Below are 72,089 nucleotides of genomic sequence, written 5' to 3' on the forward strand. Positions count from 1 at the left end.
CTCATATGGAGGCTCCAAGATCTTTCTAACTCATGGACAGAAAATCATGAGTTTTGCCTCAATTCAAAATCATGAATTTTGCCTTGTTCAAAAACTGTCTGCTACTGACATCCAAGTATACAAGCATTTTTCTGAGATCATCCTGTGCATGAAGGAAGAGAAACAGAATTTCTCAACTTAAGGTGGTCAGCAGGCAAGACAGCTGTCAAATAAAAAGCAGAAAATAACAAAAAACCAATTAATTTGTAACAAAATTAACTGCAAACAATTAAGGACTCCACAAAAACTCTAGCTAATGAAACATGTTTCCTTCTTTATTATTGTGTAATACTTTTCACAGAAACATAGTATTTACAAATATACACATACAGACTGCTGATCATAAAATGTTATTGAAGAATTAGTCAAAAAAATCAATTTACAAAACCCAAAAACTTTTCAAAGATATTCTGGCTGAAAAAATTTAATGAAATTTCAAGGAGATGCTTCTGTACAGAAAGATAGGTTTTAGCTTCTTGAGTTCTGGTAAATTAGGCGAGTTGTGAACCAAGTGAGCCGAGCTCAGCTGTACATTTGAGATGAGGCAGTTCTTTTCCAATTGTTCTTTTCACACAATTTCTTGATGGTCAGTTCCGACAGGTCTCAGGAGGCACTGGTTTGGATGTTTTTGGAAGCTGCAAGCATTGCTCTCACTTTGGCCATAAGATCCTGTAGACAATAAAATGAAAATGATCAGAGATGTCTGAGCTTTGAGCAGAGCTAAAACACATGACTGCAGAACTCCACCTGAAAGGGTTAGTGTGCATTCCAGTCACGTGGCATACTTGGAGTCATGACTATCAAATGTTTAGCTCCTAGGCGAAATGAGTCAAATAATTTGGAGAAAGTTCCTATGACAGCAACTGAATTCTGGTTTTACCTGAATGCAACAGTGCTCTGCATAAATATATCAAGCAGTTTCTATACAACAAAGCACAGAAATCACATCAATTGGAATAGAAAAACTATGACCATTATCTTCAAAGAAACCCTGTAATGAACACACAATTACTAACCACTGGAGGTTTAAAATGGGAAAAAAGAAAAGAGAAAAAGAGAGAGAGCTGGTAAGAAAAGAATGTAACAATTACTCTAAACCAGAAAGTTTTTTTTCCTTGCTTTGTAAATCTGAACCAAAAATTTACACAGCAGAGGCATTTTCTCATATGACAGTAACTGTGAAAGCAAACAGACTCTCAGTCTTATCTGAGCATCCAGTTGGAACAGCATTAGAAAAAGAATTGAAATTTCATGTAAACGGCATTGAATAACTGGGTTGCAAAAAATGATGACAAAATAAAAAGTGTGTATCAGTAACAAATCTGAGTTACTTAAACATTTGTTCACAAAGGCAACATAAATAAATTCCTTAGTGCTTTTAAAGCATTTTGCATCTGAAGTTCTCAAAACACACCAGAGGGGAATTTAGCATCATTATTCCTTCTGCTTTACAGATGGAAGGATCTGAATGAGAAAAAATACTGACTTGGTTAGGGTCAGGCAGGACAATGGCAGCACAACAATTTAATAATTAGTTAAATTCCATTTTTTGGAGCCCTTAATGATAAAGAGATGCTTAACTCATCTCTATTGGGAAATATCTTGCAAATTCATCTAAGTTTCATTCCTGTTTTTTACTTTTTGCAAATAGCAACCAAGAACTGTATTTTGCTTCAGTAACCATTCCTTCTCTTACAGCTGTACTTCAAACAAGCAGTCTAATACTAAAATAGGAAATGCTATGCCATAAGGAACATTTAACCCAAAAATGCATAAACCAATGATCTTTGAAGAGTATATGTGTTTGAAGGGTGGGATGTTTACTCTCCTTTGAAGACCATGCTGTAGTTTGTGTCTCATTTCTCATGCATTTGTTTGGTAGCAGGAATTCCCATGCATTTGTTTGGTAGCATAAGAAATGCTGTGATATTAACACTCCTTTTTCTTTCTCTGCTGCCTATACTTGTTATTTTTCCTGAATAATCTTGTTTAGGGTTTGTCATAAGAAATGGATCAAATTTTCTATGTAAGGTACTAGACCACTAGTATCAATTTCCAACTAACACTATTTCCATAGCAGAACTAAATATTTGAACAATATTTATTTCTTGAAAGAGTAACTTATCCACTGAAAAAACCATCAGAATATAAAAAGCAGCTCTGATTTTCTACTGTAAATTTTTCAAAGCATAATTAAGACAATTTTTCCTTTAAAGTTGGCTTATCCAATTGAAAAAAGTTAAGTATTTCCTTCTTCCATGAAACTTGTAAAGAGCTCTACATGGTAAGATGGGCTGTTGATAAAGGGAGTATTGCAGCCTAACATGGACTTTAGCATCTTTACAGTGGATACAACTGCAGCCTAATGAATTTAGCTTGGTCTTTAGAGGCTTGATGAAAATTGAAAGGACAGCACCTAGGGAAGCAACAAAACTGTTGCTCCCATAAGCAAACAGATTAAAAGACAGTGAACATGTCTGTACATCATACGTGAAGTTCAGAATTGCCCAAGGTGGTAAGAGAAAAAAAACAATATGTTGGACATACTTAATTAGGCAATATACTCTGAATTTGCCTGTTTGTACCTGAGTGATTTTACTCTGCACTGATGACACAATTGCTGAAGAGATTTGGCCATCTTTTTCCTGAGAAACTCCCCTAAAAAATAAAATCAGAAATTTATAGTAAGAGTTTTGAAAATGCATTTCAATCACCATCTTGATTTGGGTTTTATTGTACATGTTTCTCCTATGTTAGTCAACAGAACTCTCAGTCAACCAGAGAATGTAAGTCAGGGTCAGAACAATCACTTGTACAACTGCTCTGACAAATCTGAACAGCAGCTTGAGAATTTTTAACAGGGCTGTTCTGTATTCTAGAAATAATTTAATCATTAATCTTGACACATGTTATAATTCAAACCACTCTATTAAAGTTCTATTTCAAAGAGTAATCCCATTTCATGAAAGCTTCCAATTTCCAAGTTAGAAATAGGCTGCAGAATTTTCTGCACCATTTTCCCGTAAGGTTGAGAAATTGACTCCAGAAAGCCAAAGAGATCCAACACGTTTATCAGACTGATTCAGACAGTGCTGTGCTCCCAGTGACTTTTACTTTTGATAAGCACCCATTGCACACACACAGAGCTCTCCCCCCCGACTCTGGTCACAGACACCCTGACAGTCCAGAGGCAGCAGCGCTGCAGTAAGACAGTACCAGAGCACGGTACCTGGAGCGTTCCTGGCTGGATTCCCTGCTCTCCACAGGAGAGACACTAGTTGAATGTACAGAATTTTTGTGTGTGGATGGTTTGCCTGGTGACATGGATGGGGAGGGAGACCTTGCTCTGGATTTAGTACGTGATCTAGACCGCCTTTTCTTCTTCTTTTCATGGGGACTTCTGTGAGAAGAGAATATTTTAGTGAAGAATATTTAAAGCAATATTACACTAGCTATGCTGAAGTTACTTTGCACACTTCTGTTTCTCTTGCACTCAGCAAGCATTAGTCTTACCCAATACTGCACATTTATGGTTGTACAAAATACTTTATCGGAAGGCTCTTTTTAATATACTACATTAGGTAACTACTGGTTCCTGAGGTTCTCACTTGGAATGCAGGACAACAACAAAAAGCCTTTCACTGGACATTTGCAGAATAATTTTGCTAGAGGGAAGTTCCTTCCCAAACAACACCAGACCTGAAGGATGCAGTAAGAAATGTAAGAGTTTATATCCCTTACAATTTTCCTAGCTCATAAAATAAACAAAACATGGAATTATGGCTATGTGAAATATCCACAAGGCAAATCCAGTTTGTTTGGTTTTTAAAACCGAAAAAAATCCCCTTTCTTTGTGATCCAACCACAATGCAACAAACCGCAGGATCAAAATTTTAAATGAGATGGTGTATTTCACTCAGACTAATCTGGACCTAACAGTGTGCCTAAGTGAGAACTGTTTCAGACCTGGAAATTAGATCCACAAATGTTTGTCAGTATGAAAGCTGAAACAAAGGACTTATGGGTACCTGGTGTGTTCATTACTGACAGAAGGGAACAGAGATAGTCACCTCACAAGCCAATATTAAGTTCAAAGAGAATTCAATTAGTAATATATTAAAGATGAAACTATTGAATCTTTTTACCTGGCTATGAACTTATGTCTGTATGATTTACACACTACTATTGATATTACTATAATTAGAATAACTAGAGTGATGCCTTAATTAGAGGTAGGCAATATCTCACTATAAGCATCCCTCTCTAGTATGCACTCCTAGAAGTCTATTCAGAGAAATGTTCTTGAAGCTTCTAGAACATCTTAGAACACTAAAACTTTCAGCCACCTTTTAAATATCATATTATTCATTCCTTTACTTTGAATTTTTGTGGGAATTTTCTACTTTAAAAGGTGCTATACTGTAACGCATTGAATTTCCATATAAACAGCGTACAACTCTGAATCTCAGAATTTACCCCACAATTTTTTATACAGAGATCTATTATATTTTATATAGAGACATAATACATATATTTTTATAGAGAAAACACTCAAGATTTAAAATTGCAAAACCTCCTTACACTTTTCTTGAATGAAAAATGATTAAGTGGCAGACAAAAAACCCCACAGCCTCTAACATTTTCATGACTACACAAAACCATCAACTACAAAGTCAGTTATTCCTTGACTAGCTATGTACTTTACTCGCTTTGTTTCTTAAAACATCCTCACGTAACCAAGCTGTGAACAGATCTCATATTTGACTCTTGAAAATCTTGGCAAACATTTGTCATGCAAGGAAAGTATTTTACTGTAAGCTTTTTCAGTATTTTTCATCTCAGACTACAATGAACAAATAGAACAGCTGAATGATGAAGAAATCTGTTCCATAATTCAACATGGAAACTGGTCCATCACATTTTTACTTGAAAATTTAACATGTCAGGGCTGAAACAGTTTCTGATTTAATTTCTGCAATCAGAGCTGCAAAATATCCTTATCTATGTTTAACTACATTACTCCTTCTTCGGTCTACATCTTCTGTACTTACTGCCATATTTTATTGTGCCACTTTCTGGTTTCCTGTTTGAGGCCTAACAGAAGTTTAAAATTTTGACCTATATAGCAATATTATTCACAATTACCAACTTATAATTTACAAATTGGAGTAGCAAAATTCTAAAAATCCTTTATAGTTTTAAATGCTGAATGCATTTAAAGCAGCAGACACACCAACACAGCATTAAACAGCATGGAGATGTGAAAAAAGCGTCTTTTGTGCATTTATAGGAAAACAAATATTTTCCACTTAACCAAATTTGCATGAATTCCACAGGAGCCTCTATTATCTTCATTTGATGAATGTCAAAAACTAAATCATTTGAAGTATACTTAGGAAGTTCTCAATTATACCTACCACACATCAATTAATTACAGGCTATCAAGAGATGTTGTCGTAAGAAACAATAGAATTTTTTAAATGAAGCTGAAAGTGATCTCTTTCCTTCTTATTCCACAAGACATATGGAGAAAGAAGTTGAAGACTAAATGCCATTTTGATTACAATAGTTTAAGAGTGACTGTATGCAGGATGCTCTCAAAATGACACCATGATTCATACTTCACATTCCAGTCTGCCAGTAAAATAACTGTTAAATAACTGTTTGCTAAATCAGTGTTGCCCTTATGCAGATATGATGTGATGTCAAGAAAGCTGACATCATAGTTGTGCTATGACCTGTACAGAGGTCATAGAGACTGCACAATCACAGCATGAGAAAATGACCCAAAAAGAGGAAAATACGAAACTCCCAGTGAAATCTGAACTCTCATGGCCAGCAAACAGCAGTGTATTAACATCCACCAATTTGACTGTATGGCTGCTGTTCAAACATATGCAAGAACAGGGAAGAACAACAAGTGTGTCCATATTTCTTTTCGCCCGAAAAAGTATTTTTCTATCAAAATAAATCTCCAAAACATACAAAGGATACAATGGTGAAGTTCTAGCTAAGGAGTCTACAAGACACGAGGCTGTTAGGATGCCAAGACCCCACTGTCCAGGACCAGGAGCCCTTACTTGGAGCGGGGCCGTTTCCTGGTGTTCCCAGGACTATTGCTGATGCGATACGCTGTGGGAACGCTTCTCTCGTCTCTCCGCCGTTCTGGTGTGTGAGCCCTTCTCCGGGGCGACCTTGATCGTGACCTGAGGAGAGAAAAAACATTCTAAAGTTTGCTTTTTGTAAATTATTTCAAAACTTTTACTTCAGTGGAATTGTGCTTCACCAAATGCAAATAGCTATTTTATACCAACATGGTGCATTTAGTCTCCAAGACTTGTCAGCTACATAAAAATTTATTGCCTATCCAAGACATTTGAGGTGAAGTTATCCATTGCTTTTCATGCCCAATAGGGGGCTAAAAAAAGGAATTATTTTTTGGTCTTTTAAAACTTTCTTTTAGTCTAGCCACCTTTTGTGGCAACACATTTTGCTAAAACTGGTATGCAGAAATCCAATTTGCACAAAGCCTGGGATTGGCAGACCTGACCTTGTCTTCTTAAATTAGTGGTGCGCTTCTAGAACTGATGTCTCACAGAGATAAATGCACATTCTTGATGCACTGGCTGTCTAACACTGACAAGTCCAGGAAATGTCCTGGATGCTGCAGAACAATCCTAGCACAGCCAATATTTTCACCAGTGCAAGTGACCAACAACCCATTATCAGTGTTGTTTGGCACTAGCACTTTGACTTGAAATATTTTTCCTAGAAAAGTGAGGAGATCAAGAAGGGAAAATAGAAAGCATGCCCAGTTAAGATCAGAGAGCTTTAGGTTCACACAATATAGATAATATATACACACCTACAAGGTCCTGAGCCATTTCTGTTACTCCTACAACAAAAAAGCCCAACTGAAAAGAAATAATCTCAATGGCAGATAACTGTTGCAAATGAACTGCTTTGACACTTCTAAAATCTGATCTTTACCAAGCCATTCAGAAGGATTAAAAAAAAGGAAAAAACCAACAGATTATAAAACTTGGGTTCAGTCAGACACCTTGACATTTTACCAGGATCTCCCTCAAAAGAGCTCCAGCAGTCAAATCTTTTCATTGCCCAAGTTGCCTGATAATTTTTCCACTCTGCTGCTGCTGCCACTGATGAGCTGCTCAGACTCGGCTCCATGCTCAGTGTCGCTGTGGATGCTGTGAGTCTGTGATATGGAGGCACACACTTCACATCCAGACTAAAATGTCCTAGTTTTGGTATTAACTAGAATCCTGAAAAGGCTTAGTCCCTTAACCAAAAGCTGAACTTTAGTGAAACACGCCTGTATGGACCAGCCTAAAAAAGTCCAAACAATCAGAAAGAAAAAGACATTAGCTTTATTTTTATGAACTGACATTTGTGGTTCTACAGCATTCTTCCAATCACCAAATATTAAGAACTTTGGCCACTTGCTCCAAACAATTAGAAGACAGCTAATCAGTTTTACTGCAATATGTAAATTGTAACTTTCATTAGATTGTAATTCCAGAAGACACTTTGTTCCTTTATGACTTATGCTTAGAAGGGTCCCAAAAGTTCAAAGGGTTATGAAGCTTGGCATGTCTCATTACAAAATTGGAATTAAAATTATGTGACTAGACACCGCCTCAGCAATAAGAAAATCACTTTTGTAGGAGAAAAAAACCCCAACACCAAACAATCTTTTTTAACAAAGAACAGCTACTTCCAAGCTACTGAATTCCTAATACTGAGGGTAAAAAGTCTCACACAAACTCCCACACAGGTGCACCCCATCCAAACTTACCACAAAGTAACCTGTTAACAAAATATACAGCCAATTACTGCTAATATTCATTAACTGGATATATTATGTGCTTTAGTACTACTCTATTACTAAACAGTATAAAGTAAAGCAGCGATACTGAAAAGAAGTTTAGACTTTCCATCTCTAGTTCAAAATGAACATCCAAATTTCACCAAATCAAATCACTTCCCTTCATCTCCTCTCACACTCACAAAGCAGTAGATTTATCCATGGGTAGGAAATAGAGATTGAGGTGAACATCGCTGTTCTTTACAGTTACAGACATGAGCTGGAAGAGCCCACTGCCAACCCAAGCTCTGACACCCTGCATCACTGCCAGAAACAGCTCAGACCCAATTCTTTAACGGTGCTTTGAAGCCCATGAGAAATAAAAACAGTGATTTATATTTACTACACTTAATACTAAGAAACCAAAACCTTTGTTTTCCAAGACAGATTTAATAAATACGCCCCATCTTTGATATCAAGTACTTACTTGTAATAACTAATTACCTCTCTGGGAATGACAGGTCTGTTCTGCAGTACCTTACAGAACTCTGGGACACTGTTTACTGTGTACATGGCTTGTTTAATCTGTCATGTAAGTCTAGAATTAAAATTGCATGATACCAAGCTTTATAGGACTAATTTTGTTCCAGAAAATAACGAGCATTTATACAGAGAATTGCTGTTAGCACACCACATGCCACAATTAAGCTAGTATTATCTGGGTTCTCTATATAGCTATGATTTTTTTAAACTTGTTACTGTAAAATAGGTTTGGCTGTTAACCAGAGAAATGAATATGCAAAACATGCTCTGAATCAACTTCATGTTATTGGAACAGAATTTTTCAACTTTATTATGGCTAAAGATGCATAAGAAAATATAAAAAATGCAACAGTTGCGAAATTGTATCTTATCACCAAAGACTATTCTTAAATGCAGCAGAGCCTCTAAGCCTCTAACAACGCAAAAATAAATGATAAGCAAGTGATGTAAAATGCTATACAAAGAAGTATACTGCAAAGTTCATTTGTGGGATTTCTAAGCACAATATGCATTTTGGAAAAAAAGAATAAGATAATAAACCAAAAAGGAAGAGCTTGCAAAGTATCCTGAATATTCCTCGAATAAAAAGCAAAGAATGTTATTGCAAATTTTGATGTTTATCTACACCTCCCACATTTTATCCCCCATTAACCTATTGTGACAGGTTGTATCGTAAAGATGATTTTTAATCTGTATTTTGAACAGATTAAAATAAGGCAACATCATTAGACTGGGGCATTCAAATACCGCACAGATACTCAAAGTAGGGCTGTTTCAAAGTAATTTAGTATCGCTGTCCACACAGTAATGACTGTCTCCGAGTGCCATCCACTTAATACACGAGGAACACATTAACATCGAGAAACAGTTTACACTTTATTCTAGGAGAGGATGGCTCTTTACAAAGCTATTCATTCAGCTGAAAGCTGTAATAATATCCAGTGCTTTGGGAAGCTAGGGAAGAAAACTGTTCTAGGTGAAGCTGAAGAATACTATTCTAAGGAAAACTGATGAGCAAAGATATGTGAAACATGCCGAGCTTTGAATGAAGCAACACAATGCACTGAACTTCTTTCTGAAACAACAGTAAAATAAAAACAAATAATAGTAATGGTAAAAAAATACAAAACCTAGTAATATCTTCTATCTAGGCAACAACACGAGCCTTTTTGTGGCAATTACTAAGACAAGGTACTATTTTTGCCTAAACATTTGAGAATCAAAACACATCAGTATCTGACAGGGTTATGAATCAGCCTCTTGCTCTTGATTATTCAACAGTTTTTCTTTTTCAGGAGCAAGAGCTCTAACTTTGGAAATACAGTATATTAAGGCATAGCACACGCCTTCAATAAAGCACACTTTTGATCATCACCATTTCTTCTACAAGGCCTTTCCTGTTCAGCTCTAACTTTTATGAAGTTAAAATATGCAAAATGTTTTCAGTGCAAAATCTGGTGCTGTTTTTCTAAATAATTTTAAAACTCAGCCAGCCAGCATCAAGTTTATTGGACTTCTGAGATTTCAGAATTCAACAGCTCATCAAGGAAATATCTAACCAAATTTAATCAGGTGTTGTGGTGATTCATGATTTTCATGCTGTTGTGTGTGCTTGTCATTTGATATGTCCCAGGAGGCAAACACAAGATTAACTCCTACAGATTACCTATTCTTGATGACTTTTGGTTAAGACACAGCATGTCATGACAACATACTGTCAAAGGCTGTCCAATAAGCAGCATGTCGGACTGATCGTTTCAGTCCAAGTTGTGCTCATTTAATTCCTGGCATCTCTGAATAGCAGAGATTTCTGCAGCAAAGTATTGCTCTTAAACTCAAAAATTGAGTATAAACCAGTAAGTTGTAACATGTTAACATTCCTGCTAGTGTAGTTAAGACACTTCATTAAACAAAAAAGCACAAGAAAACTAAGACGTTTTGGCACACTGTCATCAGAGGCTAGCAGCTTTTTTCAGGCATGAGCCATAGACAGAGACAAGAAGAGGAAGTACTGTATGGTTTCATAGGCATCACATACTTATACAGCTGTGGCAGTATTTATTATACAATTCGCTTGAACTACAAGCTACATAAGTAGCTACACTGTTCTGTACACTGATCCACAGAATGTACCCTCAAAGCCCTTCCTACTGACCATAGTAACTTCACTGCAGAAAAGCATTCAGATATGACAAATTTTACAGACAGTAAACTTTGAAGGTGCCTAGACCCAAATATCTTTGACGGAATTAACAGTATGAGTAAAACACAATATACATCATATTATAGCTGGATAATTAGCATAGTGTATTTAATCTCATTAATGATTAAGTACAGAGTTCACAGCACTGGGTTACACTCTTGTGTACTATCTCTCTCCTTCACCTCTGTTCACACTCTTCTTGGATTCCTGCCGTGTATCTCCATCATATTTTTTCACTTGTTACTCAACTGCTTTGTTTTCTTCTGAGCTTTGCTGCTCAACCACCTAGTACTCTACCTCTATTTCTTGTCTGAATATTGTCTAAGTTACTTTGCTCCAGTAACAGCCACAGATTTATTAGCAAGCTCTCTTCCTGCTATCATAACATTTCTACGTACTATCCCCAGGTATTTCAAAGAAGATCAGGAAAAAGCATTTACTGGTAAAAGTTTTGTAGTATGTAATAAGAGATAATGATTCATTATTTCACTAAAAGGATTTTCCAAAGACCTGCCACATTCGATCTGTATGTGCCACATACTGCCTTCAAGGTGACTGTGACCTTTGCAATGGGTATAAAAACACCTATGCAATGGAAGAAGTGCAAAGACGTTAACCCACAGAACGCTAAAGAATATGTTTGGTTTCCAAACCCACCTTGAATGCCTGACAGTCCTATAGGCAGTGGGAAGTGAGTGTTTTGCTTTTGAATGTGATCTAGACCTGGACTTAGATGATGAATGATACTTGAATGGTGATCGAGATCTTGACCGAGATCTTTTCTTGTGTTTTTTCCTTTTCTTTTCCTTTTCTTCATCCCTAGGAGGATCTCTGCTTCTGCTTGAAGGCCTTTCTGCTTGTTTAACTTCTAAGGTGGGTAAAGTTCTGACTGCAGTCACAGGACATGGTATACTACTGACGCTCTAAAATCAAAGATAAACAAAGAACAGTGATCAGTTTCCAAAATTAGTCAAAGTTAGCTAGTGCTGCATTGGGATTATATAAAATGTGCAGAAGTAAGGCTGACATCTTCAAACACATGCATCCAGAAAAATTTAATGGAGGCCTGTACAGTTTCCCAAAGATACACGTGCAAGTTGGTATATGCATAGTAAGACTGTCAGCTTAATCAGGACATAGTTCTGAACTTTTCATCTTTAGTTTTTAGAAGAAATGTGTTCTAAAAGAATGAGTACTATCAGGTATCTTTTTGTCTATTTACATGTTTTACTTAAAACACGATAAACCTGGAAATACAATCAGGAGCTAGTGACATTCAAAGCTAAGTTTTAGTGTCACTTTCCTCCATGACCTGTGCTGTTTGGATGACAATTTCAACGGCAAAATGAACCAGTACTGATAGAAATTATGTCTGAACTTTTCAAAATAAATGTTCTAAATGTAAAGGATTGGGAAGATCACAAGATTTATAAATCTCAAAGACAGAACAGGTCCATGCACAGTTAATGTTCAGTGAGTAATTCCAGCTGAAGGAGATTAAGCAAAATCATACCACAACATTTTCAAATTATCAGCTTGAACCCCAGAGAATTCGGCTCAATGCCTTCTTTAGAACAATTCAAGTCAGGCACCATAGATATGCTCCTCATTTCAAAGCCTGTCATTTCCCCAGCTGCCATTTCAAGGCAACTGGAGAAATCCATTTCCCTGTCATAATTTCTGCTCCACCTTATCTGAGTTTCACTGTTTGATACAAGGATACTTACCATGACTAGAATAAAAAGTAATACATTAAAACCTGAAATAACCAAATTAGAAACAGGTGATCTTTTTCTTTCTTTTTGCTCTTCTCCTACCATGAATACATAAAGACAGTAACTGAACAATCACATTTGAATAATCAAAAAGGCAGCTCTGCTTCAAGTTAGAGACATGACACTTTTTCATGCTTTAACTGATAACTGCTATCACAATATTTACAAAACTAGCAACAAAGCAGTACTAAAGAAGCTTGCTTCAAAGATTATAAACATTTTACAGCATGATCATTTGCGTGGTTTACCAGAGGCCTATTTCCAATTTCACAAACTCCCATGTGTAACTGCAGGCACCTCACAGACACCTCATCTCCAGTTTCCTAAGAGGCCACCAGAGTTGACTTTCATTCCTTTGACAACATTATTCACCTCTTGATATGGTACCTGAGCCTTTGCTTTGAACACTACTGAATATGGAATAGCCCAGTCTGCCTTGAAGTAGACACCTCTAGCAGCTTCAAATGAAAAAACTGTAGGCAAAGTAGCATTAAGAGGAAAATGAGAGAGGAGAAAAACCCAACGGTTTTCACTGCTCAGGTTTGTTTGGCCACATAAAATACAAGCTCTCCTACCACTGCCAAGAAGGAAGTTAATAAATGAATGACACTGATCAGGTTCTGCCAATATGCAGGCCAGCAGAGCAGTTTCAGAAAGCATGGAAACAAACCTGTTACCTGATGAAATTTATTACACATCTCAAGGGATGAGAGATTTACATTGTCTGAGAGCTCTTCTAAGAAGTTAAACCGCAATGTTCAGATAGCATTCACTGAATCTCACTTCTTTGTCTATTTTTTTGGCCTACTAAACAGCACGGGTTTTTTGGCCTTTATTAAATGCTACGCTGTCAGACAAATTCTCTGGCAGAGTTGTTCTTCAGCATTTTATTTGCATGACTGAAGCAAATCTGACAAAAGTAATGCCAAAACATGATTTGACAACTCTTGTTTAGCAGGAACGGATTAGGAAAGAGCTCTGTAAATAGGGAGAATTTATAGCCATATGAGAACAGAAATGAGTCCTTCAGTGCATTTGCATATTTGCAGTATTCATAAGCCCAGAACACACATTAGTTATTCTGGAGTTACACTACTTAATCAATACTTAAAGTCAAAATTAGAAATTACCCAGAACGCGCTTATTGCAACAGAAAAAAACCCCTAGCACTGTGTCTGGTTCAACTAGCAAAGGACATCAATAATATTACAAACAGCTTATATGCATTTTACAGCAACTGGAATCCTATGTTAGATCAAAACTGCAAAGAGTGAAGAATGTCAGAACTGTAAAAAGTTAATCAACAATTCTTTCAGTTCACTAAAATCCAAAAGTACTCCAGATTCTTTTCTATCACTGTATCTTTACTCTTTACTCCAGGTTCCTCAAAGCTTATAGTGAAGTATTCCCTGACTGAGAATTAAAGAGCAGCTGTCTACCAGCAATGGAAGTGTATTATTTCTGTATTCATTCATTTGTGGAACAAAGCAAGCTGTTACTTCTATTTAGAAGCTTGTCAGTCCCAGTATTCATGAACTGGCCCAAAATGTTAATTTGAAGAGATAAAAGTATTTCTTATAGAATACGCTCCTACAGAATTTGTTCTATAGGAACTCAAAGACTCAACAGTTTTATCAGGGTTACTCTGCTGCACCAAAAAACACCTTTTAACAGTACACTGACCATGGTAAGGTCTTCAAAACCAGAGATTTTGACAGGGCCAACTGCAAGGAAATTAGTGGCTATGAATCTGTTTGCTGTGTGGATCAATATACTCTTTTATTTTGAGCACTTTGAAAACTAAAAATCAACGCATAAATATTCTTACCTCCTCACCTATCTTAATTAAAATGGCAGTTCCTAATATTTACCCTGGTTCCCCCATTTAATAATGACTTAAGTATTTATGCTATAAGGAATTGCAACCCTCATGTAGTTTTTTAAAGCAGGGTTATTGCAATAAAAAAAGTTCCAAATGCTAGCAAGTTATCTACCCCCTAAATGCCACATTAGTATGTGACATTTATGTTTTTTCTTTATCTTGCTTTTTCAAAAGGACAGATAAATGTACAAGCAAACCCAACCACCCCTCCCATGCTAATCAGAAGATGTAGATACCTAAAGTCTGCAAAAAAAGTAAAGAAAGAAGTGAATGGCTCCAAAATATTCTAAAAAATTTTTATCTTTAAATACTTTGGGATGGTTTTTATTAGTCAATTATATTTTGGTCAAAAATTAACAAAGAAAATACACAAAACCTAGAATGATGTTATACACTATTATTATTCCAAAAAGTCATGCAGGAATATCTACAGTCCATTGCTAAAAAAGTAGGATAAACTACAGTAGTGTGAAAGACATACACTATCTACAGCTGTTGATAACCCTGTTATGCTTGACAAAACTAGAAGACCATCTCATTTTTAAAACACAGCACACTTCTATTTCACTCAGAAATAAGACTACTTTCCACAAGAAAAAAATAATTTTTACATACAGGACAAAAGTAAGGACAAGTCATCTAAAGAAACAAATGATAAAACAGAGTTTCAAAATGTGGGAAGATGAAAGAGCCAAAAGAAGGAAAGTTCTGCTTTGTGCCACAGAATCTATGTATTCAGAGGCATAACACCAGATGACATTTGGGACAAGCCATTAAAAAAGCATCACTTTCAAATCATGTGCTTGTCTGATTTTGCAACATAATCACTGTGGATTTCTCTTCTATTTAAATCAGATACTAAGGCTTATACAGGTAACAGTTTGGGTATAGCCAACTGCCTTTTGCATGGCTATCAAAGCACTATCACCACTAAAACATTTCTGACACAGAGTAAAATATGACATTTGAACATGCAGAATAAAACATGCCATATCCCACTACCGAGGATATATAATCTTATTCCTTAAAATTTGAATTGAGGTAAATAATTTTGGAATGAGATTTGCATTTCAGATCATGAAACACCTTACTTTATTTGTTCTGAAGTGAAAAAGGCAGTTCAGTGAAGCATTCCATATAACCTGGCGTATTTCAGCTCAGCATGCAAGAACTGCAGTTGTTTGCTGTTCCAGGACAAGGAACCTACATTCACTGCAGAATGAAGACAACTTCTCAGTGACACTGACAGATGTGCCAAAGAGTCTGTGTGTACCAAGACCAAGAGTCTATATGAATTATACATGTAAGCACAAGAAGAGAATCATCAACCTTTTACTGTTTGTCCATGTCCCGAACAAGGGCACAGACTTCACTGGCCACAGCATCACTGGAAGTTCATCAGTTCTGCAAACTAAAATAAGCTCCATGCTTTCCAAGTACTGGTCTGAGGAAATACTATGCATAACTGTGCTGTTCTAATGCATGCAAGGATGGTAAGGAGCCATTTGTGAAAAGTAGTGCTGCTTCACTGCTCAAGCTTTTTCAGTCTTTTGTTTCTTGCTTGATTTCACTTAAAAGAAAAACAGGAAGCCATATAAAAGAAATAATTCAGCTATGGAAAACACAGAACAGACTATTTTAAAGATTAGCTGAAGCCAAAACAGCTTAGAAGTGCTCTGTTCTGGGGTACTGACTGTCCTTTACCTGCAGCGAGTAGAATCGATTTCATTCAAAGATGTAATGTACACTCGGTACCAGTGATCCTTCCAATAAATACAAGGTATCAGGAAAATCTGACAGAGGTCACAAATGCTTTGTGCGTTTCATTTATTTCTGCACATCGTGATCAACAGATTTTCAGCGCAAATGTACGCTGTATGTACACATAAACAGCATTACTGGTTTTTTTATATACTTATTAGGCTGGGGCAATGTAATGAAGATTATGCATCTCCCATAGATATTCTCAACTCCTCTCCATGCTTTATTATACAACTCAGTCATTCCTCCACTTTTGAGACAAATTTTAAGCGACAAAAGTCATGTCACTAAATTAACTCTGATCAGTGTATATCAGTCTTTGTTTCCTGGACTCCTCATTGGATGTTCCTACCCCCAAAACAAGAAATGAAATACATTTAGTGACGTTTTTGGTGGACACAAGTATTTAATTTTTTCTTTCTTTTCTAATTTAATTACCCCAATTAGTTCCATTTACCAAACTACAAAATTTTACATATCTTTCTCGCTCATCTTTTTAACATACTTTATATTACAGCCACTGTAGTTATCTCCTGTTACATTTGCAATCAGTATCTTTAGATGCATCTTTAGTCTGAAACATGGCTGAAAGTCTGAAACACTACTGAAAAAGCTTAAAAACCCAAACCAGTGCTACATATTTATTTACAAGCTGATTTAGACATCATAATGCAGCATACTGGGTTCTCAGGGTAAATAGAACAGAGGTTAACAAATCTGCAGTATTATTTCACTCATCTTTCTTCAATACGATTTCTTGACTCAAATGGGCTGTTACAAATAGGAAAAACAGGCAAGGAGAATAAAAGGCAGATTATTTGAAATGAATGGAAATGGATGCTTTTTTGAATATGGCAAATGAAAAAAACAAGCTTGAAAAACGTTTATGTTTCAAAATAAGCTTTTATCTGCAGAAGTCTATATACATGTATCTATGCAAGTGTGTCACTAAGCAAATCACATTTAGCAGGAATACTACTTCCAAAGACATTATGGCATTGTTGACTGTTCATTAAAACAGTACAAGCACTCCCAATACAATAGCCAATTTATTTTTAAAAAGCAAGGTCACATCAGAAAACATTTAAATACACATCTGAAATTCTAAATAAACCCTTTAATAATAAACAATTTCTACTGGTAAGAAACAGTGAAACTGATTAATTTAAAATTCTCAAATACACTGGAATTTTTTGTGTAAGAAAAAATAGATGCCTTCTCTGAGACTGTACTTCTGTGGAAGAAGAAAAAGAAGTTTCTAGAAATTCAATTTACTGAGAAGTGGGATAGGGTGTAGTTTTTTGTTGAGAAGTTCACTAGCAAGTTCAGCTTAGAACTTCAGTAAGTTCAGATGTGAGCAAGAACATTCATCTGCTCTTCTGAAAAAGAGTCAGCTCTCACTGGTTATTTCAGGCATTCTCTTAAAGAAAAACATCAAAGGATCCTTAGCTTAGAAATGTCCGTGTCCTTGACAAATTCCCTTGGGAAAAAGAGCAGAACTGCAAATATGGGGAGTTTTGCATTGTCATTGTCTCTTTGCATTCACTCTTCAGTATATAACTGGAAAGAGAAGTACTGAACACTTGTGTCAGGGAAAATTTGTTAGCAGTAGCAATGAAAAAACCAAACAGGATCTCTTTTGGGATGTGACCACACTTAATTCACATATCTGCTACTCTCTGCTGGTATGGATCACCTTAACTGCAGGTATGTCTCTTTCAACTGTTCTCTTGAAAGTGTTTTGATGGGTAATCCATGATTTATTTGGAAAAATCGAGAAGTGGGCAATGAACTACTTACTGGAATTCTTTTGAGGGAAAGGAAACAATTGAAAGCCATGTCATTATTTCTTGTAGCCAGTCTGTCACAATCAACAGTTTAAATTTTCCATCGGTATCCAGAGATTACCTTTTGCTTGACTAGTGCAACCAAGAGTGACTTTACTGGCTTTTCTGAAGGCAATGTAATTCCAAACCCAGGAACCCGAGATTCTACTTCAACAATATTTATATTTGTAATGTGCAGCAAAACCATCAATATACACATCAAATAAGAAAGTTTCACAGCTTAAGTAAGCCATCCCAATACTCTTGCAATGTGAGCATTCCAACACTTGGTTCACTAGTACATAGTTAAAACATGGAAGCTTCTTTTCCTTTCTGTACCTGTCTAAATCACCTAGGAATTGTGCAGCCTACTTCTCTACCAGTTCTTTAATGACAGATGAGAGACATACATAAGATAATGTTCTCTCCATCTCTCTCAAATTTCTCTCCATTTCGAAAAGCTTCTATTTCATCAGTCAAGTTCATAACACACTGTCAGAGTCACATTCTAGAGGTAAGTCTTCTACCAGCTTTATGGGAAAGAGAAATTTATTTCTTGCTTACCTCACTACTGAAGGAATTCTCCTCTATCTTCTCAGTTTCTGCCTCTGCCAAAGGGTTTTTCAGGGTCTGCAAGAACAAGGCAGCTTTCCTTTTGCGTTCTGCTTGTAGCTGCTTCTCCTTGGATTCTTTGGAGGCCTGTGCAAGTTTCTCCCTTGCTGCAGCTGCTAATCTATCCTCTAGTTTCTGCTTTGCTAAAAAAGACAATTAAGCATTAAGTTTAGAGTGAGTCATGCTTGGGGAACTCAGGCTTCCTTAAAACAAACACCCATCCCCATCACCAACAGCTCCTCCAGCCATTCTCAAGCCTTCCCAATATAGCCATTCAATGACATGATAAGAACATCAGCTTGAAATTAAGAAACTCCAAGCATCTTAATTAATAGATACATCATCTGCTTAATGTAAAGCAGATGTAAAGCAGTGAAGGTGAAGTAAAAACTTCTAACTTAAAATTACAAGAAAATCCAATCCTGATTATTCAGGATACTTGTCCTTTTCTATTTATAAAAGCTATCTAAAGAAACTAGCTCCATAAAATCAGAAGCTTTTGAAGTCTTAAAGTGATGCTAACTCTCCAGTTTGCTCTTTCCACTGATGTGATCTTCACAATTTCCATCCCTATTTATATGTTAATGTTTATAGAAAGAGCTACTCCAGAAATTTTCAGAAACTGTTTCATCATTGTTACAACCAGCAGATTTTTTTTTGTGTGATTACATGTTGTATGTGATTACATGAAGAGAATAAGCGAATTGATTTAACTATGCACCTAACAGCTACTTTGTGTAATGTTTTTCATCTTTCACTTTCATTTTTGTGCTTGGTATATGTACAAAGCAACCAGATTGTTTTGTTCACAGGTTTTTCAACACACAGATCTTTCTAAGTGTGTTTTACACTTCATTTTTATTATCATACAAAAAACTTCATATTTGCTTTAGATATCTAACACCACAGCATACTTCGTGCTACTGCAGTTTACAAAGCAACTGCTACTTAGAAGCAAAAAACCACCTTTTTGAGAATGAAAAACTAAATACCTGTGGCATACTCATAGTTGTGAGAAATACCGAACTTTTAAGCTGGTAAATACTGACAGAACATCCACTTTAATAAGCACACTCTGCTATGAAACAGCCTTGGGGAGGAATGGGTGAAACTGGCTTCTTTTAAAGCATTATTTCATTGAAATTCACACAGCATGCCCTTCTGCCCTAATGCACATTAACACAGTAACAGGAAAAACCCATACAAAGATGTAATGGCATTGCATTATAACAGCAACAAAACACCAACAAGGCAATATCAGTCTATACGGGCGTGCTATATAAATGAAAAATAGCTTGTAGCGATTCACTGCTCGCTGAAGAAAATGACAAACAGGTATGTCTTTGCTGGGCTTTGTTAATGCAATCTGGAAACTACACAGTCAGTGCTTTACTAGAAGGTTGTAATGAAAAACCCAAACAAAATTCAGAAAGATCAGGCATTAGGAGAAAGCATTCAACCACCCCTGTGTGCTCTAAGTTTGACTTTGTCTGAGCAACCAATGAAGATTTCATTGTTAAAAATAAGGAGGAAATTGCAGGAACAAAGGTTCTTATAAACATGACACATAAAATATTCAAAACACCTAGAATGTCTGACACACATGGCTGTTTTGCAGTTTGTGTGAAGGACTCAATCCATTTTGTTTTCAGTGCTGCATGGAATACCTTGTTTAGCTTCCAACTCCTCCTGTGTAAGTTGAGGCTTTTTCTCTTCAGGAGCAGTACAAGGAGCGGTAATTGCTGGAGTATGGTTTGATGCACTGTTAGCACTCTCTTGGCCTTCCTTTCCCTCCTCTTCCTCCTCATCACTGTCATCATCTAATTTAACACGGTTTTTCTCCAAAGGAAGAAGGTCGTTTTCTTTGGCCTTGATTGCAAAGCTTATTGGAGCAAAGGATGCTGTGAATGAATGGGTAAGATTCCACGCATCATTAGACTACAGGAGAAGGCAGGTTCAATTTCCTGACTTTACCCATTACTCCTGCAGACTATGCCACAAAAAAAGTCATCATCCTATAACGCTAATTATTTTGGTGGAAAGGACAACATAATCCATTTTTTCTCTTTCTGTGTTTTTAAACAAACATGGGAAACTTCATTTGCAGTGTAAAGATCTCAAAAAAAAAAAAAAACCAAACAAAAACCCGGCACTAATCTCTAACCCATTTATCAAAAATAACACTTTTAAGAAAAAAGAATAGAAGAATTTAATTTCTCACTACCTAGTACCATACGGTCTGCTGCAGCACTTATGTTCCTCAAGATGCTTTTTGCATAAATGCCCTATAAGATTGCAATTAGGGAAATTTAAATACAGTAATTGAATTACATACCACAGTTTATAAAAGATAAGCTTTGCTTCTGGTAATAATAGGGTAAGGAAATAGGCTCAAAACCAAAGAACTCCAGAATTCCAAGAGAAGAGGTAACTGTGATTACCAATTTTACCCCCAATTGTTTGGGATTGAACAAATCCTAAAATGGGATTTTATTTCCTCAGAGGCAGAAGAAAAGTCTAGTATGGATGCCATGTCTGTCTTGGAGGCAAGTACTGCACTTAGGTTATAATATAGTGGGATTTGTACCACATTAAAGGAAATGAAAATAAGTTTATACGAATCAGATTGCCACAAAATGACTCATTGGTTATATTCCATTATGTAAATTTGAGCAGATTACTACTATTAAAGTACAGGCTCCAGTTTGCCACTTATTAATAGCAGGACAACAAAAACAATACATATTTCTTGGTGTACATTGCAGCTCTTAATAAGGCATCTTTGAAGGCAGGGAAGATTGTTCCTTCTCCAGGGAAGCTACTCAGGCTTCTCAGAGAAGAAACTGCAGAGTCTGGAGAGTCAGACAGCCACAGCAAAGAGCCCAGTGTTTGCTGGTTGTGGAGGAAATGCGAGCACAGTGAGAAGCGGGAAGAGAGAATTCCAAGGAACCACAGGGAGTAGATAAAATTATCAGTAATTAGGTAAGCCACTCAGGTGGCAGGAAGGAAGTTTCCATTCATGGAAGCCCAGTTAAAGAGTGCTTTTTCTGTTTTTTTTTTTTTTTTAGTGGCTTTCAGTTCCAGTTAAAAGATGCACATTTTTAAGTTTTACTGAAAATAAGAATTTTTAACATATCTTCTCCTGACAGGTCAGAAAACTGGCTCCCAGATATAAACAATAATTTCTCCAACTCAAGACACTAATAGTGTGCTAGCTAGCTTTGAGTGGCGTCCAGAGAGATCTACCCATTCTTGTCCCTCTGCTGCCATGACTGCAAGAGTAAAAACATTTCATTTAGAAATGAAAAGGGCCCTTTCCTCCAGCATAACTAATGCATAACAACACGGGAAGAATGAGCAACAATGCATCCTCCACATGTATCTTTTCAAATAAGACCACTGCTTTTCTTCAGAATGAATTACTCCACTCTTCCACAAAACTTTTAACTGTCAAGTTGAAAATGACAAAAAAAGATTTTACTGGCATCACTGCTGAAAGCCTTCAACTTTGCACAAAACTGAAGTAAAACAATTTATTGTGTCAGACTATAAATATCTGATAGTCTGATAAGAAAGAAATATGAAAGCAATCCAATTACTCATTGCAGACATTTTTTGATGCCTTCAGTGAAAATGTATTTTTCACATGATGAAATTATTTTCCCTACCTTCCCCTGCCTTCTTTTCTTTTTTTATGTATATGTTATGAAATATTTTCATGCCCAATAAATCATGTTTCCATACCTTTCACCAGTTTACCATCACTGACAGCTTTAGAAGGAATATCCTTTTTAGTTCCTGGAACTCCCTTAGCACTCGGCTCAGATGCATCTTCAGGTGCATGTTCATCTGCAAATTGAGTCTCACTCGGTGTATCATGGGCAGTGTCTGCTGGAACATCTTCAGAAGAAGACACTCCCTTTTCAAAAGAAATGAGCAGAATTACTAACAGGATACTTATGAAATCATTAATACAATGTCTGTGGAGCTGCAGCTTTGTCAGCCATTTGAAAAATCACATAATCACACTACAGGTGATTTTATATTACTCAGCACTCATGACCATAATTGGGCCCCACGTCAACCTACAGGTTGTAAAACCTCCAGACCTACAGTAAGAACATGTTATTTTACAGAAAGAAAATAATGTTCTTCAGCTGATACACTTTTGCCAAAACTGCTTTAAAATTATATTTTTAAAATTAGACCCTAAAAACATGTACTTCTTCTGTATATTTATTTAGGTCTTGATTTCCAGGGTCCCAAACCAAATCCATAAAGTCAATTCCAAGGGAGAGGGTGAAAGCTTGTGACACTTTTTCCTCATGTACAACTGCATGTAAATTTTTCGCAGAATCAGATTTCACGGGAATAATGTTTGATTTGTTCCAACATTCTGCTGAAGAACACTGGGCCTAGCGAGGCTTTTTTGTTGCAACAGATATGCTGAGATTTTCAAGGAAGTAAAGAATTACTGGTTCGACCATTACATGACTGAATCATTCAGCATGATTTCTGAACTCACAGCAAAAAAATTTCAAGAAGGATATTATAGAACATTCAAAGCATTTACACAGTGAGTCGTGTGATAACATTAAGTAATTTAACATAGTCAACCAAGAGTTTGGTTGCTCTGGCTGTTAAGCATACGTGACATTGAAATTGAGACATTTAGCAGATCTTCCCTGCAGCCATTCCCTGACCAACAGAACTGATTTCTGAAGGTCCTCAAAGGGGAAAAGCACAATGAAATCAAGCACTTCACCCTGTATTTACTGAAGTCAGTAGTATGGTTTCTTATTAATTTTAATGGCCAAAAGGAAAAGCATCAGTTGCATTAGTTGCCTATACACATATTACTAGAGCATAAAGATATCAAAATCATTATTTTAAGAAACTGAAGAGAATGGCATTATCTACAAAGCCATGCAGTACAAAAATACACATTGCTATGCTTGACCTCAAGGGACTTAAACCAGTTTCAGTTTCTTTTTAGCTGTACTCATTTGAACATTTAAAATGAATCCTTTACTATTATGCTTTGGTTAGTGTACGATTTCCCCCCAACTACATGTTAACAAGTCCTTATTAATTATGTAAGTATTATGAATTCAACCCACTGGTTTGCAAATAACACTTTGTAGAACAACAGTCAGCATTGTGGCACAGGACAATTTTGGTTGTAATTTATCAGCTGAATAAGATCATATTTACCACGGCTTATCTTTATAAACAGTGTTTCCAAAACATTTTTTCACTATTAAAACAAAACATCAGACACAAGTGTTCCAAACAGCAACCATTATTGAATTTCTTCATTTTCCACAAAGCAATTCCGAGGAGTTTACCCACAGGCCTACCTTCTTCAGTTTAAGGCTCCCCAATCTAAGCCTTGAGATGACAAATGACATAGGGCCTAAAAAAAAAATAGCTCTTTCCCATGAAAAGTTAACATCAGATAATGTAGTTCTGATATTATTTGCAAATTTCTTTTCAGTAAGAGAACAATCTAATTATCTAACATGAGAATAGTTAAAAACATGGATGCCAAGTGTGGCTACCACTTTCTAATACCATGGACTAGAAGAAGCAAAGCAAGTAGGAAACTGCTGTGAGATTCTGAAGCTCCAGTATTGTTGCAGTCATGACTGGACTCTAACAAAACCTTCCTCAGAAGAAGGCATGTCAGAAAGCTCCTCCAGCCTCTGTGCTACTGTTGTACACAGAAGGACAAGGCATATGGGAAGGTATGGGGGTTAAAAGCCATAGTTAACCCTTCTGACAGCAGAACACTAATCACAATCCTACAAAGCTCTAAACCTACACAAAGCATATTTTCCCTCGTATAGAAAGCCAGAAGATTTTCAGGTTGTCATTTTATATTACAGCCACAGTGGAGTGGCATATAGTAAAAAGCAAGAATTAAATATCACACCACCTCACAGATCCTTACTTTAATGCTGTACAAAACTAAAAAACAAAAAAAAGCATTCACATCCTTTGCTGATCAATTTCTTCCTAATTCAGTGTTCCACTTTTAAAATATCTCATGGTAAGACAACTGATAAGTCCTTTTCTCACATTTACTGCATTTTTAATAGAAGCATATATAAAAATACACATACCTGGCAATTGTCACCACTCTCTTTTTGAAGGAAGAACTGTTTTTTAAATTCATAATATGCATTATATTGGTGCCATGGTTGCAGGAATTCAAACCTGTTGAAAGAAAACTGAGCATGTGAAAATGCACATGAACATAGCTAATACTAACAATTCCTTACCATCTGGTCTTCTCTAGCAAGTGGATTGTTATTTGATGTTTGGAAGCACTCTTACTTAATCCTAAACTTCAGATGATACGAATTCAGAGCCTGCTTACTAGAGACATTTTTTACAGATTGGTTGTTTTGATAATTTGAGCAATAATGCTTTCCCATTGCCATTAAGTATGTCCCTAAATTTCAATTAAACAAACAAGCAAACAAACAATAATACTTCTCTTCTCAAAACCTGCATGTCCTGCAATTTAATACCTTAAAAAATTAAAACCTTAGCTTTTGAAATAGCAGTTTAAATAACATTTTCTCTTACCTGAGATCATTCTTGGCACGAACACTAGTTTCAAATTTCACCCCATTCCTAGCAACATACTCAGCTAGCTTGTCAATGACAGGCTGGATATCTGGAGGTGGAGGTATAATGGCAACCACTGGAGCAATTGTGCTGAAAACATCACAAGTAAATGTTTTTTAAAAATAGAACAAAAATCTTTCAGACTCTTGCTTTAAAAAAAAAAAAAAGAAAAAAAAAAGGAAAAAAAAAGAAATAGAAAACAAATAAAACCCAAAAGACCCACCCAAAACCAACCAACCAAACGCAATACAAACAAAACCCCAAACAAACAAAAACCAAAACAAAACCAACAAAAAATCCCTGACCACACAATACAGAGATGTTCGTTCCCTGTGTTAATCGTACAGTTAAGATAGCTTGATTCAATAAGAGAACCCTTGCTGAACACTCCATACTGAAGTGCAGGAACAGGACTTCCCCCAATCAACAAGCAAATCTGTCTGAGGTACCTGGTGGATGTTGTGGAGGAAGCCAAGCCACTGGCGCTGTCAGCTGCGTCTGGGGGCGGCGGGGGTGTGGTGCCCGGAGGCGGAGGAACTGTCGCTACCCCTGCAGCGCTGGACACGGTCACCCCCGGCGGCAGGGCGCTGTAGTAGGCAGCAACGTCAATTCCCGGCGGTGGGGGCGCCAGGCAGTAGGTCCCGTCAGGGAGCATGTAGTAGCTGTAATACATGGCTGCCACAGCCGCTACAAAGACACGTTCAAGAACAAAGTGCTAATTAGGCGAAAACCACCCAACGCAATGCATTATTACATGAACACGAACACATTGAGAATCCGGATTCACACAACACACTATGAAATGGCATCTCATTTCTTGTGTAAAAAGAAAATCAAACAACCAAACACAAGGCAAAAAAGGAAAGGCTCACATTAACAAATTCAAGATGAGTAAGAAATATGTAGATTAAGGGACAGAATGCAAATGTACTGAAGGTCATAGATGTGAATACAGAAGTGAACTAGAGTAGGCATATTTAAAAAGGAGCTCGTATGAAATCACACTTCCTAATCTAATTCATGTCCAGCAATTTAACTCCATTAAAACTATGTTTTCATTAAGAAGGAAATGCGCATATATTCAAAATTAGCATTAACAAACTAAACCACTAGAATCACTATACACATATTAAACCCCTATATTACTACATATAGGAGACACACCTACTTGCTTAAACCTCAAAAAGTAGACAGGTTTTGCAAATCAACAGCAACAAAATGAACCAGGCATTTGAACACGTTCTTCACATTAAAGGCTTCTCTGATTCTAAGTATTTCTTGAGAGTGCAAACGCTTATTATGTCTTTCTATCTTCCTTTAAGGACAGTATTTTATAATGCTCTAATCAGATTAATAGATTTACAAGAAGTATCCACCATATAAATGTAAGTGATAAATGTGTTTTCTGCAGAAGAACTATGTATAAAAAAAAATATTAATGTAAAACATTTCAAATTAATTACAGTAAGAGTTTGCATTTCTAGAAGGAAGGTTTAATCAATGCACTAGATTTCAATGAATTATTATCTTAAAAGTTTCATAAACATTCTCATGTGGCAGTATTTACTTTCTCCAAAGAATAAATTGTAATGAGAACAGAATAAAGTTCTGTTAAGTTTTAAAAGCAGGGAGAGGAGTTGCAAACTGACCTAGTTTTGGTACTAAATTATAATCTCCCAGTTTCTATCATATACGTTCAGGTTCAAACCTGACATGAAAGTAATCAAAAAGCTGACTAGCTCTGTTCTCTTAAGATACTTATTCTGATTTTTTCTTTCTTGAAATAACCAGTGATTTTCAATTTCTTCACAGAAATCTTACTTTGATTTTAAGATTCCCTTATGGTATAGTTTTAAATACAAATTACTTCCTTGCATACAGACATTACACTGACAACACCTGTAATCCTTTGGGGGTTCTGAATCTATAATGCATAAAAATCAACTCAGTTATTATGGTGATAACTGATCTGCAGCAATGCTACTGAAAAACCAAGAACTCAATCAGCACCACACTACTCATTACTTACAAATGTATAATAACGTGAAACTCTACTGTAGCGAAGGCTTCACTACAAGTTTTCTTATATCTCAGTAGTGTTATATTGTCAGTCCCATAAATTAAAGGGTAAGTTGCATTTCTATATTTAAGGAATCAAGGACTTTCAGAATTCTGAAAGCTGAAAAGAATTAAGAGGCACATAAACTCATTTAAGCTTGACTATCTTTTTAAGTATCAGAATTTACAAAATCTGCAAGAACAAAATAATATAATAATAAGGATATTGTACTAAACGTACCCACAGACTGGAGACTTGGCCTCCTGCCTGCTCACCCCCCCCCCCCCCCCCCCATTCCTGGTTTTCCTGAGCTGCCACTCAACAGATACTCAGAATAGAATTTCAAAAATTCAGGAGATTGCAAAAAAACAAACACACAGGATGAAGCACGAAGCCAAACTTATTCTCTTCCCACCAGCATCCACACACAATTCATCAAAACACACCAGCAGCTGCCTCCTCACAAAGCACTTACAATCAGAGGAATATTCTGCCTGTGATGTCTGCACAGCTGCCCCGTCTGTTGACTGTGGCGTAGATGAATTATTATCTGATTGTGCTTTGCGCACCAGTGCTGCAAGGGGGTGATCAGGGTCTACCACCTTCAAAGGCTGAAAATATTTTGAAGTAGGAAAAAAGATTAAAATTGGAAGTACATATTTTAAGAACAGTAGCATCAACATATTTGGGAAAGCAAATTTATCTATGTTAATAGACATCAGTAATTATGTGCAAACACTGAAGTTACTGTTTTTGTAGCTCACATCCAAATCAATGTATTTGAAAATAAGTGAAAAACAAGACAAAATCATTTTCATGTAAATAGAAATTAATGACAGAAAAAAAATTGGTTATTACTGTTAGCCAATGACTGCCATGTCTGGGATAAGGCACAAAACCTGCCTTGTCTAAATATCAGACAGCATCACAGCCATTCCTCTGAAAGCCTCTGAGACATACAACTGTCTGTCACTCCCATTATTCCATCGCTGCTCAGTCTCAGAAAAAAAACAACTAACACATCTAGCAAAATTTACATTTAATGAGTAGCAAATTCTGGTGCACTATTTATTTGCTGGAACTGTTATTTCATGTCAACATTTTATCTACTAAAATCTAAGAAGAAAAAGATATCTCAGCCTATATTCAGAAGGCATTAAATACCTTAATCTCTTTGCTTCAACACAGGTTCTGTAGTATAAATCCTTGAGTGGTGCCCTCAATACCAGAGGGCATCAGAAACAGAAATCTAATTCCTTGGAAATGTAAAAATAACAATTTGTGTACTAGAGAAAAGGTAACTCAAAAGTTTACCAAAACAGACTTAAATTACAGTCTGAAAAGAACCCCAGCCCTCTATCCATAAAAGACCTGAGCACCTGCATACTAGAATTTTTGTGTCCATGAATCAGGTGGTTTACAAGATAAAAAGGTAATTTTAATAACGTCAAGTACCTTCATGAGCTCTTCAAGCCTACTGCATTTTTTAGATGCAAAAAGACTTGGATGAAGATAATTTCCGTCATCATCATCATCGTCATCATCATCTTCCTCAGATTTGACTCTCGAGTCTAAATAAAAGCAATGTCTGAATTTTATTTGGGTTTGCTACGATCTTGCTTTGGGGGAGAATGATGATACAGGACAAGCATGAATTCTTAGGAAAGCATCATTCATATACATCAGCTTAGTCACAAAAGCATAGATCCAAGATATTGCCAAGATATTATCCAACATCAATAAAACTGAACCCTAAATAGACAGACCAACCTTCTGTTGGACTTGAGCTATATGACTGTTTCTAGAACTTCCACATCATAGCAGCTCCTGTAGCTGAAAGTTTCCACAAACAATATTTTTTCTTTTAAATCTCCAATTTAATCAAAATTTTGAATCATCACATCAATCTCAGCTCCAGTGGAATTCCCGAAAAACGTGGCTATTTTAACAAAATGAGCAGGATCTGTTTCACTGATTCCCATCCTGAAGGCAGCATTTGCCAAGGAACAACTCACGTTTTTTCTCGTCAGCTTTACTTTCCGAAGGAGCTGCATAGCGTCCTTCCTTCATGGCCTTCTGGATGAACTTGTAGTAGGGATTGAGGTAGTGATCAAAGCGCAGAAAGTCAAACTGGGAGTTGCGTGCTTGCTTGGCTTTCAGCATGATCTCAAACTGGGCTCCCTGCTTGCACACAAAGTTTGCAGTTCGCTCAATGATCGCATGCATTTTTGCCGTTGGTGGCTGTGAAAGTAAAATAAGACATATTTGTATTTTCATAAGCAGCTTGTACAGTGTTTTAGAACTCCAAAAGGAATCAGAAAGTAGTTCCCTGTCCTTCTCGGCTTCCTTTAGCAACTTACGCTTCATAATCACTTAAAACTAGTGATAGTACATCAGCCCTAAAAAAATAACCAAAACAGTCCCCAACTTCCTCAGCTGCTCAATCCATTCCTTTTGCAAGATCCTCTTCTTTTGCCAGCACAGCTGTTTCTGCATTGAACACCAAACTGAAGATGGCAACAGATCCTGAATGACCTTGGTGTTACAATATCTCAAGGTGCTCTGAAGACTCAACATGTATGGTTTCCTTCCCACAAGCTGTCCTTAAGTCTGTTATCTCTGAATGCACAAATATTGCTCCCTAACTAGAAATTTCTTACTTCATATTTGCTTGGGAAGAACATGTTGCCTCTCAAGACCGACATACAAACTACAATTCCCATGTCCATTCCCTTGAAGAGTCATTGAAAGCTGCAGCAATAAAGCAAAAGATAAAGTAAATAAAGTTTAGCAGCATCCTTGCTTTTTCACTCCAGAAATCCCTAGGGAGCAGTGTGATATGAAACCCAAGATGTGAAGAGAACAAGAGTACAGTTAAAGAATGAATGAACATTAGTCACTGCTTTTAATCTCATATTCAGCTGTTTCGTCTTGTACTCAGTAAACTGTAAAAAAACCATCTGTGTGCCTATGAAGACTGGAGTGTCACATTAATTTCATTTAGCTCTGCATTTTTACTGCACAGATACATAGCTACGTTGCAAACCTCAAAAAATGTTTCTCAGAAGATTGGAAACACTTGAGACAATGGTGCTCCACATAGGGAAAAAAGTCTGAATACTATCAAACAGTCCTGTTTTAAAAGCTGTTTTCTGCCAATTGGATCCTTTACCAGGACATGTTCAATATGAAAAATAACTAGCTGTTTCAAGTTTTATTTGTCCTGCTAAAACCCCAGCAAATATTATTTTAATGAGAGGCAAGGAGGTTCTTAACAAACTCGTAACATTTTGTGCATTATCAGCTTCACATCATGTATCAAGTTTTTCTCTATCTCTCCTCAGAAGTTATTAAGCAAAAATTTCTTCTAACAGCCCACTTCAAGAGCATCCACAGACTTCTTAAAGTGCCCTGGTGAAGAACAATCATCTTTGCCCATAATCAGTTTTAAGCAGTGGAAGACTTTTGGCCTGCTTCTCACAGTTCTTCCATTCTAAATTCCAGAATGACATAACTGCTGCAATTGGAGCTCCCATACACTGAACATTCCATAGCTCTTTTTTTGCTGCCTGGCTTGTCTTCACCAAATATTTCCACTTTGCATTCATCTCTATTACAGGAGATATAAAGTATGTGTCTTTATTAAACTGCACCTTGCAGACCAGGAGCAAAGTCTCCCAGTCTAGCAAGCTGATTCTCAAATTTCCTGAATTTAAACAGAATAAATATCTTCCAAAAAGCTGAATGACTTGAATAGAAAAACAACAACAAATCAAGGCTTACCAAAAAAATTCTCACAATTCCCAATCCAAGGCTAAGTATACATTGCTTTCAGAGCTGTTGTCTAGACATTTTGATGCTTGTTGGGTTTATTTTTATTTTAATCAAAACCAAATACACCTCTATTTGCTTTCTGTTTCTGTGAATATACTGGAGTCCAACAGCTGACTGAGAAATTACTTCAGTAAGCCCCACACTGCACTAGGCAATGTACACAGGGAATACAGCCTAAATTTCAGAAAAAAACTCAAGCCAGGCAGCTATCTAAACCAACACTTTCACCAGCAGGTACGTTTTGGAAACAGTTTCAAAATGCAAAATAAGAACCTTTTCTCTGAAAACTCAAGGTTCTTTAAATAAAAGCTAATGAAAAATAGAAACACACAAATACTCTGTGCTCAATATTAGTTATTCTAAAGGAATGTTCTGAATCTTCATTGGCCAATGTTATCAAGGTGAGAATACCAAGTTGAGCCCACAACTAAATTAACACTTTCATGACCACAGTTATACAAGAAAGAATATGACCTGATTTTCCAGCATCTTTTATGAAACTTGAAATACATTGAAAACCCTTATAGTTAGACCTGTACTCAAGCAGGTGTCTGTTCAGATCCCTTCAAGAACAATACACAAGTCCAATTAAGTCTACAGAACACTTAGCAAATTCTAGCAACACCACATGAAGGAAGGCGCTTCTATGTACTAATACTTCCAAGGTATTTCAGACTTTGCTAGAAATAAATTACTGCTTTTCTCCTTGAATATGCTAGTTTTATATACAGCATTAACACTTGATCAGTTCCTATCCCCTTCAGACTGGGACTCAATTAAAAAGATTCTAGAAAAGAATTCTTGAACAGAAGCAAACTTTTAGTTTAATGGTCCTTTATGTTTGGAATGTTGAATCTTACATCTCAGCAAGTATCCATTCCAAGAACTGCCTCTTCTCTGCATTAGCTAAAATAATACCACAAGTTATACCAAATGCACTTAGCATAAGCACAGCAATAATTTCAGTGTGAAAAAGAAGATTCAAGGGTGTTCATGGAACTCAAGAGTTCACAACAGAACATCTGAAATTAACTTACTACATTAGAATAATTTAAAATGTACCACACTAAAAGTTAATTGAAAAAAAACGAACCCAACCACCAAACAGAGCACCATCAACTACTCGAAAGCTGGCAGAAGCGTAGGCTGCATTACATGTACACATACCAGTTCCACGTCAGAAGGTACATTCAGTCCTGGAGGGGCAACAAAAGGTTCCTCATTTTCCTCTGTATTTTCTGTCTGAGCCATTTCTGCAAGAAATGCCAGAACAAAGTATTTAGGAAAAAAACGCAAGTAGACAAATGCTTAAAAAATTTTTGAAATAAAGTATTTCTAAAATGATGTGCAATCAAGGAATTAATCAAATGCAGCTATATAAACAGCATTTATACTGAAGACATTTAAATATGGTTTAAAAGAATAACATGTACTACATTCCACTATTTGCTACAGCAGAAATATTCCTCTGAAAATACTTTGCTTTACAGATTTTTATAATAATTGAAGTAAAAAGTTTACTTCCTAAAGTATCTTATAATATTATCTATTCCACTAGCCTTAACAGAAATTGTATTCCCCTTTTCCCCTGACAGATTAGAACAAGTGCAGAAACACCTGACCATGGCAGCTGTGGAAACAGAACAACCTTGTAAGGAATGAGATGTCCCAGTGATTACTGAGAACAAACCATGCAACAAGGGGAATTCACTTGTTTGGTTACTTTCTGGTGGGTTTGTTTTTGTTTTGTTTTTTGTGATGAACTCAAATAGTTTAACTCCACAAAGGTACAGAGAAATTTTAGCAGCAAAGAAAGAAGGAAAGAGCAGCAGACAAGAAGAACAGACTCCTTCTTTTGGCAGCAGCTCCAGCTAACAGTATTTAGTTATAGGGTCTTAAACAAATTAATTAAACCCCAGAAAAGACAATCAATTCTGCTTCGGTACCAAAGTACACAATCTCTCAGACACAGCAAAAAACACTAAATAAACTCTAGCACCTAAAATGATCTTGCACTGCAACTTGGAGGAAAAAAACCACATATCACAGTAACCCACCAAGATATAATTGGGCAACCCAATTGTTAATTAAACAATCCTCACTTTACTAAGACATAGTTCAACAACATTTGAAACCTTCCTAAAGAATGTATGATAAAAATATGAAGTTACTGGAATTATAGATGACAACATAACAACTGAATTCTGTATTTTTGAGGTCATAGATCAGGGCACACTAAGACAGACTCATTTATAGCAATTAAGATGACAAAATCAAAACTTAAAATTATATATTCTTATAAATTGTTATTTTATGCTTACAGTGACTTTTTCAAGTGCTTTTTCATCTTGACTGAGAAAGACAGTGTTAGCAGACAGCCAATGTAAGGAATTACTATTTTTTTCTGTTAAGAATCAGCATGACAGCAGAATTACATTCCCTGACTACTGCAGTATTGACTGTGCCATAGCAGGAAAACATTCTTAAGCTCAAAGAGAACAAAGTCTTCAAAAACTCAGTAACAGAGTCCCACAAAGACTTTGATGAAATGTTCTCAGAATTTTTAACTGCTTTTTAATAGCACATATATTTTAAACCCTCAACTGCAAGACAGAAATGCTATGTCCACCCTTTCAATTAACCCCTGTTATTTTAACCCCATACCTCTTTGTCTTGCAGGCTGATGCTCCTCCTCTTCAGTGGGTTCTGAAGGGTCATAATAATCACTGCCATAACGGAATCCCACTGCATTATAGGTACCGTCCTCTGCCAAAGCTTCACTCAGTCTTTTATATTCCTCCTCTTGAACAAAAATGTGATTACCAACATTAGAACACGTTCAGAAGCTAATTTATTTTTTAAAAAAATTAATATTTCTTACTTTAGTTTTTAAATAAGAACTTTTCTCCTGATCATTTTAGCTGTCATTAAAAATGGAACAGAAAAACACAGTATGTACACATGCTGACCATTTATTTCTTCTCGAAGAGACACAGGCTGTGGATTAAGACATTCTAATGCAATTATGCATATAAAAGCACAGAATTTCCTTTAAACAACACTAAAAATGAAGAAGAATGTGTTTATTTTGGGGGGTCTGAAATCCCAGTCTGCCCTCAGAATCTGGGCAATTTCTCTGTGGATCTACAGTTAAACTATCCTAGGGTCCTCTCACATACGCAAAGACTCCTGCTTTTCGAATCCACTGGGTACTGTCAAGATAACATCAGAAAAAGAGGGTATAAAATTAGGAGTAAATTTAGTTTCATAATAATTTATTTAAACCTGCTTTTTTAAATAACCATGTTATTCCTTGAGCAATACCTTGCCTTGCCTCCTCCTCAAGCAAGTCCGTATGCAAGGCTAAATACCTCTCTTCATCACAGAGGGCTTCTATTCTAGCCTCCTCTTCGGACAATTGATAATCTCTGTTCCAGGTGGAATACTCAGCATCATATTCAGAAAGGTCATGCAGGTGACCACGCCCATCATACCTGCAGGATGAAACAGCTGGTCAATGCAAAGAACTTAGGGCTTGGGTTTATGCGACTACTTAAATACTTACCCAATAAAAATGAAAAAAAACCAACTTATATGTTAATGCATACTCCCTTTTAGAAGTTACAATTAATTTTGCTAATCATTTGTCACCAACTATCGAAAATTTGTTTAATAGTCTAAATTCCTCTCAAAGAAACTAATAAATTATTACAATTAAAGGCAAAGGTATCCTTTAATAGTTTAAGTGGGATCCACTTCCTTAAGAGCTCTTACCGTACGTGCTTCAACCAACCAATCAATGCCACTTGCAAAATACGTTTTTCTGGAAAGTCAAATAGCTTACATTCACACAAACCCGAGTACATAAATACCTATCCGTAAGAACCAAACGGTCGAAATTTCCTCGCTTCTTTCTGCTAGTCCCGAACTCTCAGGAGAAATCTTCACCATAGAAACTTGCGTCCATTGGAGGTAAAATCATGGCTAGGCTCGGCCCCTAGCCATTTGGCTGAGGAAATAAGTTCTGGGTTATGTGATAGAGAGACACACATACATAGGAACAGTAACATAAACATGCAATTTAAGGAGGTTCACCGCAAAATCGGCAAAGATCAAAGATGTACAGTTCCTTTCTACTAAGAAATCACTTTATTTGCAGGAAAAGCACTGCATTGGGATAATGTTTACGCAGCAGTAAGAGAAACTGATTGGAAAGTAAAGTGACAGTAAGCTTGACTCCGCTGAGGTGTCTTCCCACACACAACTCTTGACTTGTGCCAACTTGCTAGACCAAAAACAAAGAAAGTAAATATTCTTATAGCAAAAAGCAAATGAAACATAAGTCTGGTTAATCAAGCTCTGTCCAAAGGCAAACTTGAACTCAAGTCTTCTCATAGCAATCAATGTGTTTTCTCAAAATGGTGAAAATGAAGACTTCCTGCTGCTGGAGATAAAAGGAATCTAAGCTTCCAAAGGAGTTTATAAGATTAGCAATTGCAAGCTGCCTTAACTCACAAATGTACGTTATTTGGTATTTCAGTATGTGTGCACAGACATGCACATACTTAGTGTTTGCTCCCTACAATTTCAGTAACACCTGTGAACAGGGCTCTGCTGCAGAGCACCCCAAAACCCGCCTCTACCTATGAATGAGATCAATCACAGTAATTATTTTAATTATTATTTTTTTATTTTTTAGAAGTGTGCAACACAACACTTCCACTGCTGTGTAAGTGAGAAATGAAACAAAACTACAAATATTTATGGTTGCTTTGTCCTGCCTTCGTGTCTATTTCAATTTAACAAATTTATTTCAATGACAACGATCATTAATGGTATAAGCACCAAAACAGTGCAAGGGCACTTTCTTTTTTCTCCAGTCCTATGGAAGGCAATCAAAAGACCTTCCCCTACTGACATTTTTCCAAAACAAATGTGGCTTTTAAGTCAAAATAAGAAAATCCTGTCTAGCACCAAAGCAGTGATGAAACTGAGGGAACAAATATCTATAGTATGTTATGTGACCCTTTTCAAACCAAAATCCTTCCATCTTTCCCACTGAGGTTTTCAGGGTCAGCCACAACTTGTAATTATTCTTTCAGTGCTCCACTCAAACATAACCAACCTGATCTCTCATCTTCACTTTGTCCAACAAAACACTCAGGTAACCCTTTCTGAATGAGTTTATTTCCAAATCCCACCCTGCAATGCTGAAACAACTCAAGAGACCAGAAGAAACATCAAAGCAGATTCTATTACTCTCTGTGACCACGAACCTGGACCTATGGCAGAACAACCAAGAAGCCAGCCCTGACATAGAATTTCAAGAGCAAGCACCCAAAATCAAATCCATTCTGTCTGATACAGTAAATCATGGCACCAGGAAAAGTAAAGAGACCAAGAACTACTTTTGGGGTGTCCCATCAACAGCCTGCAGCCAGATTATGTAGGAGAAACAGGAAATCCCCATTTTCTTTAAGATGGATGAACACCTTTGCACTCTCAACACTGCCCCATTCTCACCTACAGAACATACAATGTACCTAATAAATACTCCGACAATCAGGCTCCCTTGTTTTCCAAGTGAAAAAAAGGATGTTTGTGGTTTGCACTGAAAAGGAACAGATCATTCCCACTCTCCACCCTGCCCAACCTGCCTTGACAAGCGGAGCAGAAAGACCCATCGCACGCTGACTGCCAGGAGGAGAGGGACCTCCCAGCGCCGCGAGAGCGGGAAACCCCAAGTTCCCGCAGACGGGGGGGGCCTGCAGCGTTCCCAGAGCACCCTCGGAGCGCTGTGCCGGGAGCAGCTGCCTCCAGCCTCGCCACGGAAGATCCCGACGCACCTGCCAGAGCGAGCCGTCTGCTCAACCCCCGCCCTCACTGCCCACAGCACAAGGGGGGGAACAGAAAGAGGCTATCACAGGAGATCTCGCAGCACAGTCTGGGGGTTGTGTTACACCGACCTATCGATCATGATCTTGGGGTCTCCCATCCAAGGAATAAGGTGTCGCCCCTGCTCCTGGTACTGAGCCTTCTCATCATCCCGAAACAGCTTGCAGGCATAGCCGAACACCAGCAGCTCCACACGGCTACTCCCGCCTCCACCTCCACCTCCTCCGGGGGGGCCGGGCACCGTTCCCCCGCCTGACAACAACATTAGGGGCGGCGGGCCTGCTTCTTCTGCAGTCCGTCGAGACCCTCCGAGCCCTCCGTACATCACCGGGGAGCGCAGCGAGGCGGAGGCGGCTCGCAGGAGCACCGACTGTCCGAGCAGCGAGTCCCCGCACGGCCAGGCCCGTGCTAAAGCCCCCGGCCGCAGAGCACCACAGCCGCCATCACCCGAAACAAAATGGCGACACTTCCGGTTCCGCTAGAGGTACAGGGACGGGCTGGCTTTTGGCGACCGCAGATTCGAGTCAAGTTCCGGCAGCCCGAATGTTAAATCCGACGATAACGTGACTCCGCCGTACCGGCGAGGACACTACGCGCTCAGTGACAACAGTCGAGGCCCGACGGGGCGGTGGAGCCATGGGCGCGGTCGTGACGAAAGTGCAGCACGGCGGAGGGTGGGGCAGTGCCGCCGGGAGCGCTGAGGGCCTGAGGCGAGCGGCGGGCTGGGCCGGAGCGGGCTCGAGGAGCTTAAAAACAAAGCCGAAACGTATCCTGGTGTCCGCCGCGCTGCTTTGGAGCCCCAGGGGAGGTTGAGGGGCTCAAGGCAGTGCAAGGAGCTGCGGCACAAAGCGGGCATCAACCTCAGGCTGCGCCCGTGAAGCTCGAGGGGAAAGCCTCGGAGGCAGGGTGGGAATCACAGAATCTATGCGGTTGGGAAAAGAGCTCTGAGACCACCGAATCCAATGTATGACCGAACACCACCTTATCAAGCAGACCAGGGCACCGAGTACCACGTCCAGTCTTTGAAAGGGGAGAGGGAGGACTTGGGGCACTGACTAAAAGTATTTTAACAAAGTTTATAAACTAGAGAATTTTTTTACTAAATTGTGTGAAATTTGGACTGAAATTTTCAAAGTTATGTACTTTGCGGTTATTACTTTCATACCTCTTCAAGAAGTATGAAGAAACATGTTGTTTTGTATAATAAAATTCTGTAAGGAAGCACATGGTGTTCTGTGATTCAGAGTGGGAATTATTCCATATCCTTAGTTTCTGAGTGCCCATAAATGCTGGCAGAGCTGGTGGAATGTGTGAAAAACTCTTGGCATCCTTGTGCAGAAAGGGTTAAAATATGTAAAATAGCGAGGGAAGAAATGGATGAGCACTGGAAGAGAGGTGGATATTTGTATCTGCATTTAGAAATCCTACCATGTGAACTTATCAGAGGATACCAAGTGTACAGATGAGAACCCACTTGATCATTGTAGAACAATTTGATACCAGCTTGAAAACACTTGGGAGTCAAACAAAAGAGTAGGAGAAAAACATAAAATGAACAAAACAAACAAAAAGTTTTTGATGGGGACTATAAGAAAGCAATGTGTGGTGATGATTTTGTGACTTCCCTAAGTCCTTTGATAATGCAAAGGATTCAGCAGGAAGATAGTACAGCACAAAAAGGGCTCTGTGCAGTAGAAGTGGCAGCATTATAAGATAGCTTCAGACCATTTTCCTGGGATATCAGCATTTGAGACAAGGACCTGAACAGTGCATAGGTCAGATAAGGGACAAAAATGGAACACTTAGTTAAAAGAATGTAATTACAAAAAGATGGAGAGAGTATTTTATCCAGTAAGGCATTTTCCAGACAGCTGAGCCATTTCTAGAAGAACAAAAAGCTGACCAGAACACCCAGGAACAATAAAGCACCAGGTGTTGATAATGTTCCCACTGAACTATTATGAATGGAAGGGGATAATGCCTTAAAAATAAATTTGTGTTAATTTGGTAGCTTGAAAACAACATAAAGAAATGGTAAAGGGGAATCGTGTCAGTTTTTGAGAAAAGGGACAAAACGAAGCTTGAGGGCTGGAGCAGTATCTTTCTGTATATTGCAGCACGTGATGTTCTCAGCTCTCTGTTCACATATCATTAGCCTGTCATCAAAAGAGGGATTCAGAAAGGTTTCTGAAATAACAGGACAACTGTGCCACAGTTCTTTTCTGATTATTGTGTACCCGAGGGAAAGAAGAGAAACAAACAGACTGCATACAGATTTTCAATATATTTAAGCAAGTTGGTCATAATGCATTATGAATTTGCATTGGAATAAAAAAGCACCCATCCATTCCTTTTTTTCCCAGCATGAGTAAAAAATAAAACTTTTTTCCTCTTTTTCTACTCTACACCAACACTGGGAAGAAAATGTGGTGCTGATCATAGCACATGGTATGCCCTATTACCATGTGCCCTTTTACCGCATTTAACAATACAACCAGTTTTAATATCTACGAGTAAGAAAAAAATACACTGAGCTTACTATAGACTTGTGAAGTCTTTATATGATAGGATGACCATGTTGTTTCATTCAGACCCTTGATTAATCCCAGCTGTTCTGGCTGCATTGCAGAGAGGGAAAGTATAATGAGGAAAATTTACACAAACTCTATCCCGCTCACTATATTTATTTTCATTTTGCTATAGGTAGAGAAACACCTATAGCAAAATGAAGACAAGCTGTTCTTTCCTAGGCTGATAATAGTAATTTTCCTCTATCTTAATGGAAGTGTAGTCATTTAGTATCAGTTTGCAGTTTAGCTAAAAGCAGATCATATTTATTCTCTAGTTCTGAAATTTGAAAAAAAGTGTGCTGTGCTGATTCTGAAAAAAAATCCCATTTTTATAATGATAATCAATATAAAGGAATTTTCAGCATACCAGAAGAGTGCATCAAATGTTATGCCAAGCACAGGGGAGATATGTTCTGCTGCTCTGGGCAGCAAGCTAAGGTTTCATTTATACCATTTGGCAAATGGCTTGTCAGCACTCAAACTGAACTAATACGTACCTTTTCACTCCTCTTTTCAAAGTAAAGAAGGTCAGAATTCAGATATTTGGGAAGCATATGGAATTTGAAAACTAATCTGTAAGCTTGAATCTCTAAAGTGCCTCTCAAAATTTCCCTATATTTAGCACAATGCAATGCATCCTTTTTAAAATTCACTGTGAATCTGCTCAGTAATTAGGAAAAAAAAAAAGAATTTAAACTTCCATATTTGACATTTCCCATCAGAAACAAATACTTAGTTTTGCTTCTGCTTAGCATAGAAACCCTAAGATTATTTCTATTTGTATTCTAGCATGATCGCTTTAATCCCCTGCATTGAAGGGAGGAAAACTTGGCTGTTTTTCCTGAAAAATTGGAAGCTGTGTACAGTAGCTGCCAACTCTTACAGATTTTTGTCCCTCTTAAACCATCTTGTTACAGAAACATAGCTGAAATTTATCATTACTTTATGTAGGACTGCTTACAGAAGAAGTGAGTTATTTCTTCATTTTGGCCTTGGTCAAAGAGGCTAAAATTGTATACTAAACTCCACCATTTAAAACTATTCAACCTATTGTCATATTTTGATAACTTTCCTTGCTACATCTAAATTGTTCCCCTCAGCTGCTTTGCCAAAAGCCAAGGTCTGCAAAGTGTTTTGTCAGCTTTAATAGAAGAAGAAGACTCCAGATACATTTTGGTTTTCATCTCAGAAGAAAGGCAAAAGCCATAGCCAAAATTAAACATTAGGGTTCCTCCCCCAGCCGTTCTTTGTTTCCTACATGAAAGTTTTTCAGGTTTAATAACAGACAGTTTCTGTGCAATGAAGGGTAACATTGTAGCCTTGCGTATAAAGAAATTACTTCTAGCAGAGGTTTCTCTGTACCATGCAATAGGTTACTGCTTAGATTTCTTTTCAGCTGTAAAAAAAACCAAAACTCTAAAGCAGAAGCCATTTGCCTTTCTAAAATTTGTTGGTAACTTTTACTCCAGGAGTAGGAAACCATTAAAGAAGCACTTTTTCTGTGTCACAAGGTTAAGTATTAAGAGCTTGCCATTGTTTTTCTGCTTTGGTGGAGTTTTGAGCAGCCTGTTTGATTTCTGGACTAGGTAGGTTCTTTATGCCCTCTTCACCAGACCTTAGGCACCTAGAAATGTCCAAAACCGTTTTCAGAGGTGGAGAAAGCTGCTGACTTAGAGGGTTAATTTAGCTTGCCTTGACTATTGGCTGATCATTGATGCTTAAAGGGTCAAAAAAAACCATTGGTTTGATCCAACATCCCCCTGCCTGGAGCATGCAGCTCTCGGGATTGCATCAAGAGTTAAATAAAACAACCAACCAAACAAAAACTTCCCAAAATGACACCCTTCCCCCAAACAAACAAAAAACAACCCAAGAAATGCACAGAAAATACCAGGAAATTAACTTAATTTGCATAATTGTATTGTTCATTTAAAAGATCCTGTGTCTCTCTGCAGAGCTCTGTTAGCTATTTGGGTAGGTCCCATATAAACATGTGTCCCTATGAGTAATTACTTCACTGATTTTTTTTCCATTAAATGTATATTTAAGGACAGAATCAACTGTGTTTTCAAACAAATTAGCATTTGTATAGTGAATGTTTTCATGATTATGCTTCAATGTATACATTTGTAGAGTCAAATTTCAGCTTAAATTTTTTAAAACACCAGATAAAAGTTCCCAACTAGGAAGAAGTAGCTTATTAGCCTGACATGGCCTCTTTTGATTTTGGATGAATAGAACTGGATTTCATCCTTAACATATTATTTTAGTAATGTCCTGTAATTAAATGCTTCTTCATGTTTGAGCAATAAAAAAGCCTTTACTAAAAAGGCAGAACCTCTCTCCTGACAATGTAATGTAAAAAGCTTCTGTTGTTGAGAAGCAGTTCCTTTTAAAAGTAATTTGTGAGAATTATTCTTCCTTGTCTCTCTGGAAGCCTTTTTTTTTACAGTCAGCTGGCAATGGGAGTGGTGGTCATTATGCACAAACCCACAACACAGAGCTTTTGGACAGAAGTGGGAGGAGTGGCCAATACCCCCTCGGTGTTGGGCAGCCCTTTAGATGGATCTCAACAGGTCAGAGTGATGGGCAGAGAGGAACACTCTGGAATTCTACAATGGCAGATGCACGGTCCTGCATGTGGGGAGGAACAACCCCAGGCACCAGCACAGGCTGGGGATGGCCTGCTGGAGAGCAGCTCTGCAGAGCAGGACCTGGGGTGCTGGTCCCTCCCAACGGGATCCAGGCTGTGACAAGGGGGTTCCTATGTTCCACGCTGGGGCTGATGCTTACAGCCTGGGACCTGACCTCACGCAAATGCTGGTGTTCAGCACTTACCACATTGCTGAAAGTGGCCCTGTCTGTCCAGTGGTCTGCAGTAATCTACCCCCTTCTCTCCATGGGAATCTGTAGGACAAAATATCTCTCTTCAAAATACTTTTAATGTTCTCTTACCCTGGATGTTTGTCACTGAAAAAGAGTGAAATGATCAGTGGTTATTTTGCAACTACTCTGTCTCTGGATGGCTTTAAACATACAAAATTTCCCTGAAATTTCCAGCAGTGTCTGCCAGAGGGGATTACACTCACAAGACACCTGCTTCAGGGTTGCTGTGAATGCTGCTAGGCATCAGTTGGAAACTTCTTGTTTGAGGGAATTAAAGCAAAACAAAAAACATATTTGCCTAATCCCAGTTTGGATCAGGAGTATAGTTTGGAAATGTGAACAGCCAAGATTGCAAGCGTAATATGAAATGGGCTGAGCTTTTTGATTTTTAATGTATGTACTTACTAAAAATATTGAAAGAGGTTTCAATTGCAATGAAGTAGTGTTTTCATGGAAGAAGAAGCATTGTGTCCTAAATAGTATTTTTGTAAGGATCAGCAGATGGAAACTGAAGCAAGACATATGCTAGTTCAGAAAGATTGAACATACATAACAACTGCTGCAATAAATCTATATTTCTATGCCCTGAAATGCCTTTGAGCTAAGCTTAAGTATCTTTTTGGAAGATTAACTTTGGCAAATTATGTGTTAAGCTTTAGTCAAATGTAAATAATTGCACTAAGTCAGTGATACTTACCCATTAAGCCATTTGATTAGACCTTCTGTGTAGCTGGCTCCAGAAGGAGTGTGTCTGCCTCCAAGAGGGCCAGAGAGGTGTTAGGCAGCTGCACGATTCTGAATGGAAAGCATGTTTATTATTAGATTTTAGTAAAGCATGAGTGGAAGCTGTGATGGGCCCCAAGACAATATTGTGTGTATGGAAGTAGCTAATCAATGAGAATTTTGGGGAGGCTGAGCAATGTACATATTGCATGCCATGCAGAAATAGTGTGAGCACAGCTACCAGGCTAATAACCTACTGTGAAAACATCTTGAAGATGATGGAAACATTGCAGCTTCACATTTGTGTAAACTAATGCAGTCTCCAAAACAGGATGCTTCCCCATCAGCCATTAATGGTGAAGAGGAATCGTACTGTTCCAGAGACTCCTTTTCCCTTTACAAGTGTCACTAATTGAATGGCAGGCATTCAGAAGACACAGAAGGAATTTTTACAGGTTTATGTGCGATCCAGAGCATTTGTTCAACTGTTAGCTTCTGCTGGTGTTGTGTTCAGGCTGACTTCGAGTATATAGATGACTCACCTTTGAAATAGGGCATAACCTCTGCTGCCTCCTCAGAACCTTTGATTTGACTTTCATGTCCATGGATCCAAACACATTAAATATATCACTGAACACCATTCGCTGATGATTTATTGGGCTGTGTTCTCAAAGCTGTACTCAAGAAGCCAACAGCGTAAATGTAATAAGGGATCTTAAGGTGTCCACTGGGGCAATCCAAATGCTTCCATACTCACACAGAGCATATAAGGCACTGTGCCAACACCCATGGTTTCATTTTTATAAAAATGTGTTTTTGTGCTCTGAGCTACTCTTTATTGTCTTCAGTGGTGATAGCACAGGGAAAGGATGGCACATTTCCTATGAATTGGCACATGGTCCTGGCTTTCTGTTGAGAGAAATATTGTTTATTAGAGGAACAGTTGGCCACACTTACTGGCAACTTTTCTCATCTATTTAAGTGACACATAGAAGCAGCCTTACTGCATGAACACATACATCTGTGCTTGTGTGCTGTTTTGTTCTTCATGTAGGAATAATGTATCATTTGAATTGCTTAAGAATGTATTGTGGCCATCTACAACCCCCAAATTTCCCAATAGTTGAAGCATATAATTTCTTTTAAGGTTTGTTTCATTTATACTGCACAACTTGTGGAAATTAGGCCCTTGTTAAAATGTACTGATGACTTCTACCAAGAAATGTGATTGTGCCATGAAAATACAAGGCAAATGTACTATTTTGGATAACTCCCACCTTCTTTGTAGGAAAAGAAGAAAACGGGCAGGGTGTAACAAGGGCAAGGGAGACTTTTGTTGTCTTCCTTGGTCAGATGATTATGTTCAGTAGTGCGTGAAGTGTGTAGTAAAACTAGAGAGGAGCTACAGATTTTAAGCCCTAGTCTAGTCTTTTGCGCCCAGGCACAAATTTTTAAGCTACTTAAAGTTAGCTGTCCGTCTGTGAAGTCCACATAAAAGTTTTATTCTAGGAAGATGTTGAGCTACAGTGATTACTACTAAATTTAAGAATATGTCAAACACTGAATTTGCTGAAGAAAAAGCACAGAAATTAATGTAATTAATGTAACTGTGAGCTGAAGGTGAGTGATAGAACTTGGCTTCTGGTCAAGATTAAATTATACAAAAATACAAAAAATATTTTGTGATCATTTTGTCTTGATCCTTTTTTTGCAGTGAAAAGCTAATGTCACACAAAAAGGGAAGATTTCTTGACACGTAGTATTTAATTCATGTGTCAGTACCGAGGTATCAAATTATCTATTTGCTGTACTGCCTCAGCTAAAACAAGAACACAAAACCAGCTCTTGACTGCAGCAAGTGTAGTGTCATAAGAAAAAAAAGAGCACAGAATTTTGCATCAAACCAGAATAACATTTTGCTTAAATGAGATAAAAAATAAGAAGGAAGCTTATTATTCTACCAGCAAGCAGCTGCTGTGATTGTTAATTGGGGAAAGAAATGAGAAGCTGTCAGTTCATTTTGGCACTTTGTTTCTAATGCACCAGCAGAGGAGCAGACACACCAGAGCTTGTGAGAGATTTTTCATTTGAACTTCAAAGAGCAGGGGAGTCCTCCACTGAGGTAATGCTGCTTCTAATAACAGGTGTGAACAATACAAATCTATTGAGAACCTGCTTATTTCCGTTTTTAATTATCTAGTTTTAGGATAACAAAACAAATAAATGTAAAAGCTAATCTACTCACTCTAGGCTCCTTCATTCTTGCCACACACACATGTGGCATTACTGTGAGCTTACTTAAAATGAAGCACACATCAGTGACTTGTAGGACAGTGTTTACAGGGCTCTTCTGATGAACAAAGTAACAACCTCTGTAGCCACAAATGCCAGCACAGATACCCACTTCCATTAGTCTGTACTGCTGAGGAGCTCTATAGAGGCTTACATGGCCAATAAAAGGATAGCCTGACCTGTGACCAAATCACAGGACTGGAGGTCAAAATCGGGTACTGTCACCCACCTGTGCCATCACTGCTGTTTATCACTGTGCCTTGCTGTGCCTGTGCTGTGCCATCACTGCTGTTTGTCACTGTGCCTTGCTGTGCCTGTGCTGTGCCATCACTGCTGTTTGTCATTGTGCCATTGCTGCTGTTTGTCACTGTGCCTTGCTGTGCCTGTGCTGTGCCATCACTGCTGTTTGTCATTGTGCCATTGCTGCTGTTTGTCACTGTGCCTTGCTGTGCCTGTGCTGTGCCATTGCTTCTGTTTGTCACTGTGCCTTGCTGTGCCTGTGCTGTGCCATTACTGCTGTTTGTCACTGTGCCATCACTGCTGTTTGTCACTGTGCCTTGCTGTGCCTGTGCTGTGCCATTGCTGCTGTTTGTCACTGTGCCATCACTGCTCTTTGTCACTGTGCCTTGCTGTGCCTGTGCTGTGCCATCACTGCTGTTTGTCATTGTGCCATTGCTGCTGTTTGTCACTGTGCCATCACTGCTCTTTGTCACTGTGCCATCACTGCTGTTTGTCACTGTGCCTTGCTGTGCCTGTGCTGTGCCATCACTGCTGTTTGTCATTGTGCCATTGCTGCTGTTTGTCACTGTGCCTTGCTGTGCCTGTGCTGTGCCATCGCTGCTCTTTGTCACTGTGCCTTGCTGTGCCTGTGCTGTGCCATTACTGCTGTTTGTCACTGTGCCATCACTGCTGTTTGTCACTGTGCCTTGCTGTGCCTGTGCTGTGCCATTGCTGCTGTTTGTCACTGTGCCATCACTGCTCTTTGTCACTGTGCCTTGCTGTGCCTGTGCTGTGCCATCACTGCTGTTTGTCATTGTGCCATTGCTGCTGTTTGTCACTGTGCCATCACTGCTATTTGTCACTGTGCCATCACTGCTGTTTGTCACTGTGCCTTGCTGTGCCTGTGCTGTGCCATCACTGCTCTTTGTCACTGTGCCTTGCTGTGCCATCACTGCTCTTTGTCACTGTGCCATCACTGCTCTTTGTCACTGTGCCTTGCTGTGCCATCACTGCTCTTTGTCACTGTGCCATCACTGCTCTTTGTCACTGTGCCTTGCTGTGCCATCGCTGCCGTTTGTCACTGTGCCATCGCTGCTGTTTGTCACTGTGCCTTGCTGTGCCTGTGCTGTGCCATCACTGCTCTTTGTCACTGTGCCTTGCTGTGCCTGTGCTGTGCCATCACTGCTCTTTGTCACTGTGCCTTGCTGTGCCTGTGCTGTGCCATCACTGCTGTTTGTCATTGTGCCATTGCTGCTGTTTGTCACTGTGCCTTGCTGTGCCATCACTGCTCTTTGTCACTGTGCCATCACTGCTGTTTGTCATTGTGCCATTGCTGCTGTTTGTCACTGTGCCTTGCTGTGCCTGTGCTGTGCCATCGCTGCTCTTTGTCACTGTGCCTTGCTGTGCCTGTGCTGTGCCATTACTGCTGTTTGTCACTGTGCCATCACTGCTCTTTGTCACTGTGCCTTGCTGTGCCTGTGCTGTGCCATCACTGCTCTTTGTCACTGTGCCTTGCTGTGCCTGTGCTGTGCCATCACTGCTGTTTGTCATTGTGCCATTGCTGCTGTTTGTCACTGTGCCTTGCTGTGCCATCACTGCTCTTTGTCACTGTGCCATCACTGCTGTTTGTCATTGTGCCATTGCTGCTGTTTGTCACTGTGCCTTGCTGTGCCTGTGCTGTGCCATCGCTGCTCTTTGTCACTGTGCCTTGCTGTACCTGTGCTGTGCCATCGCTGCTGTTTGTCACTGTGCCATTGCTGCTGTTTGTCACTGTGCCTTGCTGTGCCTGTGCTGTGCCATCACTGCTCTTTGTCACTGTGCCTGTGCTGTGCCATCACTGCTGTTTGTCACTGTGCCTTGCTGTGCCTGTGCTGTGCCATCGCTGCTGTTTGTCATTGTGCCATTGCTGCTGTTTGTCACTGTGCCTTGCTGTGCCTGTGCTGTGCCATCGCTGCTCTTTGTCACTGTGCCATCACTGCTGTTTGTCACTGTGCCTTGTCTGCCAATCAGTGCAGCGGCTTCTGGAGGCGTCCATGGCTGAACAAGACTGGCTCCACAGCCTTGCTTGCAGAACCTCTGGCTTTGTAGAGTTTCAGCAGAGCCTGAAATGCTTGAGCTATGGGAAACAGCATTGAATGAGGCAATTAGTGTGAGTCTGCATCAGCCACACACAACTCCTTGGAAACAGGAGCTTGAGAGTCTTTGCTGGCTGGTGGAACCTTTTCAGAGGGAGAAGCTGTTACTGGACATTGAATTGCTTACTAGCTATGGGTTTTTTCTTTAAAATGATGTTTTATTTGTGCCTCTTGTACAATCTTCCAGCCAGATGAATTATGATCATGTCAAAGTCTCAATCATAAGCATTATAGAAGTAGAGGACTAGCAGAAATTTGCATAATTGCTTTATGCAGTGGATCAGGAAAAGATTTCATTACTTTAAGTACCAGGTGAGGTACAGAATTTTACGCTATCTTAGAGAAAAGCTTTTGCAATAGGTATAATCTCTTTCTGTGTATACATTATACATTCATACAACACTGACATTTCTTATGCATGAATTGCCTGAAAATATGCTGATTATAGCAGTGTGTTTGCCTGCAACAAAGTATTGTTCTATGCCTGTGGATTACATATTAAACAACTTTAATTAGAGAAGATGGATTAATCTGGAAACTCATGCCGATTTACACCACAACATGGGTGACACAGTGTTTACATGGTATGGTGCAGCTGTGACCCTCCTCCACAATTCTAGTCTCTCTCTCTCTCTCGCTACTTTTACACCTCCAGCCTGATTATTGTGTTTGCAATTCTACAACAGGGTCAGAAGTCAGTGATAGTTCATGCCAGCATTTTGGAGTAGTTTGAAGCTGAGTTGTAAATAGTAGGAACAAAACTCTGATTTCATTAAAGTTGATGGCAAAATTCACATTGAATTGAAAGTGGGACCTGAATTCCAATTCCAAGTAGGAAATAAGTTGTCCTAAGTGAGCATATTATAAGCACCTCTGGATAACTCAAATGGCATAGGATTTCAATTAAAATACCTTTTTAATATCGCACAAAAATTATTTGAGTAATATGCTTTCTAAATAGTATCAGTTGATGACCTCTCTTTCAGAAGTGTATTGGTTGTTTTTTGACTTGTAGCGTATATGAGGATAACCTTGATGTGATAACAATCCAATCACAATCCCTTCCAAATAAACAGCTTGAAAATACAAAGTGTAGTTAATTGCATTAAGGGTAACCACATGGGAAAAAAATTATCATTCATTGTAATGAAGCTATCAGTGACATCATATGGAGGGTGCATACTGCAAATTAATGCAAGTTGTTCCTGTCAGCATTCAGAAAACAAGAATGTTAAAATCTGGCAGTGAAATCTTAAAATCTAGACAGAAATTAATTGAATTTTCAAACTATTAATTTTGCTGTCTTATAGTAACTCAATTTAGCTAGATTTGTACCAAGCCTATCACTAACTGCAGAGGAGAGAGCTACTGAACAGGCACACCGTGTCACAGACTAACACAAATAGGAACAAACCTGAAATTTCATTAAGGCACTTGAACTTCACAGTTCCCCACTTCTTTGCTGCAGCATTTGTAACTGAATTCCTGTGAACAAAATATACAGACAAGTTCCAGTTGTTGCTGTATTAATGCCAAGAGGAGAGGTGGGGATATGTCGTCACTCTATACACTGACAGCTACACAAACTTGCAAACGAGTAGAACAGACTTGGAAAAGCCCTGCCCTCGTCACTGCTAGGAGGTTAATCTTTCACGTGCTCTGTACCAGCCTGCTTTCTTCCTGAGGATTTGCAAAACACTTTGTGCACTTTAAGAATATGGCGGTGATGACTTTGATATCAAACTGCTCTCACCTGTCAAGCAAAGCTTGACAGCTGCTTAGCTACTATTAGCAGTACTATAAAAGTGCTGTGTAGCAGCCAACACAGCTTCTTATACTCAAAGGAAAAGTGGGCAGATAAATAGCAGATAATTCTTAACTAGAAATTTAAGATCTTGTTAGAATGCAGTTGTATATTATGATGAACTTAAGTGTATGAGCTGTAGCATACAACTATGTAAATCTTTTCATGGAGTACTTGGCTTGATAGATCTACTATTTATCAAAGTAATATAAGATCTTCAATGGGCATCTCAAATATCCCATTCAATGGGAAACAGCATCATTAGCACAACATGCAGAAACATGCAGATAACCAGTGAGTTAACAGCTCCAGAAAGTTTTATTGTTTAGACCCTTAGATTCATATTGTGTTCAATAGCAGATGAAATGGAAGGAGAGGCACTAAAACTGAGTATAGCAGCTCAGCATGGATTAACTTGGATCAAGAAGTGTAAACCCTTCAGCCCACATCAGTTATGATTTTGGGTTTCTTTCTCTGGGATATAAGAAACTATTTTGTCTCCAAAACTACTATACTAAGTTTCCCTAAACCCTCTGATTCCTGCTCCTTTTATATTTGTGAATACAACTCTCTCATAATGCTGGAACTATGCAGCTGAAGAGCCCTTAGTAAACGCCAAGCATCTTTGTTTCAGCTGCCTTGGAGAGGACGTCAGACAAGAATATGGTCTGGTTGTAACACCACCAATGCTCAGTCGCTGTCCTGTGAGCATTAAAGTCTTCCTTCCTTTCCTCTTCCCCCTCAAGGCCATGGAGGGAGATCACATCCCTGTTTCTGTCATGTCCTAGGCAGCTTGCAGAGCTTGGGATGGACCCAGATTTCCTAATGCCAAGCGTGGTATTCTCCCTGCTGTGCTGTGTTTTGCACAGGATGTGGGGGGAACAGGCCCTTGGTTTACTCCAGGCAGTTGTTGGCTCTGCAGTCAACTCAGGGAGTGGAACACGCTTGCTGAATTTGCATATATGCTTTTTTCAGTTTTCTGTAGATACGTCTGTGTAATGAAAACTCAATAAAATTTTAATGGTGAAAAAAACCCCCAGACAGCAAACCAACCCTTTCATCATTATCTCATTGCAGGCAGGTCACGCCAAGGTGCCACTAGTCCAGAATCTAAACAGCATCTAACCAGCAGAAGTCATTCTTCAAACATGAGTCCCAGAATGAGCCACTGCATTATGTAACATTTATGAATTATTCATTAGCTCTGGTTTAGCATTCGTCCTGCCGCTTAAGCTACAGCCAGCCCTGTATTTGCAGGTAAAAATAACAGTTTCCATTACAGTGGATAATAATGCAAATAGTTACTTTATCCTTAGCTGGCAATATTGTTACCATGAAAAAGTTGCATACAGGTAGAAGTTGTATCACTTCATGCTTTGAAGTCCTCTGACACCCAATATCCATTCTTGTAAAGTTATTTTACATGTGTACATGTATGTATGTTTTAATATGTATTTACACAGTCATACACAGCAGAAACTCTACCTTTGGACTGTGAGTAATACCAGAGAGGCAATCTAAAAGGGCTGTGCAAATAAGTATATATTCAAGTTGTCAGTATCCCATTATACTTTGGGCTGTGTGCTAAGCAATCCTTCATGTCTGCTTCTCTTTCTTTCTCCATTCATTTTTCAGCATGACTTTTCCTTGTGCAGTACACACAATGCATTCAGCATCTCCTTTTTTTCAGCTGCAAATGTTACAAATTATATTCTTTGACTTTTCCCTTTGTTTGTGCACAGCAGTTGAATACATTGATTCACAAGGATAATAACCTACAGTGGTTGGCTCTGTCTGGAATACAGACTGTATAAATCAATATAATGACTGGTGATATTAATTATTTCAGCAAATTTTCGAGCCCAGTGTTGCAGCTTTCATTCAATTACGTATTATTTAGTACTCCATAGTTATGTAAGACAGCAGGAACATGGGTTATGTAACCTAAAGGACAAGTTCTTTTTACTTTCAAAGTAATTATAGCATTCTTCCTGCAGTGAAAGGGTCAAATCTTCCTCCCCAGGCCCATTCAGCTGACTAATGAAGGCATGAAAAATTGGGCTGCAGTTGGATGGCAGCTCTCTGAATGTTGGTCCACTGACTTGAACAGAGATTTTCCAATTTTGGTGTGTTTCATCAGCCTATGGGCAAAGGACAATAAAATTAACTCTCTGCAGTTTACCAATCTCTCCTATTTTTTGAGGACGCAGCCTCCTTTTTATCCCAATTTCCCAGCTGCATTTCCTTTCTCTCTTTCCCCATTTCTGAGGTACTTGAGAGGTTCAGACTCTCTGATATGCCTGATACTAAAGATTCTCTTCTACTGTATAACACTCTCTTTTAATTTTTAATTTTTATGGAATTCAGGGGTTTTTCTTCCTCATTGTTTCTTTCATCTCTCAATGTCTGTGCGCTGGCAATTTATATACAGACACGAACGGGACAGGGCTATGTGAGCTATTTGTTTTTCAGCATCAGTCTCATTACATGGTTATGGCAATGGAGCGATGCTAACAGCTCGCTGTTCAGGCAGCAGGCCAAAGAAACTTAATGTTACACCATACAGTATAGCTGTCTTAGCCAATTCCATAGAGCAAAAGCACACTGCCAGTAGTTCTATCCAATCATCTTAAACACACATAGCTTTGGTTAAAACAATGGTTGCTTATTCTCGAATACAATGCTCGTTTATAAGAGACAACGCATAGAGCGCTATTCATAAACTTAACCTTCTTAGTATCTACTAGATAAACTTTTTGCAACTTAGAAAGCCAAACTACACAGCTCTATTGTTCTATTTCTCATGTCTTCTCTACAGCTTAGATATTTTTTCTGCTGTTTTAGCACTGTTGACAATTCCACTGCATCTGAGGCCTGTCTTTTTACCACCTTCCTAAAACCCTCTGATTTTATAGATTCCCACAATGTCTAATTTCATTTATCAGCAAACTTAAAGTTTATTTGTAAAAGTAAATATCTTTTTTTCATTCATCAATCAGTGGAATCTTTCTCATTGTTTCTTTTATCTTCCAGAGCTAGTTTTATCTACCAGCAGACCCAGAGCTTGTTTGTAAATACAAATCTGCTATTCCTCTCACACCAGCACAGAAACACCCACACCTCACCCAGCAAGGGATCTGCTTCTGTAGGTGAACAAGAGCTAAGGAAACACATTACTGGAAAGCCCCCAGATTATTTGGTTTTCTGATTGATTACGTGTTAATTGACTGATTAACCTGCCAGGCCGAGTTCAGGAGCAGAAAACTGCACAGGGATAAGGCAAAATGGAAGTATCATATTTCATATCTGAACTTGTGACCAAGTTGAGAGGCTCCTCTCAATTCTCAGAGTCATGAAAAGAGATTTAAAATAAGGCCCCCTCACATACTGCACTTTAATCCAAACAGGTTGCAGTTCAAGCTGAGTCCTCCATACACTGGGAGCAGCTGTGTGTGGATCTGTGAATATAAACTTCTCATTATTCCTTTTCTGGACTCTGAACAGTGTCTTAATTTATGCTAAAACAATCTTCTGGAACCATTCATTTATCTCACTTTTCAGGCTCATAAACATTTGCTCCTCCCCTGGATTTGATATTCTGGATTTTGTTTGCCTTCCTGCCTGCACATGAGGTAAAAACAAAACTTTTGCATAGTAAGCAGCAAGAGATTCCTTCAGGAAAGTTATTATTCAATGTCTTTATGTGATTCTCTTCAAATGTGAACACATTGGTGCATGTTTCCACAAATCTTCCTACCTTTTCTAGCATTTAATAGCTTACTTTTAAAGCAGAGGCACTCCACATAGTAGGAGCCAAAAAGTACATTAGTGAATTCATCTAAGAGAAGTGTGCTGTTAAATAACATGCAGACTAATTAATGTAAATGCCATGGTGAGAACATGCTGACATTGTTGAAGTTAATGATCCAGCTGCATTATCATTTCCAACACTGTAATGTTGAGAAAACTCAAGAAACTTGGTTTTCTGCACTCTGGCACAGCATTTTCACTGGGCATCTTTCAGAGACAGCTGGACAGCCTTTCTACACACCACTGCGTGAATTTATCATGGAATTTGGGACAATAGATGACCTTTACCTACAGCCTTGAGCAGCAGATTTTAGCATTCTGTTTGATAGGTCAGAGGTCTCACCTGCCCCAGTGAGGTGGGGAGGCCTGACCTATCTCCATGCCTCCATCCTCTCACATGCATATTATATAATTACATTTGTGCATATAAACAATAGTTAATGCACAACATTATGAGGAAAGAGAGCCCTTTTGCCAGACTGACCTAGACCATGCAAAAACCAGCTGTCTCTTCTCACCCATGCATGCTCTGTGGCTGGAACACCACTGATGGCTCTGCTGAAGATCAACAGGTAGAGGAGAAGGCACATGCACTGCCCTGGTTCTTCTCAGTAACAGCAGAGGCAAAAAAGCACCCATCCTGCCTGCTAGCAAAAGAAGGAGATGCTCTTCAAAGTTTACCAGGGGGCCATTCTGTGGAATAATTGCTTGTCATTTCTGTATAATTATGTTTTTAGTGAAACTGCTTTTCAGACAAGGTATGAGATGTGAAGCATGGGCACTTCTCACCATCTTGTCTGGGTGCATGGCAATGAAGGACTTTTCAAAAGTCAGCAACACACAATGCTCTCAAAGAAAATGAATAAAAGAACATGGTGCTCAAAATGGCCAAAGAACAGGACAGCTGTAATGGGTCTCGGTTCATTTCATCAGGAGTGTTTTGCTGCTAATTTTCATGGTCCAGAATGAAGGACAGTGCTTTAAAGGGAGCAGAAAATTACAATGAAAACAATGCAACATCATGGCCTCAGTTCATCCTGCACAAGCCAGGAATCACAGCCACCTTATTTCAGCAGGGTTGAACAGCCCTGGCTCACAAATGCATTCAGCCACCAAAGTGCTTTTTTCACTGGGAAAATGAAGCTCATACGTTCCAGCCCGTCTCCAGCAGTGCTGCCATAAATTCCTTTTCTACCTAGGAGTGACTCATTTTACAGTTTTAGAATTTCCCTTCAGCTGCAAGTCCTGCACAGGGACTGCTACTTAGAAAGGATAAAAATGGCAAGCACAGTTGGCCATCTTGCCTAAAGCCACTCAGACCCAGCCTTTATTTGAAATCACAGCCACACAGATTACACAGGCCAAGGGAGAGATCTGATAAGGCCCCAGGCAGACAGACAGACAGACCTTTTTCTCTCATGGCTTTTTCTATGAACAGACAATTACTTTGAAGATTATACTCTAGAGAGAGATTTTCTAGAGATCGCAGATATGCTCTAAATTGTGAAACAAAGGTACAGATTCTAAAAAAGTGCTCAGTGTTGGAAAAGTACAAATATAAGACACTATAATACTACAATAAAATCACATTTTATGAGAAAATGGAATTGTTAAACTGTTTTGTTTTTTTTTTCCTTTCCTGTAATTTGTGTTTTCACTGACAGTGTGTGTCTGTCAAAGAGAACAGATTTATTTGTGGGTGACCTCCTTGGACAGGCTTTCTTTTGTTGTTGAAAAACACAGTCAGAAATGGGGGCATCAAGAGTATGCCTTATGCCATCCAATCCATCCTTTCAACACAGAGTAGTTGGTTTCAGAAAGATAGCAGCTTCAAAGAAACATGTTGGCCTAAATTTCAATTATTCTGCTATGAAGGAATGAAATTACTTGCCCAAAGGAATTTTAAGCTGCTCCAAGCCAAAGTCTATGTAATTTCAACTCTGTAGGTTTCATGTGAGATGTCTGGGTCATGTCCAAACTCTCAGTTCAGAGTTACCTATAGAAACCCAAATAATTGTGGGTCTTACTGAGATGACACCTCAATTCTTAGCTGCCAAACCATCCTCCTTGTCTGAAGGTCAGGAAAATTCTTTGCAGTGAAATGAACAGAGGATTCAAAGACCAGGAAGTTTTTGTATCAATTTTAAGTCCGCAATGAAAGTTACAAAATGATAGGTCTATTTTAAAGCTAATCCCAGCTTTGATGCTCCTCATTGAGGGCATGTACAAAGAACCTTTGGTTGACTACAGAGCAGCTAATTTGAGGCTACCCATGTATCACACTACTTCTCCAAGGATTTTTGAAACTGACCCTTTATTGCCTCTTTTTATCTCTTAAAAGCTCATGTCACTACAGCCCTGGCAGAGTGTCACCGGGTAAAGCTTCCAGCACCCAGTAGCCTTTGGAAGAGCATTCCCATGGTAACACTTCAAATCCTGATGGCTACATCCTTTCAGCACAATAAGCTTAATATCAGATGCTTGAGCCATCTGTCCAGCTCCTCAATTAACACAGTTAGCTACTGAAACTTCAGCAATTACTGAAATCACACTGCAATCAAGGAACAAATCCACAACACAAAAGCAGGACAAAGGAAACCTTAAAGCCACATTCAAGCAGAGCTGGTATGAGTGAAAAGAGAAGGCGAACTACTTCATCCAGAATTAAATGCAATTAGAACTTAATCTGGCCCATAATATCAGCCTCAAGTCCTCATTTGGACTGTGAAGCAGCTGGAATCCTGTTCTCATTACTGTAAATGACTGTGTGGTGCAAGGAAACAGAAAACCAAACTCAGCACTTGTGTCCTCTATAAATAAACTTGAGAAACACCTTGGGACCGAGATGAAAGCAGAGCAGCCTAAGGCTCGGCCATGAGAAGCAAGATGCCCTTTTCTGCTAGCTTTGGACTTGAGGTAAATACCGTGCAGTCATCTGGATATATGAAAAACCTGGTGGATAAAAGTACACTGGGCAAAGTCAGACCCGGGATCTGTGGATCTGGAGTGCAAATCATTGGGCTAGAGCAGGCAAACAGGGGCCCAGAGGGGCCAGCAAACAGCACAGGTCAGTGGGGACAGCACCTGCAGGGAGTGGGGCACAGGAGGCAGCAGAGGAGCCGTGGGGAAGGGCAGGGCTGGGCTCTGGCTGCAGTGCCAGCCCTGAGCAGTCTTGGCTGCTCTCCTGCAGGGCCAGGGGCATGGCCCCCCTCACCTGCCTGTAAATGCACAGGTCTTCAACCAGTTCCCTGCACCACCCCAGTAGTCCTCAGAGAGACACAGGCGTTTCTAAAGCATGACTTATATGGCACTTTAGGCATTTACTGTAGAATAAGACAAATCATTCCCTATTTCCCTCCATGGGCTATAAAAGCACTCTGAACGCTCAGCTCAGGATCTCTGTACAGTGGATATCTAAATTAAGGCAGCAGAGCCCTACCTTGGAGTACTCTGGTGATTATGTGAACTGTTTCCTTGGTTTACAGGGATCACAGATTTCATGGAACCAATGATGTTTTGTACTACAGCTGCAAGATCTGCACTGCTAAGCCCATGCTAAAGCATTACAAAAAGATGATCAAGATCTTGCCCCACCAGAAACAGCAGCCTGTTACTACTCCTGAGCTCAGCACAGCCTTCTGTTTGCAGCAAGAAAAATTCTGCTCCAAGCTATTAGAAAACAGTATGAAACTGTATGAAAACTGTATCAAACAATACGTTTATGTCAAAAGACATCATGGTGACACTTGTCAGCAAAAGAAAGGCAAGGTACAAATGAATGCACTGGTAGCAGTTTGTCCCCTCACAGCAGGCACTGCTGCTTGGCATTTCATCTTTCAGCTCACGCTGGGTTTGATATTTAAGTGTCACTGCCAGCCCTGAGTATTTCAGGTAGTGCTTCTCTTTCTTGGATTTCATCCATTAAGAGAAGCAGTAAAGCCCACGTGTCTCCCCATACAGCTGCTTGTTTTGCAGTCTCACATCCCCAGAGCCTTCACCTGCAAGTGAGGAAAAGTTCACTTTGCAGAGAGCTGAGGGGTCTCCCCTCAATCAGCCTGGGCTTTTCCCTCAGGTCACTCCTCAGTCTGCTGCACAAATTCCATCTGACCCTACCAGGCCCTCTGTCTGTCCTGCAGCTTGCTGCATTGCCTCCACCTGCAATCACGGGCCCATTAATCACAAATCCACGCGTGCCTAAGGCAATGTCCAGGAGCTGTCCTTTGTACAGAAAACTCAGAACCGTGCCAGCCTTCAGCAGCTCCCCGAGCCAGGGGTCAGCTCCTCCTGAGCCAGGGGTCAGCTCCTCCTGAGCCAGGGTCCAGCCCTCCCCAAACCCAGGGGTCAGTCCCCCCCCCGCCCAGAGGTCAGTCCCCCACACCCAGGGGCCAGCTCTCCCCACACCAGGGTCCAGCTCTCCCCCCACCCAGGGGTCAGCTCCTCCTGAGCCGGGGGCCCGCTCTCCCCAGGGCCAGGGGTCAGCTCTCCCCACACCCAGGGGTCAGTCCCCCCCCACCCAGGGGTCAGTTCCCCCCACACCAGGGTCCAGCTCCTCCTCTCCCCCCGTGCTGTCCCCAGCAGGCTCTGCTCCCACCCCCAAGGCAGAGATGGTGACAAAAGGCAGACTCCAACCCAGATTCTCTAAGCTGACTGGCTGCCACCTAGATATTTATCTATTTAGAGCTGTTATTCTATTACCTTAAGAAGAGCATATCATGGAGGAAATCCTGTTTCTCCTTAGAGGGATACAGGGGATTTTGATAGCACAAAACTCCCCTGTGTTCCTTGAAAAGCCATGTTGCTCTCTACTTCTCTGTTTGTGCTAGAGACTATTAAGTCTGCTCATTATTACAAAATACATTTTTCTAGCTAGAGCCATTCACAGCACAACATTAATTTTCTCCTCATTTTGTATGGATGTATTGATTTGACCACAGCTACAACCCATGATGTGTTTTGGTGCTATTACATTCAAGTACTTGAAATAATATTGCCATGTAAAACAGAGCTATTAACTGCAGCCTAATATCTACCAGCCAGTGGTGTGTGATAGAAAAGCAGGAAACTATCCCAAAGGAAAAACTCAAAACATGTAAATATAGTTTAGTCATTCAAATAATTATAATTGTTTTCAATAACATTGAAATGCAACATTCAGATTATGAAGTTAATTCTCTGTACCCACTCATCCATGGGGTTTTCAGTTATTATAAACCCCAGCTATTACAAGGTTCTTTGTACAGCTGAACAGTAAATGAGCCATATGTGCCAGCCTGACCTTTTGTCTCGTTCTATTTATGAATTCAAGCCTTAAAACACTTATATCTAAAATCCATTTAATGTTGATATAACACTGTCTAGATTCTTGCATCAGAGAGATATCCCATCTTTTACTCCTGTGTATCATCAATACTGGGACTCTGCTATTAAAAAATAAAACTATTTACCAGCTGTTGCAGATCTTGGAGAAGTAACTTGGCCGGAGCCACTCTTCATTTTTGTTGTTTGAAATTGCAATATTGTAGTGCCTTTAACTCCTGCCAGCAATGCCAGCCACATTTCTGACTGAGAGAAACCATTTGCAATGAAAACCTGCATGTGGTTTGGGTCCACCCTGCTGCCCACGGGATTAGCTTTGCCTCTGAGTGCTTTCTGTGACTGCATCTTCCCAGGCAGAAATCTGTGCTGCTCCCCAGGGAGCCAGGAGGCCTCACTTGCTCTATCCTGCAAATCAGCTCTGAGTCTCCTGGGTCTGGTGGGGCATAGATGGATGAATAATTAATGCCCTCTCTTCATATCCAATTATATTTACCAGAGAGTGGTTTTTGCAGCTGGCATAGTGCTGGTGTTTGTTAGGAGTTTTTTGAATAACCAATACATGATTTAAATTTTATTTTCCCTTGCATTTTAACTGTGGCAATCACACCACCTGCAACTACCGCTAAACGGAAAACAACAAACTGTTAATCCTGTGAAGGTCCATAACAATTCAGGGCCTCAGTTTTGAATTTATCTATCAGCAGATTGTTATTAAATCAGACAAACATATGTATACATTAAACACTTCAGTGACCCAGCATAGCCCTAGGAACTAAACCATGGACCAGTGCATGCACAAGCTTTATAACTCATTACCAAATTGTCCACAGGATACCAGAGGGCAGAGATCTGTTTGAATCTTCAGTAATTTTGCATTTCAAACTAGCTTGTTTGGAACCATTAAATTGTAGAAATTCTTATTTTGATCAGTTTTACTTCATAGTAAAAATTCCACTGTTAAAAATTTTTAAGACTGTTTTTAATACTTTAGTATTTTTGCACAGTTTTTTTAATTAAGATGAAGCCTATTGTTATTTAATAAGTTTCCAGAACATTTTGTGAAAATATTAACTTTAATTTTTAAAGAAGTAAAAGGAAAGGTAAAAATTTCCATGATCTTTAAAATTATTCATTTTCAATTTTTCTGATATTAATCCAGTGTTATGATTTGCAAACCATAATAATAAACTCAGAACACTTGGGGTTGCCATTTCTACCCTAATATCTAACTTTTATGGAAACTGGAGAGGCTCAGAGACTCCTTCAGTACCAAGCCATGACCTGAAAAATGATTTTATGCTACTCAACTGATACAACAGGGTGCAGCAAAAATGTTAATTTGCATGGTCCTGACAGGCAAACAGCCACTGAAGAGGACATTCCCAACTTATTCCCCTTCACACAGCTGCCCTCTCGTGGTGTGCATTTCTGTCTTGCACTCTCGTCTCTTACCTACCCCTCTGATCCTCATTATCTCTTTCAAAACCTCCATATTTGAGCCAAAAGAGGTGGGGAAAAGGCTGAAAGAATCCAAGCCATTCTGAGCACACTGACACCCCTGGCCCCAGGGGTCAGGAGCACCCAGCACAGCCTCTGCCTCACTGGAATTGCTGCTGTGGCCAAACCCAAATTCTGCTGCAGCAGAAGGGGCTGGCAGCACCTGTTTGCCAGCAGAGACGCAGGGGCCATAACCAGAAGATAAATTAGACCATTGCAAGTGTAATGCTGATTGCAGTGTACCCCATTTGCCGATAAAACCCCCCATGCCTGAAAGCCAGAGAGCTGAGGAAATGTGCTGCAGGAGCTGCTGCAGTGTGAGTCACAATGGACCTGCAGTCATCAGGTGAACAGGGCCAAAGTTAACACAGACCAGGGGAAGCTGCTGGAGCACACTAAGCTCTCTGCAAAATGACAAAATAAGGGTGCCTAAATTGCACTGCAAATCTGATAGACTGCATGCTGGAAGCAAAGAAATTAGATGAGCAAGGGCTCATCTACATTGGAAAGTTTTACTGCCTTAATTAATCCAAAAACATAATTAAAGCTGTGAAATCTTTCTAGTGTGAATGCAATTTTACCGGTTAAATGAACAAGCACTTGGAGATCACTATGGTTCAGATATATCATTTACCCATCTGACTGTACCCTACTCTGGCATATTTTAATATACCCAGTTTTCTTCTACAGATGATCCTGGCTACCAATGTAAATTTCACAGAGAAGTTTCATACCACAGAGAAATCACACAAGTCTTTTAGATGATCAAAGACAAACTAATTCATGTTATTATTTATCATCTTTGCAGAAGTGTTGAAGTTATGTCACTTGTAAGGGTCATTCCTCTCACTCAATATATAAATATTCAGATTTTTTTTTCCTGCTGAGCACTGAGGTACTAAACAAAGCCGTGAAAGTAATTTTGAGACTAAAAAGACAACTGGCATTCACACAAAAGTCACAGAGCATTTTATGTTGCTGGCAAATTTAGCAGAGAATCTTTCTGTTGCTTTGCATTCACTTTCCAACTGATCTATATCAAATCTCCATCCACAACAAATATACAATTAGCCCTGGCTTTTCTCTCCTTGTGCTCATCCGTTTATGTGTTAGTTGGGATCACCATAACAACATCTGCAGGACCTGAATGACCTCAGAGTATGGAGACCCCAATTCCCAAAAGGACTTTTGGGCCTTCAGGCGACTGTGGCTGCCATTACTTGGTGCTGCTCAGCAGCTTCCTGAGGGAAAACACTCCAAGGAGCCTCAGTGGAGCAGCACCAGGCAGGAGTCCCAGCTGACCCCAGGAAATGAAATGGGAAATGGAATGGGAAATGGAATGGGAAATGGAATGGGATGTCCCTCCTGTGTGGGCTCAGGGTGGCTGGGTGACACCCAGTGGCTTGGTGTCACTCAGTCCCAGCTGACCCCAGGAAATAATGAAATGGGAAATGCAATGGGAAATGGAATGGGAAATGCAATGGGAAATGCAATGGGAAATGGAATGGGAAATGCAATGGGAAATGCAATGGGAAATGCAATGGGAAATGCAATGGGAAATGCAATGGGAAATGCAATGGGATGTCCCTCCTGTGTGGGCTCGGGGTGGCCAGTGGCTGGGTGTCACTCAGTCCCAGCTGACCCTAGGAAATAATGAAATGGGAAATGGAGTGGGAAATGGAATGGGAAATGGAATGGGATGTCCCTCCTGTGTGGGCTCGGGGCGGCCAGTGGCTGGGTGTCACTCAGACCTGGCTCAGTGCTGCTGCCTCATCACTGGGCTGCCAAGGCAGAGTGCACCTCTGACCACTGTGATCCTGCAGGCTCGTGCTTAATAGGAAGGAACTGTCAAATAGCAGGCAAAGTGAGTTTTCCATCTCTGATCAGGACTGGGTGACCTTCTCCCTTGCAGAGCTGAATTCCTAATCAGCAGAACGCTTGGTGTCTCTTCCCTCCTGAGCCAACTGGCACATGGGGCTCGATCAGATAAAAGCACTCAGCTGTCATGTTCTGCTGGAAAAAAGCTGCCTCCTGCTATTCAGGTGCTGAGCAATATTGATGGATGTCAATCAGTCTCAGACTGCAGCATGGCCAAGGGAGATTGTGCTTTTGCACTCGTGTTCGCCTGGGGAGATGAAAGCTGCCAGCACCCTGGGAAAATTCATCTATACTTTACACAATCTGGGTTTCATACACTGTGTTTAGTATCACATCAAAATTCCATTCTGATTTGCTTTTTACTGATGTCAAATTAAGGAGCTTTTTAAAAGTTGTCTCTCTAAATATATCAATATATAGACAAACATATGAACAGACACAGGAGTGTGGATATGCTCTTGAAAATGGAAGGACAAAGCGATTCCTCTGTGAAGTGTCAGCTGCAATTTGTAATCAATGACACAGTATGTCACATTAACTGCTTCATTCCAAGTATTCCTAAGGAAATATAAAGATTTTTCATCTAAAAAAGCTTTATCAGGGCAGAGGACATTCAGCAATCTAAGTAAACTAATTCAAGCAATGAAGGACAAATAATTCCTCCCTTCTAATACAATTTTGAAGATTGTTTATGCTGACAGTATATACTGAGCTATAATGAGAAGCTTAGAGCTTCTTGCTAGAGCACAGTGCATTCAGAAATCGAAATTGTTAAACAGAGTATGTTAGGAATCGATGCATTCACGTTCACCAACTGTCATGTAGAGACAGCAGGACACTACAGAAGTAGCACCTTGACCAGACACTGCTCTACCCTCAAAAAAAAAATAAAAAGGGGGAAGAGGTATGATACAGTTCTCTTTGTGGAGAACATGGAAATTACAGAAATGTTTAACTCAAACCTACTTAAATTCCTCTTGATACTTATTATTGAGTTACTACAGGTATGCTTTACAAATTAAAATGTATGAAATTTGAAATATAACTTGAAATACGGTTTATTTTGCAGCAATCTAAGTATTTCATTCTTCACTAAGAAAACCGGATATTGCTGAAATCTGGTTTTGAAAAAATTATGTCTCTGGTACTTGACGGCTTATTCCAACTTGATAGAGGAGTTTTCCAATAGAGGAGTCAAACCCCAGCTCTATCTGGATCCTCTTTAGCCCAGCTTTAATAAATACACTTGGAATAGTGACAGAAATGAAATGTACAACTTTGGGACAGTTGCAACTCACACAGAACTATTTGAGAATATGAATAGCTGCTTTTTGTGGTTACAGGGAGATGAATCAAAACAGACAAAAAACTTTGCAAAATTCAGTCCCCTCACCTCCACAGTATTTTTCAACTTTTCCAAAACCTTTTGCCAAGGTTGGAATAGGTCAAAACTGTTATCCTCAATTATTTGATGTGCCTGAACTTGTGCAGTAGCAAAGCAATTAAGAGTGAGTGAAGAGAGAGTCCAGTTAGTGCCACGGCAGCATCAGTGGGGGCTGTGCTCCAGCCCAATTAGGGTCTGCTGGCCCTCAGAGGGCTCTGCCCAGCCTCACTGACAGCCTCATTACTGCCATCAGCAAATTAATTGGCATGGGGTTCACTTGCACAAAATGAAGGGCTTGAAAAGGTCTGTTTTGCACATTACAGCAAAGTCGAGGTCTTTCAAAGGTTTTTGTGACTGTGTAGATGAAAGGACAGACAGAAGGAAAATCCAGCCTGAGAAATGAGTGCTCAGGGTTCGAGGTTAGGCTGTCTCTGACTCAAACTGCTTTCCTCAAATAAAGGCTTTCTGCATCTTCCTCCAATTTCTGTCCATCTGGCACGGATCTCTCTGGTTTTCACCAGAAATCCCATCCTTGAACAGAGAGGCCTCCTTGAATCTAAATTTTTCATATCTATGTTCCCACTAAATCACTAAAAACTTCCCAATCAACCTTTTAAAGTGAGGAAGGGTGCAAGAAACACTGCAGAAGTGGACAGTGAAGCAGTAAATGAACACAGGATGGTACAGACTCACTTAAGTGATATGTGGTACTGCCATAAATCAGCACAAGCTGATTGAAGGAACACAATCATTAGGATGAATCCTGGGCTATGTGTAGCACCTGCGTTTTACACACAGCTGGTGCCTCAAATGGCAGAAAACCAAACCATAACATCACTATCTTCTGTGGGGAATAAACAACAAAATAACACAAGTTTCAAAAACTCAGAAACTTTGTCCAAGACCACTGAGAGGATTTAACTAAATATAGTCATGAAATGGCACTTGCTGGTGTTAAAAACAAAAAAAAACAAAAAAAAATTGCAATATTAGTACACTAACATTGTCGAGCTCAGAAAAAAAAAAATCTGTGAAGAAAAGTGTCAGTTTTCAAAAATTTCTCCTTGGTTTCCCTGTAAATTATTTTAAAAGCCCTACTACCCTTTATTCTTCAGTTTCTCTGTGGCTGTTAAGACAAGTAATAACTCCCTCTTTAAAAAATTCAATAAATAATTGAATCAGATACCAAAATTTCTTCCATAAGCCCCAAAAGTGGGTCCATTTCCATCCTAAGCATTGCTGCCAAAACTGAGAAAGGTTTTGGTGTTCTTGAAGGATGCAGGGCCATTGGAAGAAGATTTTTTCATTTAACTAATCTTCCTCTGTAGTCAAAAAACAGAGATAGAGACTGCCATCCCACATTTTCATTCTCAGAAATCAGTTCACTCTGGTTGTGAGCTTTTCCCCCAGATTCTGACTGCAAAAGTGAATGCATTTCCATCAATGTATGAGATACTGAAATTAAAATATTATAAAATATATTAATAAAACATGGTAGAAAATAAGTCTGGAAATGCCATCAAGTCACACAATCCATCCTTTTTTCAAGAAAACTCTGAACCCTGTATTTCTTGACAGAAGCTTTCCAAACAATTAGTTAGAAAATTCCGTGATTGAAATTCTGCTTTCTTCCCAAGCCATGTGGTCCTATAGTTCTCTTTAACTGACAACTGAGAGAGCTAAAGCAGCTAATACAATTTAATTGACTTAGGGTTGGCAAGTCTCCAAAATAATGAAGAAAATAATGAAGAAAAGCTTGGAAAAATCCACTCCTTTTCCCTCTTCCTTGAAAATAAATCCAAGACAAAACTCAATGAGGATTTATTATGTGTACACAAGGAAATTTGGTGTCCCATTATCTTAAAAGCACTGATGAAATTTAATGTATTTACTCCTCAAAATAGCTTTGAAAATCCCAATTCAAAAGAATGAGAGTTGCCTGTTGATTAAAGGAACCATTTGTTTTAACAATATTGACTGTGTATTAACTTAATCCACACACTTTCCTTCAGCTGGAAGGTGTGCCAGGTGTGGAGGACAAACATCAATGAGCTTTTCAAGGAGTGTCACAGGCAAAGCTGCTGGGATAGACCAGCTATACATCACATTAACAATGAAGCTTCAGAAGTTGCTCAAGGAGGGTTTTAACAGGAAAGCAGGGTGGAAATGCACAGAGGAGGATTAATCACTCACACAATGTATTACAGAAATTGCTACTTAATATTAAACTGGCCCCAACCTTTAAACATTCCATCTAGAACATTTCCTACAGAAAGGTGAGTTTCAGCTCCTGATCCTTCATGGGTTGTTTGGAGCTAATCTTACATGTTGGCTTGCTGAGATTGGGGCATTTTATTTTTCAAACCTTTTTTTTTTTTTTATTTAGCACATATGGCCCTTTCTTTAATGTCATGAAATTGTGCATTGCATTGGTTTTAGGAGTAATATGCATTAAGCATTAAGTAACTGGAATGTCAATCATTGTTTAGCTGCTTTTCCCCTTTGCTCAAGTCTTAAACCCAATGCACAAATTTGCATTGGCAATGAAATAGCAAAAAAAGTGAAATAGTTTTAATAAATTATTCTGAAAGATATTAGATAGAGGTCAATTCCCAATTCTTTTGAACTCCATCACAGAACTCTCATTTAATTTTCTGGGAATAGAATTTGGCCCCAGTCGCTTATAAAATGGGATTAAACTTCTGGCTTTCTTCCCAGAACCTGAAATGAAAGTACACCAATGAAAATCTGCAGAATCATAAAACAGAGCTTCCTAAATAAGGGAAAGCCTTATATGCAGCTTTATGAAGCAGATTTTTTAGTTCCTTAGATTGCCACCTTCAACATGAGCCAGGTTATCCTGTTATTCATAAATTGATTACAATACCTGAAGTTAGAAGCAATTTCTTGAACTTGCCTTGAACCAGTGGGCTTTCCAAATTTAAATGTTTTTCAGCATCCATTTAAAATTGAAGAGTATGAGCAGCTATCATTTCTGTAAGACCATAATAAAGGTCAAACATTTATTAGACTGAAAGCGACATTAATACCTCCTGAATTCTTATTAGAGGAGGTCCATCATGGTATCATTTTCTTGGAGAGTAATAGGTCAGCTGTCAAATCTATCACCATGTCTGTGTCTGTTTTCCTACTCACAACTCAAAGAGAACAGAAGGGATTCAAGGAAATACACTTCTCAAAAGCACCAATTTGACAGTTTTAATTAAAGACACAAATTCAAACACATGGAAATCCATTACCTGGAAAGCCTAGAGCTGATTCTTCATTCTACAATGACTCAAAAAATTGAACTTCAATATGGGACTGCACAAGCCATTTGCATTGTTACATAACTACCAACCCAAAACATATGGAAGGCTAGATTTCAGCTGGGGCTGGCTTCTTAGCCAAGAGAATTAAAGAATGCCCCTCGTGGCATGACATCCTGGCCTTACCTGAACAGGGTCCTGAGAGGGGTTGTGGCTTCCGCTCCAGGGCTGGGGCAGGCAGAGCCCGGCTTCACCCACCTTGCCCTCCCAAGGAGCTGTGTGGGAGCCCAGGCACCTCACCCAGCCCTGCTCACAGGCCAGGAGCTCTGGCATGGCCCATTTGTGGGGGAAATGGTGAGTAAACGCTGAGACAAGGATCAGGTGTGCAGCTCCTTCCAGGAGACAGGGATGCGCTAATGCTCCTCTGACAACTGGGTACCTCAGTGCATCATCTTTGGTTAATAGATTAGCATATGCTCTTAAAAACATATTTACAATGTGAGAAATGCAATAAAATGAAAAATGGAGCGAAAAGAAAGACATATTTTATCTAATGTAGTCACGCTTCTGCTTTTAAATGTCAGTGAGAGCTACCCAAGTTACTTGTGTTTTATGTATTTGTGCATATTGGTTTAAGAAGATCATAAAATTGCCCAAGTGGAAAGTAGATCATTTTAACTGCAGAGGGCAAGTCAAGCAAGGGAAGAAAAAGAATATGGAGGAAGCTACTCCTGTGTTACTTGTCATTAGGAAGTAAATGAATATTTCTTTTAAACCAGAATAAGAGGCAGAAAACCTTACAAGATAACAATCCATTATTAAAATACAATGCATGAAGGAGGGAGGGAGAAAGGAAAAGAGAGAGAAAGGAGGCATCAGAATCTCTAGGTATCAACAGATAACAAAAAATACAGGGTAGCCAGGGAAAATCAGGAATAATTTCCATAAACTTATCCAATTTTACACCCAGGATAATTCAGTGATAGTCTGTGCCACAGGCAGGACAGTTAAAAAATATGAAAGCAGTGAGAACAGTCAACATTCACAGAAAAATAAGCTCACGTCATTTAAACAGGCCTCTCTTTTCTATTTGCTGTTTGATAAACGGGCATTTCTGGTGAGCACTGCCCAGAATGAACTGTGTTCCAAAGTCTGCAGAGGAACAACACTGATTTTTACCAAGAGGGGCAGAGGGAGCCTTCCTGTCTCTAACAGAATGTTTTGGACATGAATAATTTCTCATACTAGTCTAAAATACATTTGTCAGGGATGCAGCTTCCACAGGTAGAGTAAAATTGATAAAAGACTAATAATCTGACACAATTAAAGAGGGAGAACAGACAATCCCAGCAGTATGCATGTGATTGCAGCAGTACCTCCTTCCCTGAAGCACTCTGCTAGCACCCACATGTAAGCTGGGAACACAAGTAATTCTTTTTTTAGCTGTTAGATGTAGCATGTTTGGCATCCTCCAGGTTTTATCCAGTCCTGTAAGGCCACTAAACCCTTCTGCATGTAGTGCATATTAATATTATGTATTTAGGAACAGCATTTCCTGGTTTTAGCTGCTTCCTAAAAGATTGGAGAAGACTATGTCATGTATTCAAAAATCCATTATTAACTTCATATTAGCATTTTGAGTCTCTAAGGAAGTAGAAGTTGTTGCAGGTTTCCCACAAAGAATCTACTTTCAGTAATGAGGAGCGGAACTCTGACATCTGTCAGCTGAGTAAATTCCACTGTTTTGTAAATATTGATCAAACAATCATGGCTAATGATACAACTCTAAGTGAATTAGACAAATGTTCCCACATGGCCATCAATTTAATTCCCAGACTAAATTAGCTTCTTTTGTAAAGCAAAACCCTTTTAAGGAAGATAAATTGTTCAGTGACATCAACGTCCATTTCAATTATGGCTTTATTCTGGTGGAGGCTGTTCTGCATAATACACCTGCTGTTCACCTGGTTGTGCTGTAAGAAAATACAGTGGGAACCACATGACACTAACCTTGAACATTTATTTCCCACTTTTCTAAAATATGGGATAGCTGCTGTAAATGATACACAGCAGTTATTACTTTTCTCTGCACCAGCCCACACAGTCGGCTGGGCTGAAACCACCATTATTAGAAAATACACAGATTTAATTCACCTTAGCACAACCGTGTGTCAGAACTGCACTGGAGATAAGAGCTGACACCTGAACATGAACGAGGCGAAGATGGGGAGCCAGAATGCACCAAAAGGATACTTGCAAATGGGCAGAAAACACTTCTTAAAGCCCGACTGATTATCTCTCAAAAGTAATTAATGCATCACTCTCTAGCCTGCATCAGTGCAGACAAAGCTGCCTGAGGTTCAGCTCTGCTGGCCCCAGGAAGGCAAGAAGGGAGGGGAGAGGAAGGGGGGGTCAAACTGGTCCCAAAAAAACCAGGGACCCTTCTCAAACCTGCTGTATCTTCAGCTCTGAAATACTGCTCAGTGAAGGAGGGGAGCAGCTCCCCACTGGCCTCTGCGGACTTTTGAAAGCATATGGAATGTGTAATGCCTTTTTATTGCTGCATTTTAGTCTTTATTGGCAGCAATTCATTAGTTTTGAGAGACTAGAAAGGCTCCTTAAAATGAATCTCAACCAAAGTGCCCTTTATTTGCAAGCAGTTTATTTCAAAATGTTTCAGTTAAAATAAACTGGGTTTTTTTGTAAACATTAGTACATTTCAAACTCAATTTTGGGACAAAATTACTATTAACTTTCTCTCCCTGGTCTCTTTTCATTGATACATTCTAGTAGCTTTCAGTGGATGGAAAGAAAGACCCGAGCAGGTAGTTATTCAAAATTACAAGTACTTTTCCCCCCACAAGAAAGACAACTGCTGTTTAAATGATCTTTTCTCACACGGGGAAAGAAAAAGCTTTAGCACAGCTCGGTACAAATATGGGCTGCCCACAGGGCAGAAGCAGAGCACAGCATGAGCCTCAAAGCCCTGCTGTTACATTATGCAAAAGCAAACAGTAAAAGAGGAAGAGGTTATAGAGGCAATTTGGTGTTGCATTTAGAGGTTAATAAAGATCTTTTTTGAGGAGAAGGTCAGCTTTTTAGGATATTCAGGTGGCTAACTCAATAGAGTGCCTAAATGTCTTTAAATCCCACACGGTGCTCATTCTGACAATTCAGTTTCAAGAACCGTGGTGTTATCAGAACAATGAAACAAGTAATGTTTAGTCTGTGAGAAAATTTGTGTTTCTTTTTCTCAAATTGCTTTGTATCTCTCTCTATATTTGACCCCATTTTGAAAAGGCACAGTTCAGGGCTGTGTTTGAATAAGAAAGAGTGCCCACATATCCTGATCTGGGAGGGAGCCGCAGGGAGCATCCCATCCCACACACCTGGAGCGCCCCAGGGACGGGGCCGTGCCTGGCAGCACCGGCTGCTCGCACCGTCCCCTCCGGAGCAGTGTGGGCACTCCCACTCTGCAGCCCAGCCACCCCGGCAGGGACCAGGACTTGTCCTGACAGCGAAACATCTCTGTTAACATCGCATCTCAGCCGAGGGCATGACAGGAGTCCCTCGGTGGGGCTGCTCTGCCGGCAGCTCCGTCCCGTGGCATTCCTGAGCAAACCACCCAGCTGCACCGTGTCTGCTCCCTGCAGGGCTGTTGAGAGGAGAATGTACCAGAAGTTCCAAAGCGTGATTGTGAATTATTGATGGCCACCCCAGGGCTGGCCAGAAAATGGAACATCTCCTCCATGACTCATTCCAAAAGTTATTTTCATTCTGAGTTCAAATGAAAATCAATGAATCAAAATGAATTGTACAAATTCACGCAAACATTTCCTTATAATAAACATGTTCCTATGAATCATTTAAATGAAAGTTTTTCCAGGAAGAGAGGGATCATTTTGTAAACAGCTGTTATCTGGGAAACAGGTGCTGATGTGTGATCACACACATTCAGATCATGGAGAACAGGATGAAACAGTTGCTTCTCAAGAGTGCCAATCTCAGGAGCAATTATTCAAATGAAATAATTCCCTATGTGGCTTTTAAAAGGTTTACTTTTAATTTCTTCCAGGCATCAGTGCAGAAACCCCTCTCCCTCACTGCCTGCCCATACACATCACCCCAAACACAAACCCCCAGTTAATCAATATTGCTTCCTGACCAACAGAAGATTTAAGACATTACTGATGAGGTTGTTCTTTAATATAATGTAGGAATTAATTTTAAGGCAATAATTTGTTTTCCTTTTAATTTTTCATACCTCCAATGTACTAAAGCACTTTGGATATATGGACTTCTTTATATCTCTTAAATTGAGCTGACAGTGCTAATCACCAATTCAATATTGAATCTGAGCGAAGGACTGTGTAATAGTTGGTGTAAGAAATGGTGTACAGGCAAACATTCTCTTTTGGATGGCTTCTTTGGGCTCATTACTGTTTGTCTTTTCTCTGAACTGGGTCACACTCTGACTCATTAATTGTCTTCTGAGATTTGACCCATTTTTCTGAGTAGTCCTCTAAGACCTCTCAAAAAAGGGATGAAAGCAATCCAAAGTGCTGGCATGGGCTTTTTTTGGGTTGCCTGAATAATCCGAGCAGTTATGTGAATAATCAGGAAGAGCTGGATCAAGCCTGGCAGTAGGAGGGTCCACAGGGGAAGACAGAGCTCAGCTTTTGGGGGAGGTTCCAAAGACCCTGGGGTAGGGTGGGGAGGCCAGCCCTGTGCAGCTCTGCCCTGGCCCTGCCTGGCAAGGGGCACAGCCCCTACACTCCTGCCTTTCACTATGTGGAGATGGAGGCAAGGACTCCAAAGTCTTTTCTCATGAAAAGTCGCCATAACGCTTTCCTTCCTCAGAGTGCAAAGAATCCAGGAGAAACAGCAGCCTGGCCCGACTTTGAGCAAAAACAAGCACACTAATACTCTTAATTCTGAAAATTGACTGCTGCAGTTAATACACTTAGTTTCTGTTTAATCTCATCAGTGAATAGTACGCTAAAAAGAAAATTTAAAAGGGGCAATTTTGCTTGATTAAGTGAATTGTCAAAAGTAAATCAGAATAATGGAAGAAATTGAAAAGGCAAAATAACGTCGCTAGTTTGTTAGTATGGGAAATACTTTACAGTGTTCTCTCCTGGGGCCTGTTGCACTTACTATGGATTAGCTGCTTATTGCATAAACTATATGTCTGAGTTTATCCAAATTTCTCTCATCCATAAATTCATCATTAAAGCCAATTATGTATTTTACAGGAAGTATTTTGTGGGATTTTTTTGCCACTAACTTCATTGAACAGCAAGATAGGTATTTCTGCTTGCTTTTACCTAGCTGACATGGGCAAACATCTCTTTTTAAATTCCACTGTGATATTTGCAAGAAAACATATCTGCTCTTTCAGAAATGAAACCTCATG

At 39.2% G+C, this 72,089-nt stretch overlaps 1 protein-coding gene across 3 annotated transcripts; it reads right to left on the minus strand.

Moving 5' to 3' along the window:
* Positions 1 to 293: 293 nt before the first annotated feature.
* Positions 294 to 37,357, minus strand: SFSWAP (splicing factor SWAP). Of its 3 annotated transcripts, XM_071444919.1 has the most exons (19): positions 36,962 to 37,356; positions 34,320 to 34,489; positions 33,660 to 33,797; positions 32,163 to 32,248; positions 29,177 to 29,402; positions 28,617 to 28,732; positions 27,637 to 27,772; positions 25,552 to 25,789; positions 25,061 to 25,192; positions 24,592 to 24,685; positions 22,211 to 22,385; positions 20,134 to 20,367; positions 18,419 to 18,609; positions 11,268 to 11,533; positions 7,100 to 7,255; positions 6,120 to 6,245; positions 3,269 to 3,439; positions 2,625 to 2,697; positions 294 to 708 (listed from the first exon to the last, which is right to left on the minus strand). In XM_071444919.1, the coding sequence occupies exons 1-19, from the start codon at positions 37,213 to 37,215 to the stop codon at positions 643 to 645; spliced, it is 3,048 nt and encodes a 1,015-aa protein (XP_071301020.1). In that variant the 5' UTR covers positions 37,216 to 37,356; the 3' UTR covers positions 294 to 642. The 3 variants fall into 3 exon arrangements, with proteins under 3 accessions (XP_071301020.1, XP_071301018.1, XP_071301019.1); XM_071444917.1 differs by lacking the exon at positions 7,100 to 7,255 and having other exon boundaries at positions 36,962 to 37,355; XM_071444918.1 differs by lacking the exons at positions 294 to 708; positions 2,625 to 2,697; positions 3,269 to 3,439; positions 6,120 to 6,245 and having other exon boundaries at positions 7,173 to 7,386; positions 36,962 to 37,357.
* Between the last annotated feature and the right edge of the window lie 34,732 nt (positions 37,358 to 72,089).

The sequence above is a fragment of the Agelaius tricolor genome, unplaced genomic scaffold, assembly GCF_023055355.1.
Source record: "Agelaius tricolor isolate 1412-34295 unplaced genomic scaffold, bAgeTri1.0.p SCAF_20, whole genome shotgun sequence".
Lineage (NCBI taxonomy): Eukaryota > Metazoa > Chordata > Aves > Passeriformes > Icteridae > Agelaius > Agelaius tricolor.

Bases quoted from the DNA above. Each gene is read 5' to 3' on its own strand.
- SFSWAP (XM_071444919.1), bottom strand. From the start codon at position 37,215: ATGTACGGAGGGCTCGGAGGGTCTCGACGGACTGCAGAAGAAGCAGGC. The intron at 32,249-33,659 runs GTATGGGGTTAA...CATTTCTTGCAG, and splicing joins TCAGCCTGCAAGACAAAGAG to AAATGGCTCAGACAGAAAAT. The intron at 20,368-22,210 runs GTATGGAAACAT...ATTCATTCACAG, and splicing joins TGATGGTAAACTGGTGAAAG to CATCCTTTGCTCCAATAAGC.